Source organism: Rhipicephalus sanguineus, chromosome 8 (assembly GCF_013339695.2).
Source record: "Rhipicephalus sanguineus isolate Rsan-2018 chromosome 8, BIME_Rsan_1.4, whole genome shotgun sequence".
Lineage (NCBI taxonomy): Eukaryota > Metazoa > Arthropoda > Arachnida > Ixodida > Ixodidae > Rhipicephalus > Rhipicephalus sanguineus.
Window position 1 is genome coordinate 122744570 of NC_051183.1, and position 72089 is coordinate 122816658.

Below are 72089 nucleotides of genomic sequence, written 5' to 3' on the forward strand. Positions count from 1 at the left end.
TTATGTTCATTTATACTACCGCGTCCAAGTAAACGCAGAGCCGTATAACGTTAATGCGGCACTGGCTCGTGATACCGCCCCTCTCGTGCCCGTACAAATGTCTCAACTTTCATGCCCGTCCCGCAGAAACAGGCAGTACACCACAGAGAACGCCAACAAAACGCCCACGGCCGCTGCATAAAAGCAAAGGTAGCGGCCGTGCAACGCCGCTCGCGTGCTTGGGCTGGCTCGGGCACGTGACCATGCATGCGCATGACGTGTTCATGCGTATGTGTCAAGTGAAGAGGGCAGGGAAGGGATTTGGCTTGCTAAGGCTACGCGGGGCGAGTGGCAAGGGTTTGAATCTCGCCTCCTCGCATCATTGTTTCGCGCCGCTACAAATTATTGTTTTTCTCAGCTCGTAATGAACTGTTTTGAAAAATTCTTGCGGCATGCTGATCTTCATTCGACACACAACAACTTCTAGCGTCTAACTAAAATTTGCTATGTGGCCTGGTGAGGGGCCCTTTAAGGCGGCACCCGTGCGTCCCTCGTAGTCGTCGTGGTCGTAGTAGTGAGTAACAAGTCTTACGCTTTGACCTCCAAGGTGGTGCCGGTGGGAGATTTCTCCTGTGCGTTGTTGAACAATAAAAAATTCGCAGCGTGCGCGTTAACTAAAAGCCGAATTCTTCTGTCTCTCATTCCCCATTAGCAGCCATTGGCATGTTCCAGTAGGAAACGTTAGTAGAAGTAGAAGTGTAAGTGTTAGCTAAAAGCCGACTTCTTCTGTCTCTCATTGCCATTAGCAGCCATTGTTTACCTCCAAGGTAGTGCCTGGTGAGATTTCTCCTGTGCGTGATTAAACAATAAAAATTTTGTTCAAAACGCCGTTCATTGATGAAATAAACCAACGAAAGACGCCAGATGTTTTGTAAAAGCAGAACGAAAGAACGCCAGATGTTTTTCTTAAAGTGTAGTAGTAGTAGTTGCATGTAGCCACCTCGCCCGATCGTCAACGGGCGAGGTGGACCGGCAACGGCGCGAGGACCCTGCCGTACGAGAGTTAAATCACACTAAAAGACATACTTTTCGGGCGATACACTCTAGTGAGCTTTCAACTTTTCGTCTTAATGTACATGATAAAGAAATTATTTCTACGAAAAACGCAACGCCCACCTTGAGCAATATGTTTGGTTTTGGGACGCTAAATGGAACCATGAGGCGATGCGAAGCCGGAGCACTTGCACGATCGCGTTCCGTTGGCTTTCGTTGGGCATGCTACCGACCTCGCGTCGTGGAACGCGCGTCCTGTCTTCCCTCTAGCCTTGCCTTTGATTCGCACAGGGCGAGCGGGGAATGCGCTCGCACTTGGCGCTCTTTCGCTCGGGAGCGGACTTCTTCCTTGCATTTCACCGATCACAAGTGATAATGAAGGGACCACGTAAACCAACAGTACAATAAAAGTTTGATGTTTAATATATACACGATGTTTCACACTCTTTATATCATGTACTGGGCGCATTTCACGGAAGAGTTTCACGGTTTACAGATGATTCCCTCCGTAGCTTCGCCCCACTCATCATCATTCACCCCGTGGATACTGTGATTTTTTCTTTCTTTTTTCTTTTTTTTTTGAGCCAAGTGTTACGACATGGATTAACGTTTTGAGCACATTAGGATGTTGGAGGCATATCGAGGTCTTTCCTAGTACACCGACTTCATTCGCCATTAAAGGGTAGATTATTGTTCGACGTAACGTCGGCCCTCACTTTAAAGCAAATGCGTCAGTTTTATAGAAATGAAGAGCACCCTTGGGTGCGATGATCTCCACATCAGCAGTCGCTGTCGTTTGCATATTGTTACGGGGTCACCCAACACGTGACTATAAATTTCTAAGTCACAGGAGTATACATGTAATGTTTATTACATAACATGTAATAAATCATTCATGTTGAATCATTACATGTCATAAAATCCGACAGCCAACAGTGGAATTACATTTCACGTTGATCCAGCAAGTGTTTTTCTGAAGCAACTTCAAGCACTGGCGTAGCTCTGTGGTAAGGAAATTTTTTTTTGCGAGACGGAAAATCACATTATTCTCGTCTTAACTTGTGAATCGCGTTGTTCGAGCACTCATGTCCTTCTCGGTCAATTTTGGTAGGTACCAAACTAGATAGATAGATAGATAGATAGATAGATAGATAGATAGATAGATAGATAGATAGATAGATAGATAGATAGATAGATAGATAGATAGATAGATAGATAGATAGATAGATAGATAGATAGATAGATAGATAGATAGATAGATAGATAGATCATTATTGAATCTGAGTTAGATTGGTGGGTTTCATTCATAATTAGCAACGTGATTTGCGAAGTGCTACAAGTTTTACCGATGTGACCGCGATTACCGGTCTGCTGGTGGTGTTCTGCTGGCGATTGCCGATAACCTTGCTTCTTATGTTATTCGTGCTCTATCTTCCATGAGCTGGTGTGCGTGCGCGTGCTCAGTGATTCTCGCGAAATAATATTTTGTGTTTGCTACCGGTCACCATCTGCATCGTCATCCTTCTGTAATGACCTGCACGATGTTATCAGCCAGCTGTCCGTCGATACCCAAAATCACCCTTCTTAATCCTTGGCGACTTCAACATTCCTGCTATCATGTGAGAAAGAGACTCGGTTACTTTAAAGCATAGCTCAGCTGAAAGCAAGGAAATTTTTTTCTTTTCGTCACGACTACAACTGGACCCAGCTCCAGCTCGTTGACTTTGCCCATCGCATTACTCCCACATCCGCTAACATATTACACCTAATACTTAACACTACACCTGGCCTAGCTTCTCCTTAAACTCATCTACCGGCTATTCGCGACCACTCTATAATCCACTTCACTTCAAAAGCAGGGGTCAACGTCAAGAAAAAAATCAGTTATCCAAGACTATAGCAAGGCGGGCTTTGATGGATCAACAGAGAATAACAATGTTTTGTTGACTTGTTTTTTGGTGGTTTTCAGCAGCAATATGTTGGGCAGAACTGGTTCCAATATAAGAACAAATTTCTACACCTTATTGATCGCTTTGTGCCTAAAAGAAAAGTTCCATGTAATCGTTGAAATGTACATGCGCAGAGCGAAATGCGCAAACGAGCAATGGAAGAAGAGGACAGGAGTAGTGGTGATGTCCTCTTGTTCAGTTACTCGTTTGTGCATTTCGCTCAGCGCATCTCAATTACAGCGTAGTACCAACTAGGCCAATGGAACTTTGTTATTTCTAAATGGTATTCTATCGAATCCTCGTTATCGATGATTTAACAACACGTTAAAACACAGGCGAAATAAAAAGAAGCGGCTAATCTTACTCACGAAATTATCAGCCAGAAGTGGCCATTGGTCATCCTATCATGTATTGAATCGAGAATTCTGTATTGCGCTTTCAAAAGCCAAAAAAAAATAATTCTTTGTTAAAACACTTCCTTTGCTGCTCGGTCTTAACCCACGTAAGTTTTGGAGCATCATAAGCGGATCTAAAACGCGACATATTCAATTAATCCAGTCTAAAGTCACAGTTCCTCTTAGTGAGTGCTGCGATATTCTGAATGATGCATTTGTGGCACACTTTCATAAGAGCACCCCCACAATATTCCCGCATTTACCAGGAACCAATTTCTTCACTATGGATCCCATCATCATTGACGCAGTTGGTGCTGAAAGACTGATTGTCAACATGAAAATGTCTTCATCAGCCCGTCCGGATTGCATTTCGTCAAAAAATCTGAAGTGTACACAAGTCTATTCTGCTTCAATATAGTCAAAACCTTTTGAACAGGCGTTACCACTGCTATCTGACTGGAAGGCTGGGAAGGGGGTTGCTGCGCATAAATTCGGTGATGTACATTAGTATTTGTCAGCATGGATTCCGTAAAGCATTTTCGTGCGGAACGCAGTTGCTGTGTTTTACTAACGACTTATTTATTACCGCAGATCTTAAATTTGTTACTGAGTGCATATACTTAGATTTCGCTAATGCGTCTGGCTCCGTCTGACATGAACTACTTGTTTTGAAATTTAATCAGCTCAATATTGACCCGAACGTACTTGCATGGATTAAAGAATTTCTCTGTAACCGTAGCCAGTATGTGACAGCCAACAATGTTTGTTCACCTATTTCCGCTGTAACGTCTGGTGTACCACAAGGGTCCGTTTTAGGCCCACTGCTTTTCTTAATTTATATTAATGATCCTCCTTCTTGGGTCTCTTCCTCAAAAGTCCGACTATTTGCAGATGACTGCGTACGTTACCAGAAGATTGCGATCTAGATGGAATATTGCAATGGCGGAAGAATGGCTCATGACAGTTAATATAACTAAATCTAAGAGCACGCGAGTTTCACGCCAAACTACTACCCACTCTTCGCGTATATACTGCCTCAATAACATTCCAACACCATCTGTTGAAAGTTAAAAATATTTTGGTGTGCAGATATCTTCCAATCTTTCATGGAATATGCACGTAGAATATTTGAGTAACAATGCTAACCGCATGCTTGATTATCTACGTCGAAAATTTTGCTCTGCCCCATGCGACTTTCCAACGAGTCATGGATACAGTATTAGCTGGCTTGAAGTGGCTAACTTGCCTTGTTTACTTGGACGACGTCGTTGTGTTTTCCTCAAACTTCGACGAACATCTCCAGCGCCTTCAATCCGCACTTCAAGCAATCAAGAACTCCGGGCCCACCCTGAAGCCAGAAAAGTGCCGCTTCGCGTACCAGGAGCTCTTGTTTTTGCGTCACGTGATCAGCAAGACTGGAGTGCGACCAGACCCGCAGAAAACAATTGCTATCGCCGCTTTCCTGCCACCCACCGACAAGAAGGCCGTGCGCCGATTTCTCGGCTTGTGCGCCTATTACAGACGCTTTGTCAAAGACTTTTCACGGATCGCCGAGCCACTAACGCAGCTCACGAAGACCGACGTCGAAATCAGGTGGCAAATAGCGCAAGTCGAAGCATTTCATGAACTGAAGGAACGCCTGCAGACGCCTCCGATATTTGCGCATTTCGACGAATACGCCGATACGGAGATTCACACCGATACAAGCTGCGTAGGACTCGGCGCCGTCCTTGTTCAGCGGATGGACGAATTGAAAAGGGTTATCAGTTATGTTACCCGGTGGCTGTCTAAGGCAGACGCCAACTATTCCACAACAGAAAAGGAGTGCCTCGCCATCATCTGGGCTACGTCAAAGTTCCGCCCCTACCTCTACGGCAGGCCATTCAATGTTGTGAGCGACCATCACGCCTTGTGTTGGCTACCTAACTTGAAGGACCCTTCAGGTCGCCTCGCACGGTGGAGCCTAAGACTTCAAGAATTCGACATTACAGCCGTGCACAAGTCCGGACAGAAACACTCCGACGCCGACTGCTTGTCTCGTGCCCCCGTCGACCCACCAGCGCCCGACGACCAGGATGATAACAAATTTTTTGGAGTCATAAGTGCCGACGACTTCGCCGAACGACCGCGAGCCGACCCAGAACTGAAGGTTCTAGTGGAATACCTAAAGGGCAGGACCATCGTTGTCCCAGAAGTATTCAGACGAGGACTGGCATCATTTTCATTAAAAAACAACGTCCTCATAAAGAACTTCTCTCCGGCCCGAGGCAGCTACCTTATCGTTGTACCTTCTGGACTGCGACCAGAAATTCTGCATGCCCTGCACGACGACCCGACGGCTGAACACCTCGGTCTTTCCCGCAGGCTCGCACGAGTACAGGAAAAGTACTAGTGGCCGCGCCTTGCCGCCGACGTCACTCGCTACGTAAGGACGGGCCGAGACTGTCAGCGAAGGAAGACACCGCCCACAAGACCAGCAGGCTTCCTTCAGCCGATCAAGCCTCCTCGGCGACCATTTTAGAAGATCCGGATGGACCTCCTGGGGCCGTTCCCAACGTCGACTTGCGGATATAAATGGATCGTCGTGGCTACCGACTACCTTACCCGCTACGCCGAAACAAAAGCCCTGCCCAAAGGCAGTGCCGCTGAGGTAGCCAAGTTCTTCGTTGAGAGCATCGTCCTACGACACGGCACCCCAGAGGTTCTCATCACCGACAGAGGTACGGCGTTTACGGCTGACCTAACTCAGGCGATCTTGGAATACAGCCACACAGGCCACCGCCAGACCACCGTGTACCACCCACAGACCGACGGCCTCACCGAGCGTCTAAATAAGACCATCGCCGACATACTGGGCATGTACATCGACGTCGAACAAAAGACGTGGGACGCCATCCTTCCGTACGTGCCCTTCGCGTACAACACGGCCGTACAAGAAACGACGCAGATGACGCCGTACAAGTTGGTCGACGGACGGGGAGCCCGGCAACGACGCTCGACGCTATGTTACCAAACGGCACCGACGAGGAAAACATTGACGTGACGGCCTACCTACAGCGCACCGAAGAAGCACAACAGCTCGCCCGCCTACGGATCAAGAACCAGCAGACGACTGACAGCCGCCGCTACAACCTTACGACGCCATATTGAATACCAACCCGGTGACCATGTATGGGTATGGACACCAATACGCCGACGGGGACTTAGCGAGAAGTTTCTTCAACGATACTTCGGACCATACAGGGTTCTTCGACGACTCGGCGCACTCGACTACGAGGTTGTCCCTGACGGCATTACGAAATCTCTGTAGCGCCGTGCGCGACCTGAAGTCGTCCATGTCGTGCGCCTCAAGCCATATTACGCGCGTTAGTGAATCTGAGGATTGTGCTTTTGCTTTAATATTGTACTTTCTTGCTTGTGCTTATTGTTTATTGTACTATCTTGTTTGTGCTTATTGCTTACTGTACTTTCTTGCTTTATTGTTGTTATTTATTGTTGCATGCATTGGCCACCCTCCTGCCCCCTCTTTGTTCTGTTTTAAGCATCGGGACGATGCTTCTTCAGAGGGAGGCATTGCCACGTGCGTTTCTCATTATCACTTTTGCTGTATTCGGTTTTCGCTTACAAAGACTGTCACCAACGCTCAGCGCAAAGCGCGCCTCATTGTTCGAGAAGCTCCGCGATTATTGTAGATCGTTTTGTTAAGATTGCGCTCAAGACGTGAACACTCGAGCTTATTCTAGAAATTGCGCGACAACCAGCGATAACGCTGGAATATTCGACGGCACATGTATAAATGCCGAAGCGCTTCACAGCTTGGCAGTTTTATCGGCGGGCGACGCCCTGTTCGCTGCTATCAGTGTACAGCATGTATTGCTGTAGCTTGACTTTTCATTTCCCGGCCACAAGTTCGTCCAAATAAAGAGTTTCATCTTGAACACGACGACTCCTGTCTTCGTCGACGTCATGACCTCGTGACCATATATGCCTCACAAAGGCGACGGGAGGATCTCGACGCCGTAGCTCAATGGTAGAGCATCGGACGCGTTATTCGAAGGTCGCAGGTTCGCTTCCTGCCGGCGGCAAGTGATCTTCTCGTGCACTTTACGTTCTTCACATTTACATCATAATTACGACAAATAACATCCCCTATATTTTCCTTGGCTTTCTTGTCTGCTAGTTATAAATAATGTTTTGTCTAGGAAGGGAAGACGAACCCTTAAAATTCCTCTTGTTTTGTTCAAGTTTCTACACGGGCGCTTTCTTTCATCTGCACATTCAACTGATGTGTTAGAACAATTTCGCGAGTGAATATTCATCTCTGTGTTCATTTAGCTTTAATGCTGCAAGGATTGGCTAACCCGCAATAATGGATGTGAGTCGCTAGCTTGAAGGAGAAGAACACGAGTCACCGGTGTGAACAGAAACTAAGCATATAAACTAAAACTTAGCAAAAGCATCCATTGGACAAGCTGTACAAGCAATATCGCTCATCCTGTTTCAAATAGCAGTTTTTCTCTCTTTAAACTTTAAGATGGATCTTTAAGCGTATACGGAATCAACCACACAATTTTTTTTGGAAAAAAAGAAACAATGCTAGGCAGCAATTTTTAGTAATAGCACGGAGATGCTACCCTGCATAAGAATGCAAGCTTTAGCAAGTTCGTGTGCGTTCATCTTGGCTGATACAGCGCACATGAAAGAACGACGAAGTATAAGAAGCGCCTGTCCTGTCTTTTCTTATACTTCGTGGTCGTTTCGTGTGCACTGTATCGACCAAGATGATGGTAGCCTGGTTTATAAAGTCTGGCTTGCTACTCCAAAAGTCGGTTGATGAGTGTGCTATACCCAATGACCGCATATACACGCAAATAGAGCGTACAGTCACAAAGATGTATAGAAAGAGAGTAATTCGTGTTTCGTTCAGGTGTCTAGTCCTTAAAAACACCAACAGCGCTTTCGCGTTCCGTACCGCACAGGCGCTGCTTGGCCACAGGACGAGGTGGTGCGGCAGCTACAAGGACAAGCCGCGTTGAAAATGTAGTACTCTCTTGGGAAGCTGTCGCAGAGACTAATACCGAAAACAATCACACAAAACTTGTTTTAAGACTTCCCGAGTATTAGGTGTTGCGCACATTAAAGAATCGCGCTATAATCTCGTAGTTGAAGTAGCTTGCAGTTCAACTTCGAGTCTGATCCGATTGGTGAGAAAAATTGCGCGTTGAGTGTTCATATAATTACTATTACAAAATTCGTGAGTCCGCAACATTCATGCGGGGATGGATTACCAGGGAATCTTTATTCGCGTTTCCGCTTTAGATGCCTGTTCGCTCGTTTGTCCGGCATCAGCGCCTGCAGACGGTGGCGGAGGTCATTCCGGTGGTGGTGGGGGTGTGCGGTGTGACCACCCTCACTGCGACCCTCTCCATATACCTTCTTTCCACTGCCCTTCTCCTCTCCCCCTGCCCCGCTCTCCACTCCTCCTCCCCCTCTCACCTTCTCCGCTCCCCCTCTGAAACGCGGGCTCGACATGCCAAAACGCTGCTTCGGATCGCCTCATGGTCCCCTTTAGCGGGAGATGGTGCATTTTTTTTCTCACCGTGAGGGCGCTGTGCCACCTAGATGTCTCGCCTTCCCCAGTTTCTCGCAGTTAGGATCACTATATAGCAGGGGTCTCAAGCTCACCTCAGCTAGCGGACCGCCGTCACGAAATTTAGATGGAAGGGACAGTGAAAAAGGTAGAAGCGGGGCGGGGGAAGGGCGTAGACTGAACAAAATGTCTGCCACTGTTGCCATTTGAAAGAAAACCTTTCCCATATATGATATACGGGCCATTTTTCAAGGAGATTTGGTGCCAGGATTCCAACAGCATCTCGACACCGATCTCCAGGAGGACTAAAATCTGGACGCCGATTCTGAAGTACTAATGTGTAGAATTTTTGTCCCGCGGTTACGCTTCAACACATGGCGACCGCAATGGGTGCATTACGAAAACAATAAAATGCTTGAGACTAGTCGCACCATGTAGCTTACCAGAACAAAGCGTTATTAAGCACAATATACCAGAAAATAATGAGAGTAGCATAGAGAAATGCAACAAAATTTAAGCCGCAAAATTATAAAAAGAATATGGGGCGAGACAGCGATGTCGGAGAGGGCCGCTAGCGAAAGCTCAGCGGGCCGCGTGTTCGAGACTCCTGCTCTATAGCCACCTTATCGCAGTGATCTTCGTCACACTGCAGCAGCGACACCACACAACCCCGAGGCAATCGCCGCCGCGTGAGCGTTCGCCACCAGCTGCGCCGGCTTTTCGCGCCCGTTTGTGAACAAGAAAATGGGGACGTTTCCTTTGTCCACATACGGACGTCCGCAGCCCAGAGTACCCCACCTTGGAAAAGCGAAGGCTAGACCACGGCCGGTCTGGAGGCGCGCGCTCGCTCCTTCCTTTACGGCCTGCGCACGGGGGGCTGTTGCTACCTATGGCCGCAATTTCGTGGGGGCGCTCCGAGCCAACTGCTGCCTAACTCACTCCCGGCCGTTGCGGAGGCTAGCGCACGCAGGGAGTGCTCGGCTTCCGACTTACCGTGGCGCTTTCTGAAGTTACTCTATATGATATTCATGGTACCAATGCGATAGAAACATGGTAGCAAGTATATATGATGACTCTGGTAAATTCCGCTTTAGAGAAGTGGTGGCGCAGGCCGCCCATAAGCCCGCTTCTGTTGCTCGGCAAAGCATCGACGCGGTTATAACACAGCCTTGTTTTTTTTAGGTTTCTGTAACTTCGAGAATAAGTAAGAGGATGAACATTGCATTTAGTTGAGGAAACGGTTTAATCATGGTTTAGGAAATGCGCTGTGTCCTTGTCCTCTTGCTCGTCTGTTGCCTGTTTTTTGCGCTGAACTACGTTATGGCTGACTCGTTCCAACTCGCCCAACAAGCAACGTTGCTAAACCACCTACATACACCAAGCCTGAATAGGCAACAGAGTTCGGTGGTTTGCCAGGAGGTTCTCGCAGAGCTTCAAGTTCCTCAATAACATCTTCCGGAATAGACACCGCCGTTTCTTCAATGTTTTCGTCGCGAATGCCCATGTCTTTTTAAGGTAGCGCCTTTTCCTTCACAATGTGGGTCAAAGCAGCTGTGACGGCTCTTGCGTCTAGCGCGTCATTGCCCCCGCACATTGCCCGTCAATTTTCCAAACAATGCCTCTATAGGATCACTGTTAAATTTCTTCGTGAGCACATAGTTTACTCCTTTTCTCAGAAAAAATCGGACTGTCTCCACTGTGGACTTTGTGGTGAAAAGCAGGGCAGTGTACGTCTCGTCTGTAAAGTTTCCAACGCCAGCGGCGACAGAACAATCCTGGATGCGCTTAATGTAGCCTGAAAATTCATTTTCCAGCCACAGCAATCTAAGCACACGGGTCTCAGGCATTTTCGCCTCCCTCGAATATAAGGTGGTCGGGTCTTAAAAAATATTGTTGTTGCTAGTAGCGCTGCGTGTGCGTCTTCTATTGCCGAGTGCCAAGAAAGGCAGACTGTCCCCACACGCACCCTTCACCGCTTACTACAACCGAAAGAAGTAATTAGCACGAGAAATTGGCCGGGCACAGCTGGTTTACAACACGAAGCGCATGCAGGGAAACGCGCTTTGGGCGGTTGGCTCGCGACGCCCTCACGCAGAGCGCGCCGTCGTGACTGTATAGAAAAAGTTCCATTGTACTCCCGGCGGCTGCTCAGGCCGTAAGGGAAGGAGCGAGCGCGCGCCTCTAGACCGGCCGTGGCTAGACCTACACAGCTTCGCTGCAAAGACATTCACTGGCGAATGCTGCTTTGGGTCTTTCGCTCTTCATACCCTAGCCATCGCTCTCCTCAATGGAGCACAAAAGTGCACGCAAATTGCCCCCGCGATGTGTCCGATTTGAAGAAGTCCGGAGTTTGAGTCGTGCTTCCAAAACCCCAATGAATAACGAGCAGGATTTCGGAAACATTGCGTGTGCCATGCTGCTGCTGCGCGAGCTGAGCAAAGACACTTTGAAATAGTATCGCGATACAATACAAGATCCTCAGGCCACACAGAAAGAAGTACTTGAGGAGGAGAAGACTGATTGGTCACCGCAGCGCGCGAGGGTGGCGCAAGAGTGTCACGGAGGAAATGGGGTTTTCGCCGCAGCACGACAAATGACAATTCTGGCGTATTGCCGTCGTTTACATGCTCATATATGGACGCGACGTATAAAAATTACACCATCCCCCGCTAAAGGGGAACATGAGGCGACTGCGAAGCCGGAGCACTTGCACGATCGCGTTTCGTTGGCGTTCGTTGGGCATGCTACCAACCTCGCGTCGTGAAACGCGAACAGGAACGCTACGCGCGTCGTGTCTTCCCTCTAACATGGCCGTTAATTCTTACCGGGTGAGCGGGGAACGCGGTCGACAGGTGCGCGAGAGGGGGGCAGCGTAGGAGAGGAGAGAGAGGGGGAGGGTATGCGCATGCGCTCGCGCTCATCGCGGCGTTGCGCAGGAGAGAATTTCGGCATGTCGAGCCCGCATTTCATAGGAGTCAACCGAAGCAAGCGCTACACTGAACGCGCGCAGCGCTCTACCCGCTTAGGGGAAGGGAGTAGCGCATGCGCCGCGAGAGCAGAAGCGAAAACGCAGGAGAAGCGCAAGCAAGTGGTAGGAGAGAAGTGGAGAGAGCAACGCGCAGCTGTTGGAGAGAGAGAAGGAGGGCAGTTGCGCATGCGTAGTGCGAGTGCGGACGTCGACGACGCCGCGGGACATGCCGCCGCTATAAGATGCTTCGCATCTAAAACCGTGATACCGCCTCGTACATCGTAAAATTTCTCAGATTCCTGTCTGTGACATCAATTGATAGATGGGACAGATATTTTAGCTGCAGTTACTAATAGATACTGCCCGAATTAGAAGCCGTGCAGCGCTTGAAACTAGCTGCTATTTGTGGCCTCCTAAGCAGACGGCGTCTGCCACATGCATGGGCCCCTCGCTCCTCCCTCGCATGTTTTGCGCACACTTGAGACGCTTTGGGAGGGAAAGATCCCAATTTGCGCGGGCAAGCTGCGGCCTATTCCTTCGTCATTTGCAGGTTTTTTGTGCCTTTAGCGCACTACGTGGCTTCCGCGTTGACCCGGCGGCGCTGAATTCTCGATATTTGCGCGGGCTTTTCCCGCTGCAACGAAGGCACGTAGAAATAAGTATTGCTTCGTGAACAAAGCAGAGCCCTTTGTAGATTTCCTCCAGTACTCCTTTAGGATGGGGCGGCAATGTGTCGTGCCGAACTGCAACAGTGGGTACGCAATCTTCAATGAGCTATGCCTCACCGCACATAATGCCCGGGTGGCCTGCGCCCTGGCCGGCAACCTTGCAGATGTTTTTTTTTTCTTAATAAAGTTTTTTCCGTCCGTCCGTGACCCGGTGAGGTTGGAAGCGTGGGCTCGTGCCATACCAAGGAAAGATCGAGAGCTCACGCCTCGTGACTACGTTTGCAAGAAGCATCTCTAGGACACTAAGTCCCATCATTCGTTCAAGAAACTGAAAGGGTCCCTTATGCATTAGACTAAGACGACTCGAAGGCGAAAGCAATCTCCTTTTTCTTCAGTCGATGTGTATATCCTTCTACACCCCGGTGCCAATGCTTTCTGCGCGTCACCTGGTCTTGCACTGCCTCCGCGATCGCACCACCGATCACGGAGGCAATGCAAAGCGACAATGTCATGCGATCACGTCACTTCATGTGATGTCATCATGGCGTCGTTTTACGACCTGTGACGTCATGACAACGTCATGTGGTGACTTAACCATGGTATGGCATTTTTGCATCGCTCATGTTGAAGCCGTCGACGCCGAAGGTCTTTTTTTTTGCGTTTGATGAGGCATCTAAAGATTTCACCTTAAAAATTATACCTAATCTATTAAGTTCACGTTACCAAAAAATTTTGATTTCACGTTCTACAAGATATATCAGTCAGGTAATTATCGTGTACGTGAAAGCATTTTTCCCGTTAATTTACCGAAAAATATGGACAGGGCGAGAACGCGCAAAAAACACCCATTTGGGCATAAGGCGCGAAAGGCGAAGCGGCGCGGAATGGCCCTGAGCCGCCGAGCTTCGTTGGAGGGCGCGAAGCGCGCGTTTTGTAGCGTTAGCTACACTTGCCTAGCCGGAGCCGATTTCGCGTGGATGGTCATGAGCCGTGCTGCGCATGAGCGAGGATCAGTGATGTCACACAGCTGGGTCACCGGAGCTGGCATCTCACCCGCTCTCCGACACCGCCGCGCGCGGTTCGCCGCTGCTGGTCTGCGCGTTCGGGAGGAGTAGCGTCGTAGGCGCGGCAGACACGCTCGCGCCGGCGCGCGCGCAGACTCCGCCACCGCCACGCGCGGCTCGCCGCTGCTGATCTGCGCCGCATTCGAGAGGAGTGACGTCGTAGCCATAGACACAGTGGCGCCGGCGCGCGCGCAGCTATTCGCCTTCGCTGTGCAGTCGCCGTCTGACACTGCGCTGGGGCCGCCTGATAGCGCCTCTGACTGGCGTTTGCAGGTGGGTAACGCCATGGTGAAGGAGCGCGCGAATGCTGCTCGACGGCGCAGAAGAGCCGAGAAGCTTATCTCATCGGATCCCGAAGTAGTTGCCTGGCAATTAGCGGTTCAGCGTACTAAGAATGAACAGAAGAAGGCTAATAATCCTAGACAATCTTTGAAGCTAAGAATAATCAGCTGAACCTTTGCTAACGCTACCTATATCCTGGCATAGCCGAGCTAAGCCACTGCAAATTTTTTTCCCTCTCCGCTAGTGTACTCTGACCTCAGAGGGCGCGTCAGTTTTGTGCCCGACTCCGTGACTTTATTAGGACGCCCGAGAGAGCGCACTTTTGCCTCCTCAAGAATTCTTGCTCCGTGGCTAAGGCAAGAAGTACTTGAGATACGGTTACAAGATACTAGCGCAATTACAGTGTCCCATACGATACTTTCAAGTTGTATCTTAAGATATTACAAAACATTCGCAAATTTGTTATTATATATCTATACCGGGTGATCAAAATAATCTCTATTTTTCTTATTACATTAGGCACTGGGGTGTACGAGGGCGATGGAAAGAAACGCGCACAGCACTGTTCGGATTCGTTTTGACCGCGCTCTTAGCTTGGTGGTAATACGAGGACGCTAGTCTCGTCCACGAATGCATCATAGACGACCCGATTCTATTCTTTTTACCAGCCAGGCTACAACCAGTTCAAAACAGAACAGCGCAGCGGCTATCGATTCCGCACTGTTCCCGTTTCTTTCCATCGAGATAGTGAAGGCAACCTGTGCAAATAAGTTCTGTGGTCAGGCGGACAAAAAGTGAGATGTCAATTATCGCTGTAAGCTTCCCAGTTAAGTAAGATACAATAATAAGCTTTTTATTGATTGCACTAAGCGGGCCTCTTTGTATAGAAAAGTTAGGAGGAGTCGCTCTTCTACTCAGTTCAACTAAAAAATTCTTGTAGCATGTCGCGCACAGAGCTCCAAAGTTTACTTGCGGTTCGAATGATTACGCATTCAAGCCAGTGAGCGTCGGCGCAAAGTTTCTGCCTGGTGTGACGCGCAGTCATTCCTTGATATCGCCAGCCAGTAGTAAAAGCAGTGAAAGGGTAACCATTATCATATTTGCCTAAACACTGCACGCAACTGCTGCGGCACATCAAGGTGGCGGCATGAGCCAGTCTTCACTGTGTTGACCGTGTAATCATGCAAATGGCAATTAAAATTTGCAGCCGCATATCTAGGAGCAAGGACACGCTAGAAAAAAAATACGGCAGATCCCACGTACTGTGGGAATCGATGTAATGAGAAGCACGCGGCAAAGAGCTGCTACATCACTGTTTGTCTTTGAGGAAAGTGAACTCATTAATGCCATGCCACCTAGTTCAATATATATCGCATATTTTCCATACATGCATGCATGTACAAGCCGGTATATACCATGCTAATGGGAGGTGCATTCTGGAATATACAATGCATTACCAGTACTTTACGGTCCTCACGCACTAGTGTCATTGCATACCAATTTTGGTATATATCCAGTTAGCAAAACGGCTGGAAGCGTGCCATAACAATGTCATTCAAATCATATCATACATGACATGCATGTCATGATTCGCATGTTAAGACCTGTCATTTATGTTCATCATGCAGTCCCGTCGAGGAATACGAATCTTGGTGTATATCGAGCTAGCCAAACGACCACTTCTGCACCATTAGCGTGGAATGGAAATCATGTATGCACATGACATGCGTGTCATGGTTTTCATGTTACCACCTGTCATTTATGTTCAATACCAATTTCGGTATACATCAAGCAGGCGAAATGCCACGAGTGCACTATGAGCGTGGCATGTAAATCATGCCATACAAGACATGCAACTCATGGTTTTCATGTTGCCACCTCTCGTTTACGTTCGTCATAAAGTCGCGTTGCGCAAGACCAATTTTGTTCTATATCGAGTAAGCGACACGGCAGTGATCGGACAATGAGCGTGGCATGTAAATAATAGGCACTTTTAGCTTGTAACGTATACTTCTTTACGTTACCGTTACCGGATTACGTTTGCCGTTTTACCGGAACTCGAGTTTTAGTAAAGTTTTTTAGCTGCCCAAACGTAAACTTTTACGTACGTACGTAAACCTTTACGTTTGCGCAAAGCACTAAATGATGATGATAACAGCATTTAAACTACACATAATATTGATACCCACGCAAAAATTTTCTCCATGTGGAACCACTTGAAGTGGATTATTGAACCTGGATTTGAAGTGGTTCCACTTCAAATCCAGGTTCAATAATCCACTTCAAGTGGTTCCACTTGGCAAATGGTTCCACTTCAGAAGTAGGACCACCTGTCTAACATATCCACTTGCCAAGTGGTCACAGGAACCACTTGAGCACTTCAGTGAAAACTGGAAACAGGAATTTGTTTTAATAATTTATTAATTTACAAGAGGGGTATTTTTCAAGCATATAGTTTTCTTTCTTCTTGTTCCGCCTGATGTCCTGTATTTTCTGTGACAGAATTGTGGACAAATTGTCCACTGTTTGTTTCACAGGAACACCCTTGCATGAGCCCCAATGTGTCACAGTGTCTGCAAAGAAGACAGAAATTAAAACAGCCATGGCAGACACATAATTATCCACAGCACAAATCTACCACAACCTGACCAATAATCAAAGCAACCTTCCCTGGGCTCAGCTGTTTCCGCACTACAGCAGTGGGATTATTATAATCCTTGGGGGCTAGCTTGCCCCCATAGCTTCGTTCAGCCAATCCTTCACGGCCCCATATGGTCTGGGCCATGTCCTTTACCACAAGGGAAGGTTGTTTGTGGCCCAATATTTTCTCGGCTTGATGGCTCCCGATGATTAGACCATCTTTCACATGATACTGCAAGTCAAAGCAAGCTGATTAGAAAAGAAATGAAGAGAACACAGTGGTTCACTTACCTTGCCATCACCAATCTCCGTGAATAGAACGTGGGTGGCCTTTGAGTCAGCTGCCGATGAGAAATAATAAGTAAAGTTGAGAATTATATCAAAATAATAGCATTGACACAATGACATTCAAAGCATTAGAGCTTCTACCTGTGGGCAGTGGCCCTGTAGAAGGCTTGGATTGGCTGTGCAGGCTTCCCGTTTGTATCGTTGTGTCCAGTAAAACAAACATGCTGCACCGGGCGATGGGGGAAAACCGGGCCGGCTTTATTGCACACCAGTACATATATAGGCTTTAGAAGGGGCGTGTGATTACGCCGTTAACAGATGAGCTCTTCGAGTAGAACGTTCAACAGATACGAAACGCTATCGTGGCACGCGTGTAGCGCTCGGCGCCCGAAATACGATACATCTTCCTCTGTTTGAAAACAAAACAAGGAAAGGGAAAATAACATCAATGAAAGTTGCGAGGCACGCTAGTTCAAGGCACTTGCACGAAGTTCTGGTCGTAGGCCAGACGGTGAGGCTCTCGACGTTGTCTGAGCGACCTTCTTGGGACTTGTGTGGACGAGACACTTGTTGAGGCAATGGGCTGTGCGGGCGTAGACGGAGCTATGCATTCTGCACGTCGATGTGCGAGCGCGTTGCTTTGGCTAGACTTTACCTCGAAGTCGTCGTCGTCGTATTCCTGGTTGTTGTGTCGGAAGGGCTCCCGCGTGAGTAGTAGGTGCTGCCGGTTGCGCCTGAGCACCGTGCCGTTTTCTGTGACGACTGTATACGACCTGGGGTGACCAGCAGACTTGAGCACTTTAGCTTTCGTCGCCCATGTTCCTTTCTTTATCCGGACCGTATCTCCCGGGCTCAGGTGCGCCAATGGTCTCCTAGAGTGGTCTGTCTGAGGACGCCGGAGCACCTCGTGCCTGGTGTTGCCTTGAACGTCAGGAATAGTTGTGCGGAGCCGTCGCCCCATCAGCAGCTCAGCGGGCGATGCGCCGCACTCGAGCGGGGTGGTCCTGAAAGCAAGCAGTCCCAACCAGAAATCTTGTTTCGCTTCACTTGTTTTTTTGAGGATGCGCTTAGCTATCTGAACACCCTTTTCCGCCAACCCATTAGAGCGTGGGTATCCTGGACTAGACGTTACATGCTTGAAATCATACAGTTGCGAGAACAACGCAAAGTCATGACATGAAAATTGAGGGCCATTGTCAGAGCAAACTTCCATCGGAATGCCGTGCCTAGCAAAAATGGCGCTTGTTACGTCAATGATTGTTTTGGCCGTCATATCTTTGAGGAGTTCAACTTCGGGGAAGTTTGTCAGGGCGTCGTAAACGCACAGGTACGACCTCCCGCCGTATTCAAAAATGTCAATGCCGACGCGGTACCACGGTTGGTCCGGCACGGGGCGCATCAGTAAAGGCTCTCGAGGCTGGCTATATGCGTACTTTTTGCAGATAGAACATGTCTGGACGAATGATTCTATGTCAGAGTTCATTCCCGGCCAAAAAACTAGTTGTCTTGCCCTGGCTTTGCTCTTGTTGATTCCCAAGTGCCCTTGGTGAATTCTTTCCAGTGTCTCGCCTTTCATGCTAGCCGGAATAACCACTCTGCAGTCTTTGAGCAGGACCCCTTTCACGTTTGATAACTCTCCCTCGAATCGTTTCCACGGCCCCTCCAAGCACTTTCCAGCTTCTAGGTCCCGCAGCACATTCCTTAGTTGTTCATCTCGCGCCGTTTCCATGGCTAGCCGCCTCCATGTGCCCTCACTAACAAGTGAAGAGACTGTACTCACGGCATGTACTTCAACATCGTTGCTGTCGAGGTCGCAGGCCGTTGTCTTCGTTGTGGCACGTGACAACATGTCAGCCAGGAGGAGCTGCTTACCTGGAACAAATTTCAATTGAACGTCATAACGCAGCAATCTCAAAAAGAATCTTTGCAACCTCGGAGGCATGTCACCAATCGCCTTCTGGGAGATTGCGATCAAAGGGCGGTGGTCTGTTTCAGCAACAAACTGGCGACCGTAGACGAAGTGATTAAACCTTTCACAGCCAAACACCACTGCCATAGCCTCTTTTTCTATTTGAGAATAACGCTGTTGTGTTTCGGTAAGCGCTCGTGACGCGTACGATACGGGCTTCCATGTGTCATTGTGACACTGCAACAAAGCGGCACCGATTCCGTCTCGGGATGCATCACACGACACTTTTGTTGCTTTAGCCGGATCGAATACCGCCAACACGGGCTGTGTGCTAAGGAGCACTTGTACATCTTCACTTGCGCCGTTTTGGGGTTCGGGCCTGCGTTACGAACGGCGTCCACTTGCTTTTGACCTTGTTCCCATGTTTCTTGGCGAAGCGCTGATGTTTCGGCTGCCTTGCAGACGTGCTCAGCCTTCTGCAGTGTCAATTCGCAGTCCCTGAGCAGCTTTTCTCTGACCCTGTCGTCGTTGGTTCCGTACACAATCTGGTCTCGGACCATAGAATCTAGAAGCGTGCTGAAATTGCATGCTCGTGCCTGCTTCTTCAGATCCCGCAAAAAGTGTTCGAATGGCTCACCTTGGCTTTGCACTCTCTTCCGAAATACGTAGCGTTGATGTACTTCGTTGGTCTGCAACGTGAAATATTCGTCGAATTTCTTGATGACCGTCGCGTAGTCGGCCTTGTCTTCGCCTTCCGTGAAGTTCAGTGTGTTGAATATCTCGATGGCGTCTTCCCCTGCGACACTGAGAAGGAGCGCTGTCTTCGACGACACTGATCGCTGCTTGTCAGTTGGTTCCGATGCCGCCAGGAAAAGCTCGAATCTCTGCTTAAATGTCTGCCAATTCTTGCTTGCTTCTCCCGTCGTGTTTAACGGACCAGGTAGCCTCAACGAATCCATTGCGTATTCCTCGCAGCGCTGGCCGTCGAAGATCAACCACTTCTGACACCATGTATCGTTGCGTCCAGTAAAACAAACATGCTGCACCGGGCGATGGGGGAAAACCGGGCCGGCTTTATTGCACACCAGTACACGTATAGGCTTTAGAAGGGGCGTGTGATTACGCCGTTAACAGATAAGCTCTTCGAGTAGAACGTTCAACAGATACGAAACGCTATCGTGGCACGCGTGTAGCGCTCGGCGCCCGAAATACGATACACCGTTGATGTGTCTACACATGCTGCCAGCGACGTTGCTGTGGGAGCTGGGTGCAATTGCTCAGCTTCAACTTCTCTGCGCTCAGTCTCCCCAAAATCTGTACACACAGTAGAGAAAAAGTACAAGCAAAACAATTTACTGTGGCTGTTATCAAGATGCAACTCTAATTCTTAATATCTAGTCAAAAGGCTGAAGGTTTAGCTTTTTGACCAGCAAGAAAGTTTCGTAACATTAACGTTCATGCAGGTGAGCAGACTTTACCTGCAGGGGACTGCTGTGCTCTCTTGGGAGGCGGGGCACTTTCGCGTGTCAGTCTTCCTTGAAGCTGCGGGGCACTTTCACTATTCCGTGTCCCTTGAGGCTGCCGGACACACGTCTCTTGTAGCATTTCTAGAACTGAAGAGATAGAAAAAAATTGATAAAGATATGCCAGTAATACTATGAATCAATATAAGAGCACATAAAATAAGGTGTTGCACGATCAGCGTCAAATGAAAAGTGAACAGCGGAAAACATTTGAAATGGTATAGTGCACGCCATTCAGTCATCACCGTCGACAGGTGCGCAGTGCTCCCGTTTGGTAGCACTGTGCATCTCCATGGTGATGACAGGGCAGCACGCACTGTACCATTGCTAATGCTTCGCATGGTTCGCATTTCATTGATGCCGATAGTACATGCCACAACAATCTGAGGAAAGCGTGCATGACCCATTTGACGTAATCGTCTTATCAGATGTACACGGTTGGAAGAAAGCCACCACTTGTCTTAGCTTATATGTCTTTATTTTTACGCTGAATTAATTGTTGGAGTTTAACGTCCCAAAACCACCATATGATTATGAGGGACGCCGTAGTGGAGGGCTCGAAAAATTTAGACCACCTGGAGATCTTTAACGTGCACCTAACTAAGCACACAGGCCTCAAGCATTTTCGCCTCCATTGAAAATGCGGCCACCACGGCTGGGATTCGATTCCGCGACCTGCGGGTCAGCAGCTGAGTGCCTTAGCCACTAGACCAAGTTGGCGGGTTGCATTCTACGCCGAACAAAACCATGACAATGCAGTTTGTCGCGAATGATACCTACACTACTTAAATGCACAATTTCAGACGTGCAAAGAAAAGTGGTACCTATCTTTCAAATCATCAATACATCGCTGCACATGGCAGAATGAATATTATATAACTCGGCCCAAGGTTTGCTGTGCAAGCAAGGGCTCAGTTCCATAGCTAAATTTAAATGGCTATACTCAAAGAGAGTTATATCACTCTGTAGCTTTAACTGCAAACCGTAACAGTTTCTGGGTGCACGGTTTGCAAAAAAGAAATTGAAAGGTTATATATATCAAAGTAAACAGAAGCTAAGAAGACACTTATTTGCTTGACACATTATCCAGTTAACATTGAGTTATCTTCCCCTGACATATATTTATACAGAAACACAGATTCACTTGCAGTTTGACACCAGCTAAACCTGTCAGGTAATGGCCTTCGTGACTTCATATTTCACGATACTCTGTGGAAACTCAGGTAACACAAACCATTGAAACGTTTCAGATTCTACCAAAGCCACCTTTGACAACAAATATATAGCAATCTAACAAACGGCAGTACACTTACTCATTGAAAGTTTGCAGTCCACACTGTCCAATCTTTGACTCATGGCAGCAACATTCTGTCTGTCTCAGTTCATTGCGCTCCCTCAGTACTTTTTCGTAAGGCTCCTGCCAAGTATCTTTCTTGGATTTCTTCTGGTCGGTGATCTCCTACCTTTTTGAAGATGACTGTGCACAAAGAATAGTAAGGAGTTGAAAAGGAATGAATAAAATCGAGAAGTGTACATTTTAATGCTTACTTGAGACCCTCGGGCAGCTTTATTTTTTTCCAGCGCACTTGAGGCATGTTGGCTCAGTATGTTGTCATAAGCAGCACTTTTGGATGCTGCCTGACTCTGTTTAAGCTTTTTGTGTGCCTGCAGAAAAAAATTAAAACAAATGAGCAATGTTCGACTGAAACATGGCAAAAGTTTAGAGCATTTAGTGTAGTACCTCTCTTGCAGTCAGCGTGCTGTTTGTTGCTGGCTGCTGCAAGTCGAGGTCGATGAGTTCTTCTTCATGCTCAATGTCTGAAGCATTTATCACAGGGCGCGGAAGACGCTTGTTGCTTCTTTGCTTATGCAACTCTTCTTCCGAGTCTGTTATGCACAAATATAAAGCCAAAATGCGTCAATATTAGTTTGGAAAAGCTGCAGCTGCTGTTCAACATGTGCACACGCACACACACACATACACCCAAAGAAAGATAAGAGTAAAATGGGCGCCTTTGTGTCCCACAACAATAATCGTCATCTTGTGTTATTTTGCTTGCATTATCGCCGCGCGCCCGGTACTCTATGGTCACGAACGACGCGCGTTATCAGCGTGACGTATAGCGTTCTTGATAGGAAAGTGGGCAGCGCCGCGTTTTCAAGAAAAGCAGCTCAAGCAAGCCAGATGACGATTATTGTTGTGGGTTAAAAAAGACACCCTTTTTACTTTTTTAGAGTGTGTGTTTAACAGTTCTGCTCCACTGAAAAAAGCAACTTTGTTCAGCATAGGTATTAAATTTAACATAAGGGCAACAAGCCAGAGTTATAAGTATTGACATTTCTGCATGGTATATTATGGTTAATACCATATGCGGCCGGCAAAAGCTGTTCAGCAAGCAACATAATTTGTTTTAGCTACGATGACTCCAACATTAATCCCACAAGCATACAAGCATAACAATAACGAATAGCGTTATTTGTAGGTCACACGACTATAAGCGCGTGGGAGCATATGCTCCTTGATCGCTCATGCGATATATCGTACGTGTCAGCAATACTGCCGGCGGGCACGGGTTGCGGCCAGAGACCGATGTGATATGTGTGATGCGTTTGGCATGACGCTACTTACGGTGTCAAATCGCAATAAATTGCTAGCTTCATTTACTTACCTGCCAGCAGCAGAATTCGACAGGTGTAGAATCCTGCAATCTCCGGGTCTTCGTCGATCCAGAGTGTCGTATAAACTTTAGTTTTGTTGAAGTCGTCCTTGTTTGCCGGGTGGAAGTCCTTGATGTTGTGAACCGGCACTACGTACTCTTTCTTGTCGAAGCTGTTCAAAAAGCGGACTAATGCGTACATATTGTTCACACCGTGTTATGGCCGTGCACCACGAGAAAAACGTGCCTGACAAACCACAAAAGTCATTAACATGCTTCCGTAGTTCGACAATGGCTTGGCTAGAAATGACGACAATGGCTTGGCCGCTAGAAAACGTATCCTACGTCAAAGTATAAATTGCCATTATTTTACTAAAATAAACAGAACACATAAAACAATTTTTCGCAAGCATCTAATAATAACTAATTTGGTATTGAAAAAGCCAGTCTCTACTGTCTGTACAGTCAAGCCAAGGTCAAGCCGTGCCAAGCCACGCCATGGACCATGTGAATGTCGGACGTCCCATTTTCACACGTGCGTAGACATCGTAAAAAACGTTTGATTGCCGCGTTGACTGTTTTGTCATTTGTTCTTCATTTGGACGTCTTTGGACCGCTGAAGCGTGTTCATCAACAAGAAGAGGCAAGCTGTGACAGGCGTGATGAACACGAGTAAAAAGAACCGCAAGCGATATTTGGAGCCCGAAGCATGGAATGAGCGTTTGCCGAAATCGACGCAATATGAAGTAAGAAAGAATGCTCCCGCGCGTTCAGCACAGCCTGCTACGGACGTCGGTTCAGAACATGTGGTCACAAGGGCTTCTGAATCCTCCGACGACGATGAAGCTTCCGAGTCAGTCGAGGACATTGGACCAGATGACTACATCGTAGGAGATGAGTCGGCTGGCGACTGCGACACCGACGATGAATTATCAGATCAACTCTCGAATGCGACGGAGCCGTCTGATGGTCTCCCAAACTCCAACTTCTTTCGATTGGAGTTTGCGCGCCCGCTTGGCAACGCAAACACCTTGTCTGTTGGAGATGCCCTTGTGCTTGTAATGGACTTCGCCATTAAGCATGGTCTGTCATGGACTGCTATAGAAGACCTGTTAAAATTATGTAATAATATTTTAGGAACGAATGTGCTGCCAGACAGCAAATACCTGTTCAGAAAGTTCACTGCAACCTCACCAGAAGATATGAAGTTCTACTTTTACTGCCCGCTTTGTAATCGGCTGCTGGCCAAGACGGGTGGTAGCTTAAGTGAACGCAACATTGTGTCTGGTATGTGCTGTGGAAAGGGCTAGACCGGCCGGAAGTTGACAGCAGATGGCTCCTTTTTTGTTGGCTTGCCATTAAAAAAGCAAATTGCATCCGTGCTCGCAGATGATAGTTTGAGAGAAGACCTCTACAAATCTTTAAATGAAAGAAAAGACACAGAAAACGCTAGTGTGTCAGATGTGACGGATGGTGCTTTTTACCTGAACCAGCGAAAGAAGCTTGGCTGCAAGAAAGATGACATCACGTTAACTGTCAGTGCAGATAGAAGCCCTGTGTTTAAATCGACTAACTACTCCATTTGGCCTGTACATCTGACTGTGAATGAGCTGCCACCGCACAGACGGTGGAGCAACATCATTTGTGCGCTCTTGTGGTATGGTACCAAACATTCATACATGACATTGGTCCTCGAGGCATTCAGACAACAAATGGAAGAACTCTCTGCTCAAGGAATCTGCTGGAATGTGAATGGTCGACAAGTGCATTCAAAGGTCTGTTGTGTCACCTTAAAGTATTGAAACTATTCAGTCTTGTTTTACTCAGTTACATTGATGTAATGCTAGGAATGCAAATGACAGCCTTCTCGAACTTTCTAAGTGTACTGCATAACTGCTGTTGCTGATGCACCAGCCCGGGCTTCCATGCAGAACGTCCTACAGTTCAATGGCTACTATGGCAGTTCCTGGTGCCTACATCCTGGAGAATTCATTGAAGGTACAATATTATCACACTTCTTTGCAGGTTATGTGGGTTTATGTGTGTCGCCTGTTATTTGTGTTCTGCCAAAGCTATATAAGTCTCGTCTTAACTTGTGCAGGATGTGTGAAGTACCCTGTGGGTTCAACTTTTGAAGACAGGACTGCAGCTAGCATGTTGGCTGACATGCAAATGGCAGCGAAAAATGAAGCGCTCTATCCAAGGGGTGAAGGGGCCGTCACCTCTCCTCAACGTTCCTAGATTTGACATTGTCTGGAGCTTTCGCCCCGATTACATGCATGCTGTGTTGCTTGGAGTTGTACGCCAAGTCACAGAACTGTGGTTTTCAGACACGGGAAGGGCATGCTATATTGGGTCTCTTCGGACATTAATGGAAGCAGATGAGCATCTCCTAAGCCAGAGACCTCCTATGTGCTTTAATAGAACACCGAGATCTCTTAAGCTTCGAAAGTATTGGAAGGCATCTGAGTGGGAGTCTTGGCTCCTCTTCTACAGCCTCCCATGTCTGAAAGGCATCCTGCCAGCTCAGTTTTTGGAGCACTTTGCTCTGCTGGTGTCTTCAGTGTATACCTTGTTAAAGAGTCATGTGACATCACAGGAAATTGATGACTGTGCATTAGAAATAACAAGGTTTGTTGTCATGGCCGAATGTAATTATGGGAAAGCACAGATGACTTCTAATATGCACACACTGCTGCATTTGCCAAAGGGTGTGCTATTGCATGGACCACTTTGGGCTATCTCATGCTTCGAATTCGAAAGCAATATGGGCAACCTAGTGAGACTCGTGTCATCATCAAATGGTATCCCTTTTCATATCTTGTCGCGAATTCTCCTAATGAGCAATTTTAATCAGCTTCTATCTATGGCGTCGGAAGAAGTTAAGGAACTTTGTTTGCACACACGAAAAAAGGAGCACATGGGAGTAAAACTTCTTGGAAGACCCCAAGTGCCTTCACATGACTTAATGGAATTTGTAAACGGCAACATCCCTGGTGTGGAAAGGATTGAAGAGTATAGCCGCGTCTGTGTGAATGGAAGCATCATGCACAGTGAAAACTACAATCCAGGGTTAAGAAAAAGGGACTCAACCGCAGTGAAATTAGGAGATGACTATGTGAAAATAGAGAACATGTCAATGTTTGTAAGGTCAATGGAAGCTCTGACATTTTCATCGTCTCTCACATCTACCAAGTGAAGAGCTTTGAAGGAGTAAGCCACTTAAAGTAGCACATAAATGTAATTCAAAAGCTATTCATCCAGTTTCAAGGAATCTTCGTCCATGCATCTATCTTGATTTGAATGGGACAAAGTTTTTTGCGGAGTTGTGCAACCGCTACGGATCATTTTAGTCAAACAGTCATGATTCTCATCCTATCTTATGTTCACTCCCAATGATCTAAATTTTATCCCTGTTACTTTCGCTGCTTATTCTGTAGAGTCCACATTTTCTCACTGTTCACTGTTAGCTCACTGTTAGTTCGTCTTTCCTAAACGTCTTTTTCAGCTGTTTTGATGCTGTCAATTTGACAGCTGCCTCTACGTCATTCGAGTTGTAGTTCCTTACACCACTCACTGCCTTTTTATCGATCAACCTTGTTAGCTCAGCCAGTGTTCTTTCAGATATTGAGTCGGTCATCGTGACGTGCTTCTCTTTGTTTATTCAGTCATTTTTTCTTGTTTTAAAGCACTGTATTTTTAACTAAGCATTGTATTTTACCTAATCTCTATTTTTACTCTTACTATATTAATGTTGGCCTGTTTTTCTTGTGATTATTTTTTTTATTTTATTTATTTTATTGAGAATATTTATGGCCACTTGCTTACCTTAAAGTGGTATATTTGCTTAATGTGACAGTCTGAATTTCTGAGAAACCTCATTTTGGCAGTTTTGTCAGAATATGTAGCACAATCTCAGAACACATCCTCTGTTAAATCCACTTTTCTTTCTTCACATTTACATTACAATTACTTCTAATAATATCCCCTATACTTTCCTTGGCATGATTGTCTGTTAGATCTCATTAATATTGTTTGTAACAACGAAAACAAGCCCTTAAATGTACACTTATTTCCTCTATTAAAGGTCACTTATGCGTAGACAAAAGTTCAACTGTTTATTATTTTGCTTGGTTGAGTTTATACGAGGCTTAACGCTTCATAAGTACCATTTTCACATATACTTATGCCATTACATGTGTAAATTGTGTATGTATTTATCTATTTGTGTCTGTTCCTTTTGTACCAAATAAATTTTTTTAAGTACAGCAATGTGTAAACAGTTACTGCGAGTGCATGTGGCATATGTTTGATGTAACAGAACTTGAGCATGTTTAACTTGTTCTGTAAAGCTTGATTACAGAAGCATGACTGAACCAAATACTAAACCGCTTGGCAGCAAGTGGAACCTGTTATGGTCCAAGTGGTACCGTCTTAATATCCACTTGAAAACCAGTGAGACATATCACTTAATAGAAGCTGCTTCATAGCAAGTGAAACTTGAATGCATGAGGGACCACTTTAGTATATTTACACTGTAAGTAGCAAGCAAGCAGGACTACTTGTGAGACAACTTTATGGCAAGGGGAACCTGTTGTGTCCCACTTCAAAGCAAGAGGGGACCACTTGGAGACCACTTGGCAGCAAGTGTACCCTGTTAATAGGTTCCACTTGCTCTGAAGTGGCACCACTCGGCAGCAAGTAAGACCACTTGAAAGACCACTTAGCAGCAAGTGGAACCACTTGAGAGACCACTTGGCAGCAAGTGGTACACTTTAGAGACCACTTGACAGCAAGTGGAACCACTTTAAAGACCACTTGTCAGCAAGTGGAACCACTTTGGAGACCACTTGGCAGCAAGTGGAACCACTTGAAATCCCACTTCAAATTTTCACCTGGGTAGATTGATAATATTGAGTTACGCTGCGGCAAAGTCATTAAAGAGGTTTTTAGCGTGTGCAGTATCCCGGTATAAGCGAAGGGGTGTAGCAATACCAGGTTACCAGGAGATGGTGTCGACATCTTGTGACGCTTCTCGCAACCACAGTCATGGACACGTTTGTTTTCGCTTAGTGTTCTTGAGGGAAAAATGATTAAAAAGGCAACTCATTCGTAATAATGCCGCTGCAAGGCATTTACATTGGGAGTAGAATGCCCGATGTTTCTGCAATAACAATTTTGTGCTCGCCTGGTACACCTTGGCCCCGCTAGATGGCGCCACCTATTCAGCCTGTCGAGTCTTTAGGCCTCTCACGTTTGTGGATACGGTATTCTACGTCGCTCTAGCCTCAGTAATCCGGCTGAAATAAGGTGATCGTAAGTGGCGCTCGCACTTCGGATTATTTTTACTCGGCGGCTGGAGTCTCCGCGAAGCGGATATCGCGAGTAGCCACGAACGAAGGTGGATTTGCGAGATAGGGCCGTAAACGTAAAGCCTATCCGGCGAGTAGTTTACGTTCCGTAAAGGTTCGCGCATGCGCAGATTCCATCCGGTATCCGGTAACACGGTAACGTAAAGAAGTATACGTTAGAAGCTAAAACTCCCTAATGTCGTACATTTACGTTCATCATAGTCTCGTCGCGCAATACTAATTTTCGTGTATATAAGCGAGCGAAATGGCCGTGAGGGCACCATGGGCCTGGCATGTAAATCATCTCGTACATGACTTGGATCTCATGATTTTCACGTTACCACCTCTGATTCACGTTCATCGTACAGTCTCGTCGAACAATACCAATTTTGGCGTATATCAAGCGTGCGACATGGCCGCGAGGGCACCATGAGCGTGGCATGTAAATCATGTCGTACATGACTTGCGTGTCATGATTTTCACGTTACCAACTCTGATTTACATTCATCATACAATCTCGTCACGCAATACCAATACTACCATACTTCAGAATCGGCGTCCAGATTTTAGCCATTCGGGGGATCGGTATGGATATGTTGTTGGAATCCTGGCACCAAATGTCTTTCAGAAACGGCCCCTATCTGAGATATGGGAAAGGTTTTCTTTCAAGTGGCAACGTTTCCCGACCATTTGTACAATACCTTCTTCATTGCCTCGCCCTTGCGGTTCTTACACGTGCGAGCGACTCGACAGATTAGGAGAAAGGGGCGGTGGTTTGGCAATATACCTAAAACAGGGCTACAGCTACGACGTCATAGATGATTACACAGTATCAGACACCAATATAGAATGCCTCACGCTTTTACAAAGCAGTTTCAGCTAACTGCTATCTATAGGCGGCCTGCTGGTTTAAAACGTTATTTTTTCAGCTACATGGAAAACCTTTTAAACTTTTTGACGTCTCAAAGCACTCTTTCTTTATTGTAGGTGACATATTCATTAACACAATTAGCAATGAAACATATTCTGTTGATTTCAAGAATCTAATGCATGCTTATGGCTCACAAAACGTCATCAATGTACTAACACGCATAGGAGCAAACAGTGCAAGCGGCACAGACGTTTGCATTACCAATGTGAAAAGAGAGCAACTCAACTCAGGTGTGATTACCTGCGATATAAGCGATCACCTACCGCAGTATTGTATTATGACTAAAACTTCCACTAAGAAAATTAAAATCACTAAGGTTTACAGGAATATTAATAGTAGATCTATTGATGTCCTTCGTGAAATGATTCAGTCCACACAGTGGTCCAGCATATATCTGCAATGCAATCCAAACACAGCATACGAAATGTTTCTTTCTGAATTCAAACGTCGCTATGACAATTCATTTCCTCTAAAACATTCCAAGGCACGAAAAGGAGCGATAAGAAAGCCATGCATTACTCACATTCTGCATCGCAGAATACGAGAAAAAAATAAGATTTATCATGCCTTTGTTAATAGCAGGACCCCTGAACTTTTCGCAGAGTACAAGAAGGTGCGAAACAAACTTAACTCAGATCTCAGAAAAGCAAAGGATAACTACTACCAAACCATATATTCTCGCATAGCCAAACTAACACGAAATAAGTGTGGCAATCTGTCGATGAAATCGCCGGAAGAACTACAGCTCCTACGGTTCTTGAAGAACTAGTGGTTAATAATTGCGTCATAACAGGCGAAGCTTTAGTCGATACAGTAAATGAATATTTCGCCAATGCGGCAAAGCATGATAGCGGAAATGTAGATAGTGAATTGTCAGTGCAGGCCTTTAATCCCCTATCAAATACTATATTTTTTGAGGCAGTCACCACGCAAGAGACGGAGCTGCTGCTTAGTAAACTGTCAAATGACGTTTCGGCAGGATACGATGAAATAAAAGCGGAACCAGTGAAGCATGTCGCCAGCATCATAGCACCGATTCTTACTTACCTAATAAACTTAATGTTTGAAAAAGGCACATTCCCAGATTGCCTAAAGATAGCAAGGGTAACTCCTATCTACAAGGGAGGAAACAAGAATCAACTTGGCAATTATAGACCTATTTCAGTGTTACCACTGTTCTCAAAAATATTTGAATGGGCCATAAAAGAAAGATTGACGAAATTTTTATATAAATACAACATAATATCCAACTCCCAGTATGGTTTTTTAAAACAAAAGTCCACGGAGCAGGCATTGCTCCATGTAAAGGAGAAAGTTATTCAAGGAATTGAGCAAAAGTATTACACGCTAGGTTTATTTTTAGACTTACGAAAAGCATTTGATGCCGTCAGTCATGAAGTGCTGTTGTTGAAGCTTCAACAATATGGCATAAGGGGCATTCCGCTAGAACTCATTACAAATTATTTACGTCATCGGTATCAATTTACAGCAATGAATAACTTTTGCTCTAGCCGATTGAAAGTCACAACCGGAGTACCACAAGCCTCGATACTCGGGCCAACATTATTCCTGTTTTACATCAATGATATAGCGGATATAGGTGTTAAACAAGACATCGTAATGTATGCAGATGACACCAGCGTATTTTTCATGGCAAAATATACAAACTCACTAGAAGCAATGGCAAACACTTATCTAGAAGAATTAACCATATGGCTATATCAGAATAAGTTACAGTTAAATGCCAATAAAACGCAGTACATATTATTCGCACCGCCAAACAAGCCGGACGCAGGTGATCTAGTAATTAATTATCAATGCACACAAATAACACGAACAAAGGAGCCGAAATGTTTAGGAGTATGGTTCCATGAAAACATGATATGGAATACACACATTCTACATCTGACGGCAGACATAGCCAAAACCATAGGTTGCATTCGTAGAATTCATTCGTTAATACCACTGTGGCTAAAAAGAAGGCTTTATTACTCATTAGTGTATTCAAAACTTACATACTGTATTTTAGTCTGGGGAACAACTACGGACTCCAATTACCATAGGTTATTAGTTTTACACGAAAGGGTACTGCGTCTATTTGAAAGTTATGTAGGAGACATACGCGGCTTACGCACACGAGAATTGTTCTATAAACATAGCATATTGAAACCCAATCAGATCCATTTATTTAAGCTATTACAGCATATACACAAAACAAATGCCTTTAAAGAAAACACTCCTACCGAAAGAGACAGATATAAATTCAGGAAAGTTGAACGTCGACTACCTGAAGTCAGGACAAATTACGGAAAACAGACAATACATTATCAAATCGCGCATTTTCTGAATAAATACCAAGGCATAGTCAGCTGGACTGATTCAGCAAACAAAAACACGAAGCATACATTCAGGACACATCTCTTAACTTCTGAAGTCGGCACTTAACGGTCTCTATACTGTCTCCAAGTTATAAATTCGTAGGTATTACTTCTTGTGTTCCATAACACTTTAAACCTATAATTCTTGTTAGCTCAGTATGTTTCATGAAGTGACCATAAAATGGGCCGCTCTAATAACTTATCCTGCAATGTTGAGTACATCTTATATCTCTTTTGCTAATAAATATGAGCAGCGGCGAAGAAATATGAGCAGAACATAGACAATTGTCTTGAAACAACATTTTTCATGTGACAAAATGTCTCTTTTGTGTGTGCGCAAGTGTTTTTTGTTTCTTCATTTTCTTTTGTTTTTTTCCCACTCTTATCACCACTTTGTCATACTGTGATCAACACTTTGCATCATTGTAATTACTACCGGTGTATCATTTCGTTACTATTTCATTTTGTATACAATTATTTTCTAGAAATGTATAGGTTTACTGTTTTGCTATCTGTGCTGCACCTGTTGCGAACCCCGGGGGGCAGAGGCCATCGTCAGGTGACTAAAGCCTTTAGCCTCTGTCTCCTCAGGAAATACCTGAAATAAAGCTGAACTGAATTGAATTGAAATTCCGTGACTGCGGCCCGCTGGCTGAGGTAAGTTTGAGGCCCCTCGATCATAGTCACCTGAATAAAATCGCGTAACTTTGTGTAGGAACTAGTCACGTGACCAAGAATGACGATACAATCAGGCGGTACCGGGGGCTATACTCGCCGACAACTTTTCTTGGCACTGAAGGGAAAGCTACGGGGGCGGAGGGTCTGCACATGTACTGCTACGCGAAGTAGTCCGGTTTGGCGCGCGCCTCGTAACGCCGTGGAGTGTGATGGCTAGCGTTGCACTTCGAGGCAAACGCTGCTTAGCGTCTAAGGTACGGGCACGGTGTTAGAATAGTTTAGGTGGAGCGACGGTGCGTTGGAATGAGTAGAAATCGGGGACCTCTTTCCCTTTCTTGCCGAAAGGAGGCGCGCGCGGGACGGTGGCCGTAGAATTACTGTATATGCTACCTTTAGGTAGCAGAGTTGCGCATCTGTCTTCCAACACCGCTAGCAACCATGCATTGCAGAGAAGCTGCCGCTTGGGTCAATTTTTTTATTTCTCGACGCCGCCGCTGCAGCGAACTGAATTAACACTAGCCATCGACAGCCAATGTTTATCGCCGGTCTTCGACACGCCAGGCAGGCTAACCGGCGACACGGTAGGCATGTCGCCTGCAAAAACGAAGTGCGACTTCACCGCATAGCTGTGGTTGCTAGCCGGACCTATGCGCTACTCTGCTACCTAAAGGTAGCATATACAGTGACTCTAGGTGGCCGCCTGGATATACCCAGCCCAAACCTGACGCTTCTAACATTCGATGTTTTAGCGATATCGCAAAGCCCTGTGAGGATTGTGTGGTATTGTAATGTCGTACACATAAGTTAAATACACAGACTTAGTAGTGTTCTATGCATGACGGCTCGGCATGCGGCGTGAAACTCATAAACACCTTCGGCCTCGGCAACACCGTGGCCAAGGCGATCATGCCCGTGTTTTGTCTACAAAAGTAAATCTGCAGTTTCGCGACGCATGTTGAACTCAGCCTTCATTTTCTCTCGAAATAATAATTGATGTACTTGTGGTCAGCATCATATAAAGAGCAGGTATCATGCGTAAGGTGTATTTCGCATATGAGATCAAGTGACCGTACCGAATCTTTTACTACGAACCGCTGATTTGCAAATTCCGTAAACATTTGCGAGACGACGAATGCTTTAATGTAATGAAATAGAATTACTCTATTTTGGTCTTTCGGGGCGTGGCGCGCCGCTCTCACGTCGGAAAATACAGGATTGAAAGAGAATGCAATAAAGTGGGCGACAGCTTGTGACCGATGGCTACGAAGCCATTCTTTGATATATTCAAAATAAATAGACTGCACGATATATACATTATGGTGCGCCAAACGTTTTATCACAGTACTGGCATGATCTACGAATTTTACATATTTTTGCCTGAAAAAGCTGCTTTAGCTCAAGTATTGTACGGTGCGGCTAAACGATACGAAAAAATCCAGAATGATACGCCAAAGAATTTTTCAAGAACGTCCTGGTTGAATTGAGCTTTTAGCACATATTTAAAGCCACACTGTTCTAAGAAATACTTTGAAAGCTGAATTGTAGAAAGTATTGTTACTCGCATACCTTCAGCAGCTGAGACGGGAAGTTGTGAGGACTTACTTTACCTAGATTGACATCTTTCTCCCAGTTGTTCAGCCATTGCAATGTTGATTCTAGGATGCTGAAATCTTTGATTCCTTCCATCCTTGGGGTGCTTGCGGTTGACGGCATCGAACAGGTTATTCATCCTTACCGTAAAATCAACTGTCCCTTTTACATTGCATAAGCCAAGCGTTCCCTTCTGGGAGTAAAATTCTAAACAGTTTGACACACTGAGGCTGAACAGCTGCGTTGCAAGCTTCACGCGTATTTTTTTTTTTTTTTTGGTGTTGCTTGGGTTTACATGTGAGAAAGAAAGTTTGGGCTGGCGAACGTATCGCCTGGCGTTTCGACTGGCGAATAACGTATGTGCACGAATAGGGCCTCACCTGGTTTGGCGTGTTAGTGTTAATGGGTCAGACAGTGACGTCACGGAATATGGTGTCACTCTCAATTCCTGTCATTCCCGAAAGAAGAAACTGGAAAGCAAATGGTCAGGACACTGAAAAGGAAACGAGCACGACCATTTCACGTTTGTGCACGCAGAGCAGGGCACAATGTTCTACTTCTGCTACTGCAACAAACAGCATTTCTGTGACGAATAACGAGAGGCCCAATCAGAATGGCACATGGTGAGTTATGATGGCTTGATCGTTAAATGGACATTAACCTTCATTACCACGTGCCAGCCAGCATGTGTAAACGTTGCAAAGGCGGCTGCTTGAATCCATCCGATATGGTGCATGCACAACGACAACGCTTGAGAGGAATTTCTAACCTACCATTGTCAAATGTGTTGGTTTCTTCTGACAACCATCATCTAGTGAAACGTCAACGCCCCCCCTTCCCTCGCCTCCACTTTGTTTGCAGGGAATACATTTTCTTTTGACTAACCCAGTTCGGGTCCGCCACGGTGGATGAGTGGCTAAGGTGCTCGGCTGCTGACCCAGTGATTATTACCCCAGTTCGTCAAGGCAGCCTGAACCAGTTTGCCACGGTGGCCTTATTTGTGCACGAGCTAAAATATTTTTGAAATTTGTGTTCACCTGTAAACTCATTATCGCTGTTCGCAGAAGCGCAGAATATATTTCCTACCTGTTTCCATCTGTTGGCCACCGCCATATATATAGGCGTGCGCAGGGTTCCCCATTAGGGGGGGCAAAGGTTCGTCGCAGCGCCCCCCCACCCTACTAAGTCAATGTACGGGGCAGATTTTGCGCCCCCCTCTTAGGTGATTAGGGGGGGCGGCCGCCCCCCCCCCCTGTGCGCACGCCTATGGCCACCACCACTGAATTTTCTTGATGTTGTGCATTTACTTTCAAATCAGAGTGATATGTGCGGTTGCCCTGATAAAAAACGAATGGCCAGCAGTTGAAGAGTTGTCGCAAATGCAGCTTTGTAAGCGACGCGGCCCCCGTTGAAGCGGCTGACCTGAAGCCTCGATACACCCAGCGCAGCCTGTCGGAAAAAATTCGAAGCGCGTCTGCGTGTTCGGCGGGGAGGCTGCGCGGCGGAGGCGGAGCGTCGGTACACCTATCCTATTCTAACAGCGTGGGTACGGGTAAAAGGCGCGACTTTTTCACGCACGCATAAACGCAAAGTGACAACGTGTAAAATAAAAGAAATGCAGATATCTCGCTTGTGTGCGCTGCGTTCCGTCACAAAAAGCTACATGTAGAAAATGAAGGAGCATTTTATATATCTCACGCAGAAAATACGGACGCAATTGTGGGACTACATTCATTAGCGGTAGGATACGTGCATTGTGGCTCTGTAGCCTTCGCTTCAATGCCAAGAAAAGTTGTCCACGAGTATAGTTCGCGCATCGCCCTGTGTCGTCTTTCGTTTTCTTCGGACCTTGTACTATACAGAGAGCGCATTACAAGATGGAATCACGATGCTATACTTAACATCTAACTATGTGACTTAACTCGCCGAACATCACGTAACAGCTAGTCACGGGACGAAAATGACCTTGCATCCAATCACATGACTGAAATCACGTAACCTCACGTAACAACTAGTCACGTGACTAGAATCCCGTAACATTGCGCAACTACTAGCGCGACTACAATCTGGTAAAGCCACGTAACAGCTACTCACGTGACTAAATATTGCGTAACGTCACGTAACAACTAGTCACGTGACTAAAATAACGTAACAACTACTGACGGGACTAAAATCCCGTAACATAAGCAACAACTAGTTACTTGATATGTTAGAGCCAAAACCACGTAAAAAATTGGGGTACCCTTAAGCTTCGCCTTTAAGAGTTGAACGCGATAGCGGTATCCGGCCCCTAGTGCAAACTTCAACCACTAAGTGCATTCTTATTAATGTGTATTGTTACACACACACGCACACAGACACACACGCGCACGCGCGCGCGAATTGTACAGGTTTTTGATCTAAAGCAAGAGTCGCATGGCCTCCAAGATATACGCCGCGCGCTCGCCATCTCGGAGGCCATGAAGAGTCTCACAATGCCTCACAGATGGCAGCACATTATCTAGACTTTACTGTTTGCTTGATAAACGCCTCTGCAAGCCGGCGTTGGCTTGATATGTTTTCCGCTAGACGGACATAGTTGTCCATTTTTGTTTGAAAGTTCGTGTGTGTTTTTAGCGGCGATGGCTGCATTATCCCGGCCCTTTTCGACGTAGTTTGATGGCCTCCCAAATGCGCCTACAAATCGCCGAATGGGCTCGTTTTCGTCGTGACACCACCTGCCGAACAAAATGCGTTAAGAGACTCCTTCCACTACATGGCATTTATGTAGTGTTTTTTTCCGAAGCAGCTGCAAGTAACATCGTGGCTTTGTGGTAGGACACCTGCTTGCCACGCGAACGGCCCGGGTTCTATCCTCAATGGAACCGAAGATTTCATTCTATATTTTATTTGCTTCTTTATCGATTTTTCGGTCACGGACGATTTTTCGCTCACAACCAACGGTGCCGACGCCGACGGCGGAATTTCTGCGACACGAGCTCTCTAACGCTATCGCGTTAAAACAGGTCACGTGGCTAAAATCACGACATAGCAAATCACAAAAATAGCCAATCCTAGCCATACTTTGTACTGTACTACTAGTAAAAAATTAGCCTCTTTAGCGAAAGCTTGCCATTACTAGGGGGAACTTAAAAGAAGCTAGGTCGTACACTAGCTCCACTGTTGGTTCTAGCCTTGCGCCACTAGTGCCAACTACGCAGATTATTTATCATTTTAAGATTTTCTTTTCACTTTCTTTTTCTCCGCCTCCTCTTCCTGTCTTTCGATCCCCAATCACCTTCCCCACGCAGAATACCAAGTCAGCTATACGCAACGCCAGCTAAATTCTCTGCCTTTCAATAAAGAATTCTCTCTCTCTCTCTCTTTGTGTTCTAGATGATTGCTTAAAGGATACAAAGTACACTTCTTTTATTTTAGGGCGTAATATTATTGCGTAGGTTGCAAGTAAAGCTATTTGGATAGTAAGCGAAACTCTGAAATAAAACTAGATCGATCACGGAGGCTTTTATTGTTCACTCGAGGTAGGTGTGTCCTTGAATCTTTGGCTCCGTCGACACTCCTTGGGCCTTATTCGTGGCCAATACTATCAGTGTTCACTATTCTGTTTTTCCAAAGGCGCCCTATGTGAGCAAGTGTGTGGAAAACACAAGAGAATTATTTGTTAAACCTCCTTGGGAAAATTACGCCGCATCCAACACACTGTGGGAATCAAATTTATGTGAAGCAGTCGGCCAGTAGCAGCCTGTGCCGGATTTCTCGTTTTGCTTCAACGTCGGCACTTAAAGGGCCCCTGACAGCCTATTTCTTGTTTGTGACATTTATGTTGTAATAAGTAGGTCTATGTCTTGTAATCACGGAATGACGCCGTAAATCCTCCAACGTGATGTCTAAATAATCCTAGCAGCGTTAATTATGGTCATTTTTAGTGTAGGTTCAAACGCGCGCCGAAAGAGGATAAGAAACTAGCGCCGCGCCGCGGCGGTCGCGCCTCGGGGCACGTGTGATGACATGCGCTCAGTATTGGGTGACGTCAGCCACGCGCTTTTTGAACTGCCAGTTGGAGAACACACACACGGAGAGCTCACGCTGCCTGCCGACACGTACCGAAGAAGGAGAAGGTGGGAGAGCAAACATGCTTCGCAATATACCACAGTGCATGCACCGCGCATATTTCTGTCTGTGACGTCGACAACACTTGCTTTTCCTCTGCAACGTCACAAGGGGCCTACGTCTACCTCATACTAGTGGTTATGTTGATAGGAGTTCAAAATTCAGATGAGCACTCAGGCTTACTTTAAAACCAAATTAAAATATCTTAAAGGCAACGCTCGTCACTCATAATCGGTCAGAAGTGCCCCCGCATGCAGGACTATCAAACAGCACAAGCATCTCGAGTTTCCAAATTCGGTGTCAGGGGTCCTTTAAAGCGATGTCAGTTTCATCGCAACGAAGTGTACGCTACAGTGCGATGATATGCATTTCACTAGTGGCGTCACTGTGTCATAAAAACTCCGGTAGATCCAACGCTTCGAGGAAATCAATGTGATGCGAGACAATCACCGGGAGCTGCCTTCGCCGCTTTCTTTCTTTTTCCTTTTTTTGAGCCAAGTGTTACGAGGTGGATTAACGTTTTGAGCACATTAAGATGTTGTAGGCATATCGAGGGCTTTCCTAGTACGCCGATTTCATTCGCGATTAAAGGGTAGATTATTGTCCGATGTAACGTCGGCACTCACTTTAAAGGGCCCCTAAACCCCCTCTGACATTTTCCCAAACATTTCAAGTAAACAAGCGCATCGCGTGCAGAATGCCGTTTGCATGTTGTTACGGGGTCACGCAACGTGTGCTTATAAATTTCTGAGTCACAGGAGTATACATGTAATGTTTATTACATAACATGTAATAAATCATCCATGTTGAATCATTACAAGTCATAAATCCGACAGCCAACAGTGAAATTACATTTCAAGTTGATCAAGCAAGTGTTTTTCTGAAGCAACTTCAAGCACTGGCGTAGCTCTGTGGTAAGGTAATTTTTTTGCGAGACGGGAAAATCACATTATTCCCGTCATAACTTGTGAATCGTGTTGTTCGAACACTCATGTCCTTCTCTGTCAATTTTGGTATATACCGAACTAGATAGATAGATAGATAGATAGATAGATAGATAGATAGATAGATAGATAGATAGATAGATAGATAGATAGATAGATAGATAGATAGATAGATAGATAGATAGATAGATAGATAGATAGATAGATAGATAGATAGATAGATAGATAGATAGATAGATAGATATTGAATAAAAGTTTATTATTGAATATGAGTTAGATTGGTGGGTTTCATTGATAATTAGCACCGCGATTTCCGAAGTGCTACAAGTTTTACAGATGTGACCGCGATTACCGGTCTGGTGGTGGTGTTCTCCTCGCGATTGCCGATAACGTTGCTTCTTATGTTATTCGTGTTCTTTTTTCCATGAGCTGGTGTGTGCACGCGCGCTCAGTGATTCTCGCGAAATAATATTTTGTGTTTGCCACCGGTCACCATCTGCATCGTCATCCTTCTGTAATGACCTGCACGATGCTATCTATCAGCTGTCCGTCAGATACCCAAACTCACCCTTCTTCATCCTTGGCGACTTCAACTTTCCTGATATCATGTCAGAAAGAGACTCGGTTACTTTAAAGCATAGCTCAGCTGAAAGCAAGCAACTTTTTTACTTTTTTTCACGACTACAACTAGACCCAGCTTCAGCTCGTTGACTTTACCCGTCGCATTACTCCCACAACCGCTAACATATTAAACCTAATACTTAACACTACACCTGGCCTAGCTTCTCCTTCAACTCATCTACCGGCTATTAGCGACCACTCTATAATCCACTTCCCTTCAAAAGCATGGGTTTCCGTCAAGAAAAAAAAAAGCAAAGTTATCCAAGACCATAGCAAGGCGGGCTTTGATGGATGAACAGAGAATAACCATGATTTGCTGACTTGTTTTTTGCTGGTTTTGAGCAGCAATCAGTAGGGCAGAACTGGTTAGAATATAAGAACAAATTGCTACCCCTAATTGATCGCTTTGTGCTTAAAAGAAAAGTTTCGTGGAATCGTTGAAATGTACATGCACTGAGCGAAATGAGCAAACGAGTAACGGAAGAAGAGGAAAGGAGTAATGGTACTGTCCTCTTGATCAGTTACTCGTTCGTGCATTTCGCTCAGCGCATCTCAATTACGACGTCGTACCAACTAGGCCAATTGGACGTTGTTATTCCTAAATGTTATTTCATCGAATCCTCGTTCTTGATGGTTTAACAACACGTTAAAACGCAGGCGAAATAAAAAGAAGCGGCTATTCTTACGCGCGAAATTATCAACCAGAAGTGGCCATCGGTCATCCTATTATATATCGAACCCGGAATTCTGTATTGCGCTTTCGAAAGCCAAAAAAATAATTCTTTGTTAAAACACTTGCTTCACTGCTCGGTCTTAACCCGCGTAAGTTTTGGAGCATCATAAGCGGAACGCGACATATTCAATTAATCCACTCTAATTCACAGTTGCTCTTGGTGAGTGCTGCGATGTTCTGAATGATGCATTTGCGCCCACTTTCATAAGAGCACCCCCACGATATTCCCGCATTTAGCAGGAACCAATTTCTTGCGAATGGACCCCATCATCATTTACACAGTGTGTGCTGAAAGACTGATTGTCAACTTGAAAGTGTCTTCATCAGCCGGTCCGGATTGTATTTTGTCAAGAAAGCTGAAGTGTACACAAGTCCATTCTGCTTTAATATTGCCAAAACTTTTGAACAGGCATTAACACTGTCATCTGACTGGAAGGCTGGGTAGGTGGCTGCTGTGCATAAATCCGGTGATGTATGTACATTAGTATTTGTCAGCATGGATTCCGTAAAGCAGTTTCGTGCGGAACGCAGTTGCTCTGTATTACTAACGACTTATTTATTACCTCAGATCTTAAATTTGATACTGACTGCATATACTTAGATTTCGCTACAGCATCTTACTCCGTCTGACATGAACTACTTGTTTCGAAATTTAATCAGCTCAATATTGACCCCAACGTACTTGCATGGATTAAAGAATTTCTCTCTAACCGTAGCCAGTATGTGACAGCCAACCATTTTTGTTCACCTAATTCCGCTGTAACGTCTGGTGTACCACAAGGGTCCGTTTTAGGCCCACTGCTTTTCTTAATTTATATTATTGATTCTCCTTCTTGGGTTTCTTCCTCAAAAGTCCGACTCTTCGCAGATGACTGCGTACATTACCAGAACATTGCGATCTAGATGGAATATTCCAATGGTTAAGAATGGCTTATGACAGTTAACATAACTAAATCTAAGAGCATGCGAGTTTCACGCCAAACTACTACGCACTGTTCGCGTACATACTGCCTCAATAACATTCCATCACCATCTGTTGAAAGTTAAATATATTCTGGTGTGCAGATATCTTCCAATCTTTCATGGAATATGCACGTAGAATATTTGAGTAACATTGCTAACCGCATGCTTGGTTACCTACGTCGAAAATTTTGCTCTGCCCCATCGTCAATCAAGCTAACACTCTACAAAACAATGGTAAGGCCAAAATTAGAGTACGCATGCGCCATATAGGATACAACTCATGCCATTCTCATTCAAGCTCTCGAAGCCATTCAGAATCGCGCAGCGCATTTCATCTTATCGAATTGTTCACGTCATTCCAGTGTCACATTCATGAAGAACACTCTAAATTTGCCTCGCCTTTCGTTCCGCCGCACATTGCCTCGCCCTAAGATTTTTCAAAAAATATATCACTATAGGGAACCCAAGCTCAAGTTTGCGGCGCGACGACAGCGCCGCGCCAGCCGCGCTGCGGCTCTGTCGGAAAGCTCTGAACCTTCGGCGCGGCCGAATCAGCCCCTTTCACGGTAGCGGTAGCGCACGTGCGCACGCGTTCTTCTCTCTGTGCGGTTAACTGGGGGGCCGTCAGTTGGGTACGTTGAACCGAGAGGCTTGCTGTGCGAAGCTGCGCATTTCAGCGATGGCAGAAGCGACCCCGCGGAAGCGCAAGCCTGGTCCGAAGTATTGCGGTTTAGCGGCCAGCCACAACAGTGCAGACAACACCAAGGCACGCGATTCAAGTGTTAAACTGTATCGTTTCCCGGGCGTGTCGTGCGAGAAATAAAGGCGGCAAGCGTGGATAGCTGACAGCGCTGTCTCGCCTTCTATTTTGGCTGTCTGAGTTCATCGCTTTCGTTCGTTCCGACTACCCGAATCGGTAAGTAACGCTGCGCATGCACGCAGCGACTACATTAATGATTACTCGCTGTCTTCTCGTATTGTTAAGTCCAGTTACGGTTGTAGGTGAAGCAACTTTGTGTTTTGATTCCCTGTGTTCGTGAGACCTACCAGTCGTTGTTGAACGTTCACATTCGCGTTATACCGTTAGCATTGCGCGGTTGGTTGAATTCAACTGAACTCGGCACATCGTCAGAAGTTCGGCGCCTGCATTTCACGCGTCGGGAAGGCTGCTTTATCACGCCGGAACGGACGTCTGTGCATTTGCAGCAAGCTTGACATCGTTCTGCAGGTTTGCTTTGTTTTTGTCACTTTATTAGGGTGATATATATTTAAGCCGCTAAATATAACTGGCACTTAATACATGCTTTGCAATTGCAACCTTGAAGTAACCACCTTCTGAATTTGTGCGATTTTCTAGCCGCGTTCACGCAGCAGGTTTTATACGCCTGTCAGGTCGATATCATAAAAAGAGACTGCAAGCATGACGCGAGAGCCGAAAAAACGAGGCGAGCAGTTCATCTTGCTTCACAGTGGTTAAAGCTCAGCTAGCTGCCTCGCGTCTTAATCGGCGGGTGATTCTCCAGCGGCACGGAGGACTTGACTCTAACCTTCTCAGGAAGCAGTGCCATGGCCGTATAATCTTTTTTTCGCACGCCGCAAACGTTTGTTCACGAAAGTACACGGCTGCTACTATAAGCATGCCATATCAAAACAACAATCATATGATTCGTAGTCCACGCCACAGAATATCGATAGCGTGTACGGCTTCATTTCGGAGTGCATGTGGACCATTATTCATCTTTAACATGACAGAATGAGACTTACGTCGAGGTATACGTCCTACACGGTGCAATCGCGACTTGGGAAATGCATTTCGCTTTGAGTCGGGCGTCGTTGTCGTCGATCGTCTGCTCTTCACCGTTAACGTGATTGACGAGCCTTTCTCATTTTATCAAGTTCGCTTTTCGGAAGTGCCAGTCAAGCTTGAAAATCATTTTGAAGCCGCACTGCAAGCGGTACATTGTGAGGCGGCGCAAGTGCACCGCGAGAGCTCTGCACGTGCAAAGCGAGCGGCAACGCGGTGGAGACAAGGGAAAAACGCGCGCTGCTAACCACGGCCACCTGGATCGGGGCGCGCGGCGGTGCACCGCCGCGCGCCCCGATCCAGGTGGCCGTGTGCTAACACCCCAGTTTCTCTTTTTCTGCTAGAGATGGCGCTGCCTGTCAAGAGCAGCAGCGCCGCTAAGCGTTGCTTGGGAAGCCTATAAGAGCTATTTGAAGGACGCTCTCTTTCCGCCACTTCGTTTCATATCACCGAGGACCGATCACAGCTATAACGTGGACTTACCATCCTGTCGCACCAAATTGTGCAATGGCTCGTTGGTTCCTAGGACAAGCGCTGCCTGCAACCACCTTCGCGCCTCCATCGCCTGCATAATGGGCGAAAAAGATTTCAAGCTCGGCGTACAAGATGGCCCTGTAACGTTTTTAAACTACACTTGTAATTATTGTTTTGCCCACTCATTTCTGTAGTGCCTTCGGGCCTTCAAAATATGATTAATAAATACTAAATAAATTGTGGCGAAGCAATTGGTACTGCTTAACGGTTGCGCTCTCCAGCGGCTCCTAGTGGGTCGTTTCTCTTCTAAACGCCGCTCGCGCTCGGAGCCCGTGTTTTTGCCTTGACTGTCGCCATAGTGCATTGTCGCCGAGTACCGTCCAATAAACCGCTTAACAATTGGTGGAGAGTGCTGTGCCATCTACCATGCCTCAAGACGCCGCTCAGCAAACGCCGCCTCCCACACCGACCACATGTTCCGGTGTCCGCGCATCCGTGATCCACCCTATCTTCACTGGCGCCGATGGCACCGACGTGGAGGACTGGCTCGCAATTTACGAGCGCGTGAGCGTACCCAACAAGTGGGACGAAGCAGGCAAGTTGAGCAACTTGGTCTTCTACCTCGCGGGAGTAGCAAGCTTGTGGTACAACAACCACGCGTCCGATTTTGCTACTTGGTCGGATTTCAAGACCGCCGTCATCAACGTTTTTGGCCGCCCTGCAGTTCGTAAGCTGCAAGCAGAACAGCGCTTACGCGAAGGAGCTCAGCAGGCTGGTGAATCTTTCACCAGTATATCGAAGACGTCCCTGGACTTGTGTAAGAAAGCCAACGGCACCATGTCCGAGTCTGACAAGATCCGGAACATTATGAAGGGCATTGACGACGATGCCTTCACCATGTTGCTCGCTAAAAACCCTTCCACCGTGGCCGAGGTCATAACACTGTGCCAGAGCTACGAGGAGCTCCGCCGGCAACGTTCGATGACCCGTCGCTCTCATCACGCGACGAAGAGCTTGCTGGCTTGGCGGCCATACCTGACCAGGCCACGCTGCTGGCAGAAATGAAGGCATTCGTGCGCGAGGAAATCGCACGCCAGTTCTCTCTCCTGGCCTTCGCCCACCCGCCGCACGTTCAACAGTCGTCGACGACCTTCTTCCTCCCATCCGCCGAGCGATTGAGCAGGAAATCGCGGAGGTGATGCCTGAGTACCACCAGCAACCTCCGGCTGCTGCGCCACAGAGTTACGCTCAGGTTGTCGCCAGGAGCCCGCAGGGGCGTCTGCGCAAGTAGGCGTTTGGTGTGTAGCGACACCACGGACCCGAGCTAACGGGGGTTTCGACCCCTCCCACGCCTAGCCGTGCGTGGCTTTGCCGTGTCCGGGAAAAGGGGATCCTGGGGGTTGAGCCGACGCCGGGTGATTGGACCTTTAAGGCCCCCGGCAGAGGCAACACACCCCTTTGGCCCCGGCTTCACGTAGACGGCACCCCTGGGCTGACCCACCCAGGGGAAATCGGCAGTCGCCTTTTCCTGTCTCTCTCTCCCCTCACATCTTCGTCTTTCTCACTTTGCATCTTTTCTGTCTTCTCCTCTCTTCCATTTACTTCCGTTTTTTCTTGGCGGCGAGGGTTAACCTTGTGTATGTGCCCTCTCTTGGGCACATTATATTTGGTTATAGTAGCTGTGTACAGCTGGCGTTGGCATGCCTTATATCAATATAAGTGCTGTTGCGTCCCCATGTTGGGCTCCATGGTGGGCGGCTGACATGGCTGCCGAAATTATACACAATCTATGGCCTCATTCTCCTTTCCTCGATTGAATGATCGCCCTGTCTCAAAGAGAGGGCGCACCGAAGACACCTTGAATGCCTTGCTTAAACCAAAAGAAATTTTTCCACGCTTCCACGTCATCCACTGCCAAACACTCGAAAAGAATGCCAGAACAATCTCTCCCTTCGTTGTGTCGAATGCCTTACTGAAACTTTGGGCCATGGTTACCAGGCAACTAGAATGGCTAGCGGAGACCTTCTCCTTGAAGTACAAAGTAAAATACAATATGAAAAACTGTCCAAACTTGTTTCGTTGGGAACCACACCTGTCTCAGTCACCCCGCATCGCTTTCTGAACAGCTCGCGCGGTGTGGTGTCAGACCAAGACTTGATCGACCTGACAGAAAGTGAAACTCCTCGAGGGCTGGAGCGACCAGCATGTGATCAATGTGCAGAGAATTAAAATCAGGCGTGAAGATAAAGAAATCCAGACAAAACACCTCATTCTCACATTTGCCACAAGCACACTGCCAGAACATGTCGAAACAGGATACTTGAAACTAAAGGTCAGACCCTATATCCCAACCCGCGACGCTGCTTCAAGTGCCAGCGTTTCGGTCACGGCTCTCAGAGTTGCCGTGGCCGTCAAACCTGCGCCAAGTGCAGTTCACATGAACACCCTGCTGACAACTGTGTTGAATCTCCACACTGCGCAAACTGCGACGGTGTGCACCCCGCCTACTCTCGTGCATGTCCTTCGTGGAAAAAAGAAAAAGAAGTAATCACACTCAAGGTTACAGAAAACATCTCCTTTAGGGAGGCGCGAAAACGCCTTTCTTTTGCGCAGGGACCTTCATTCGCGGACGTGGCACGCAAGGGGGCAGTGCCACAAAGGTTCGTGGCGGCCACGCGTACCACGCAAAGTGGACGGGCGGGCAGCGCCATCCGCCCCCTCAGCGGAAGCAGCCTCTGCTGCTCCGCAACAAAGGGCATGCAGGCCTCCGGATCTGCGCGCCAGGGCCTTCTGCTCAGGCAGAAAGCCCCAAACTCTGACACCCGTGCGCGTTAGCCGCGAGCGGGCAACCAGCGCCTCTGCCGAGGCGATGGACACAATGGCAAGTCCAACGGCGTCTCAAGCGCCCAAGGAACGGCGCAGCTCGTTGGAGCGGCCAAAAAAGAAAAAGCCCGCATCACAGGGCCTGAAAGGGCTCCGTGACATAAGGCAATAGTTCCAGTACACACAGCACAATTTACACTCAAATGGAATACAAAAATTTTACAGTGGAACGTGAGAGGTCTTCTAAGAAACCTCGACGATATCCAGAGTGCTACATGAACACTCACCAAAAGTGCTGTGTGTACAAGAAACACATTTAAAATCCAAGAACACGAATTTTCTACGCCAATATGTCATATTCCGAAGGACCGGGATGATGCCTGTGGCGTCCATCAGTGGCGTGCTGTTATAGTTAGCCAAGGAATTGCATGTACCCACTTACCACTACAAACGCCCTTGAGGCAGTGGCTGTCCGAAGCCGTTCTCTTCAACAACCTGATCACAATCTGCTCACTTTACGTACCCCCGCACTACCAGCTCCAGAAACATGAATTTGAGTCCTTAATAGATCAACTTCCAGAACCATATCTGGTCCTTGGAGACTTGAATGCACACAACAGTCTGTGGGGAGACTCTCGCTGCGATGCGCGAGGTCGTCTGATCGAACAGTTCCTTTTCTCTTCTGGCGCATGTCTCTTAATAAAAAACAACCAACATACTATAGCCTCGCAAACAGAACATTCTCGTCCATAGATCTCAGCATAGCATCTCCATCACTTCTGCCCCTAGTCAAATGGAAAGTTATCAATAATCCTTACGGAAGTGACCACTTTCCAATACTTCTGAACATACCAATTACAAATGAATGTCCCCCTCAGGTTCCAAATGGCGACTGAGAAAGCAGATTGGGAACAGTTTCGGAAAGTTACACTGTTAAATTGGACGGACATGGCTGCCTTAAGCATAGACGCAGCTGTAGAATACTTTACAGCATTTCTGATTGATGCTGCAACCAAATGTATTCCACAAACAAGTGGTCACTCTGGAAAACGACGAGTTCCATGGTGGAACAAAGAGTGCGGAAATGCGCGCAAGAAGCAAAACAAAGCATGGAAGTTGCTTCGCGACTATCCGACAGCTGAGAATCTTACAAATTTTAAGAACATAAAGTCAGAAGGTAGGAGAACGCGCCGACAGGCAAGAAGGGAAAGTTGGCAGAAGTTTTTATCGGGCATTAATTCATATACGCAGGAAGCTAAAGTCTGGAGCATGGTTAGTAGGGTAGCAGGGCGGCAGGCATATTCCTCCCTCTTGTAAACACAGAAGTGACAGCTGGAGGACCAGGCCAACTCCCTCGGCGCACACTTCGAACAGGTGTCGAGCTCGTCGCACTATACCGAAGCTTTCCAACGATACAAAACACGAATCGAAAAACAGAGACTAGAGCGAAAATCCACAAAACACGAAGCATACAATGAACCTTTCTGTATAGCTGAGCTACAAGCATCGCTTAATTGCTGCAATAATTCCGCCCCAGGATCCGACCGCGTCGTATATGAAATGTTAAAACACCTGCCATCTGAAACCGAAAAAGCCCTCCTTTCGCTGTATAATGCCGTTTGGTTTCCGGCGAGATCCCCTCGGCCTGGAAAGAAGCCATTATCATTCCCATTTTAAAGCAGGGCAAGGACCCATCCTCAGTTTCCAATTACAGGCCGATAGCCCTAACAAGCTGTCTATGCAAGGTTTTCGAAAGATATAAACAGGCGACTCCTACACTTCCTTGAAATAAACTGTCTACTTGACCCATACCAATGCGGGTTTGCGAGAAGGTAGATCAACAACGGACCACCTGCTACGTATCGAGGCACAAATCCGTGACGCTTTCGTCCATAAACAATTCTTTCTGTCTGTGTTCCTCGATATGCAGAAGGCCTATGATACCACATGGCGCTTTGGCATACTTCGAGACATCTCACATTTAGGTGTACGGGGTAGGATGTTCACCATAATCGATAGTTACATGTCAAATCGAACATTCCGTGTCGCGTGGGCACTGTTTTGTCTCGAATATTTGTCCAAGAAACAGGAGTTCCGCAGGGTGGTGTATTGAGTTGTACACTTTTTATTATCAAAATGAATTCCTTGCACCAGTCCATCCCACGTAACATGTTTTATTGCACATATGTCGATGACGTACAAATTGGCTTTACATCTTGCAATCTCGCAATATGCGAGCGGCAGGTTCAACTTGGTTTGAACAAGGTAACTAAATGGGCAGACGAGAACGGGTTCCGCCTTAACCCGCAAAAAAGCACTTGCGTATTATTCTCAAGAAGAGAGGCCTCCATCCCGATCCGGACATTCACCTCCACGGCCAGCGAATACCTGTGAAAACGGAGCAGAAATTCCTAGGTGTAATTCTAGACACGAAACTAACGTTCATATCACACATAAAGTATATAAAAAACAAGTGCATAAAAACACTGAATGTTCTGAAAGTGTTGTCACGCACTACTTGGGGTAGTGACACAAAGTGTCTGATGAATTATACAGAAGCCTCATACGCACGCGCCTAGATTACGGGGCGATAACCTATCAGTCTGCGACACCAAGCGCCTTGAAGATGCTTGACCCTGTCCATCATCTAGGCATTCGACTTTCTACAGGTGCTTTTCGTACTAGCCCCGTGGAAAGCCTTTATGTCGAATCGAACGAGTGGTCGTTACACCTCCAGAGATCCTACCTCTCTTTTGTATATTTCCTCAAGGTGAACGCTAATGGAGAACACCCCTTACACTCTACTATCAATGATCTGTCCAGTTCAATCCTGTTTGAAAACCGTCCTGCCATGAGAAAGCCCTACGCACTTCGTGTGAGGGGCCTAGCTGAAGAAATGGATGTGCCACTTCTTGAACACCGTCTGCTGGCTCCCGCCGCATATCCCCCGCCGTGGCAGTGGAAACTCATAGATTGCGATGTATCCTTCGTAGAAGTTACTAAGCACGCGCCTGCTGCACATATCCGTACACACTTCCTCGAACTCCAGACACAAATACACTTTTCCGGAATTCTTACCGATGCTCTAAGTCTCACACTTTTGTGTCCTACGCCGCGGTCGGTCCATCCTTTACGGATGCCGGCGCTCTGCATCCTAACACAAGCGTTTTCACAGCAGAGGCATATGCAATATTGGTGGCCGTTAAACACATTAAACAATTAAAAATAGACAATGCAGTTATATATACAGATTCCCTAAGTGTTGTAAAAGCTTTAAAAAGTTTGAAAAAACATAGAAATCCTGTCCTTATTTCTCTTTACTCACTCATATGCACTATATGCACGTTCGGACAGCATGTTGTTGTAGCTGGGTGCCAGGGCATCGCGAGATCGAAGGGAACGTGTTGGCGGACCGGCTCGCGGCATCTGTTCACGGAAACGCTGCCGATACCCCCATGACTGTCCCTGCACTGGACCTGAAGCCCTTCCTAAAACTAAAGCTTAGGGCTCATTGGCAGCACTTATGGAATAAGGAAAAGCAAAATAAATTACATCTTATAAAACCGTACCTTGGTAATTGGCCGCCGATATCCAAGACACGGCGTACACAAGTAACACTCTGCAGACTCCGAATAGGACACACACATAGTACACATACATACCTTTTGTCCGGAGGCGACCCACCGTTGTGTGACCACTGTGGTGACCCGCTCACTGTACTCCACATCCTACTGCAATGCAGGGAACTAGACGCTCTCAGGAAAAAGCATTTCTCATCAATATACCTTCAGTTCCCACTCCATCCCGATATGTTCATTGGCAAAGAACCTCTCTTTAAGTATCAGTCCCTCTGTGAATATCTAAAGGATGTAAATTTCAATGTTATTTTTCCAGGCGCTCCGTAGCGCGGTCTCATCATTGAGGCTGCTGCTGTGGTAATTCTTCAAAGGAAGCACCTGCCTCCCGGCCTTTGGGCTCAAAGGCCTTGAGAGGCATTCGTGCGTGTTTCCCGCCTCTCACTTGTAAATACCATACTCACTCGTCATTCATCCCACGCCCATAGATCACATCACTTGTCACTGCCATAATGTTATACCCTATACACTCCTTTTACGCTCCTTTATAGCGCGTGATTTTAGGCCTCTGTACAGCCATAATACACCCTGTCATCGAAATCATTGGTCATTGCCAACACCACACAGAAGACATGGCGCTCTTTGGCCACCTATGGCCCTTGCGCCACAAAACCCCACTAACAACAAGGTTGTCGCCAGGACGCACCAGGCAATCCCTGCGGCTGCACCGTTGAGTTACGCCGAAGCCGCCGCTAGACCCTCCGTCCTTCGAAGCGGGCGTGCCGGCTACGTATGCTGCCGTCATCCCTAGGCCCCGACTGCAACCCACCTTGCAGTCATTTCAGCAGCCGCCCCGTCAATCGCATCCTGCGACGTGGGCGGGACCTGCCCCGCCGAACCGATGGCGCACACCCGACAATCGGCCCATCTGCTTTGCCTGCGGTTACGCCGGTCACGTGGCCCGTTACTGCCATCGCGCGCAGCCGCCTCGAGCCGCGTCAACCACCACAGCCAGTCCAGCCGTGCATTCTACGACCCGCCTATGTCGCCGACGTCACGCCCAGCTCCCTCCACTCGCCGCTCTCCGTCCCCACGCCGTCGCTCACTGTACCAATGCGGCCCACGTTCTGTCGCACGAGAGCAGGAAAAACTAGTCGTCGCAGTCCACGAGGCAAGAGCTGCGACGCTATCGAACTGTAAAAGCCCTCAGCGAAGTCCATCGAATGTCATAGACGTGTTTGTGGACGGTGTTCGCGCATCTGCCCTTGTCGACACTGGAGCCGCCGTATCCGTTAGGACGCAAAACTTAGCCGCTTACTTCGAAAAGTGCCGACGCCACTTTCTGGGATGTCCCTCCGTACGCCAGCTCCCAGAGTATTAGGCTACAGCAGTATGCACTTCTCGCGTCGGTCATTCAGGACGTTCTGTACGACGTCGAGTTAATCATAATTGCTGCATGCTCCCACGACGTCATCCTGGGATGGGATTTTCTCTCCCGCCACGACGCCATAATTCACTGCGCACCAGCCGCCCTCGAACTCTCACCGTTCTCGCATTTGACGCCGGCAGACAGTCCATCGGCATTCACCAAGACCTCGTCAAAGACGATACCAAAGTTCCTCCAACTCGTCGACGGCTGTGCAGTTTACTGCGCCGGTCTCTGCGACACAATTGCGCTCCTTTCGCCATCTGACCGCGTTTGCACTAGGAAAGGGTTGCTGGTACCTTCGCGACCGTTGCAAGTCACTGCAGGGTAGCAGCTCGGCTCGCTGCAGCGAAGCTGCCATGTCAAGGCTGATTTGTGGCATATGGTTTTGTTTGCGCCGTAAATTTTTATTAGTGTCTCTAATATATGCAGGGCGTAAGTGCCTCATAAAGAAATGAAATGTGCGGCAGATATTATCAAACATTATCACCGTATGGTATGACCGTACGCACAGTATCATAAGTGAAGCTTTACATCGTTCGCAAACATCGCTGCCAGCTAAGCTTGCCACTGCTTGCGACGTTCCTTGATGCTGAGAAATGTAACTGATTAACATTTTGGGGGGATTGCCATTTCACAAGGTTATAAGCAACCTCAAGAAGCACGAAAAAAAAATGCTACTATGACATTGATATCAATTTTCTTCATGTTGTTATACAGTATCTAACATTTTGCATGAGATAGTTTTCAAGAACTTAAGTATTCTTGCGTATTCACAGTGGAAATATTTTTCAGTTAACAACTGCACAGAAAATCGGAGAACATTTTACTCTTCTTAAACATTTTATTTAAAGTTGGGGGAATCAAAGTAGGGAAGAAAGCTAGCACATTACAGGTGATGCACATAACATCGCCCTTCGAAACTTGAAGTGCTTTGATCTTTCTCTTGCAGAACTTCTTTGTTTGTTTAGAGATTTCGTGAAGAAGTGAAGCCATGTGAGAACAAAAAACTTGATTATGTTGCTCGTCAGATCTTGCTTGTGTGCGTCGCACACTATACGGATGGTACGGTCTGAAGAAGTTCAACTATAGTGTCCCTTTCAGGGGCGTAGCCAAGGGGGGGGGGGTTCAAACCTCCCCCCCCCCCCCGAAATTTTTCAGTTTTGCTTGCGTATATAGGCACGCACACATAGAAACGCACGCACGAACATACATAAAGTATGTTGAACCCCCCTCCCCCCCCCCCCCCCCGAAAAAATTTCTGGCTACGCCCCTGGTCCCTTTAGAGCTTATTATAACTGAACCCGATGTGAATGTGTCCTCCAGTGCCTCCACAAATGAAAATAGTTCAGGTGACATACAAAAGCCCTCCAACATCAGAACTGTGAATGACGCAAGCTTATCTGCGTTCTCGCACCTGCTCAAAACGCCTGGCATTTCGTTGCCATAAGTTTCCTCCTGCCACAGCCGGCCAAATAGTACACCAGTCTCCGTCACTGACTTGCACAGGATACACATGGTCAGAAAGGAGAGAGGATGCCAGTAGTACACTTGAATCTTCGTCCAGGTTTCTGCAGTGTCCAGTAAATTGTCAACATGGATGGCCACTTCATCAGTTCCAACTAATGACATAAGTGTGTCACCTGCACAGTTGCCCGTGTCTGGTGCTTTTACCAAATTGCAAAAGCTAAGGGAATTCACGGCAGTAAGGCACTGGGTCGATGTGAGATGATCATTGCACCCGGATAACTGACGAATCATCCCGAATAGCTTTTCAATTGGATCTCGGGATTGGAACGGCAGCATTCTTTTCCAAAGGCTCGTCTGCTCTTGATATATTACGCTGCCACTGCTGGAACAAATGGTCGTCTTCGGGACTCCAAACAATGAAAGCTTCTGCTTGCACGATTTGTACCCAGTTGAGCATCTGGGCACAAAACAGTGGCTCTGACGTCTGCTCATGGCACACACTCCGCAAAAGACATAACGTAAACACGACAACGCTTTCCGACCAGCAAATGTAGCACGAAAGAACAGCGTAAACAGGCAAAGAATCACGTCTAACCGGCGAGTTCCAGCATTGAACAACGTCCGCAGCCTGAGAGCCTGACGTGTATACGACAGCGCGCGCCACCTAGCGAAACATCGCAAGGCGGCGTCACTACCTCCCATTGCAGCCGCTTGGCGGTGATCACACTTCTAGTATTCTAGCCACTGTAGTAGCACCGCTATTTTTGTTACCAACCCATCCCCGCACATTGTTACGTTGGTGCGAGGGGAATGTCTCGGCAGAGTGGAGCCCCTCGAAGACGCACAAGTTCTGGACGCACCCGATGACTCGCACTGCACCTGTCCCCGTACCATCAGTGCCGTTTCCACGTCTGATTCGTCACCCGCGGATGTATTTGGTTCCTCCATTGCTGACAACCTTACGTCGGTCCAGCGTTCCCAGCTTCTGTGCCTGTTGGAAGAATTTCGTTCTTCTTTCGATGTCGGGCAAACTTCTCTCGGCCGCACGTCCGCTGTTACGCATCGCATCGACACTGGCGCCCAACCACCACTGCGGCAACGTCCATATCGCGTGTCTCCCACAGAACGTCGGGTAATTAATGAGCAAGTGGACGATATGCTTCGACGCGACGTTATTCGACCCTCGGACAGCCCGTGGGCGTCTCCTGTTGTTCTCGTTGCCAAGAAGGACGGTTCTGTGCGCTTCTGTGTGGACTACCGAAGGCTCAACAAGATCACTCGAAAGGATGTTTATCCACTGCCGCGAATCGACGACGCGATTGACAGTCTCCAAGGAGCAGAATACTTTTCATCTCTCGATTTGCGCTCGGGGTACTGGCAAGTACCCATGGCTGATGACGCTCGACCGAAGACAGCCTTTGTCACGCCCGACGGCTTGTACGAGTTCAACGTCATGCCGTTTGGTCTGTGCAATGCGCCCGCGACCTTCGAGCGCATGATGGACACCGTTCTGCGCAACTTGAAATGGCACACGTGCTTGTGTTACCTGGACGACGTCGTCGTTTTCGCTCCGGACTTCTCGACGCATCTTCAACGTCTGCGGCATGTTTTGACGCGTTTGACCAACGCCGGCCTCCAACTGAACCTGAATAAGTGCCGATTTGCAGCACGGCAGCTCACAATCCTAGGCTACGTCGTGTCCAAGGACGGAATCCTTCCCGATCCGGCCAAGCTTCGTGCCGTGGCCGAATTTCCCAAACCTACGTCCGTCAAAGAACTGCGCAGTTTCGTAGGACTGTGCTCCTATTTTCGACGTTTCATGCGCAACTTTGCCGCCATTATATCGCCGCTGACGAAGCTCCTTGGAAGTAACGGGCCCCTACATTCGTGGTCGTCCGAATGCGACGACGCGTTCGCAAAGCTCCGTCGTTTGTTGACCTCTCCTCCCATACTACGCCACTACGACCCTACGGCCCCAACGGAGGTACACACGGACGCCAGCGGTGTAGGCCTCGGTGCTGTTCTTGCGCAACGCAAACCAGGGTTCCCCGAATATGTCGTCGCCTACGCAAGTCGTACGCTTACTAGAGCCGAGACCAATTACACTGTCACGGAAAAAGAGTGCCTGGCGATCATCTGGGCCATTACAAAATTCCGACCTTATTTGTATGGTCGCCCATTTGATGTCGTCACCGATCACCACGCACTATGCTGGCTGTCGTCATTGAAGGATCCCTCGGGCCGTCTCGCCCGTTGGGCACTTCGCCTGCAAGACTACGACATCCGCGTGCTGTACCGCAACGGACGTCAGCATGCTGACGCCGACGCCCTCTCGCGCTCCCCCTTGCCTGACGACAATGCCTCCTGCTCAGTGTCTCACACTGTTGTTTCTTCTATCGATGTTCACACCATCGCTACCGAGCAGCGCAAGGATAAATGGATCGCTTCGCTAATAGACTTGCTCACTGATCCGTCGACAACACCTACCACTCGCGCGTTGCGTCGTCAAGCCCACCATTTCGCCATTCGTGACGACTGACTGCACCGATGCAATTACAGCGCCGACGGCCGCCAGTGGCTACTTGTGATACCCCGAAGTCTGCGTGCTGAAATATGCGAGTCCTTCCACTCTGATCCGCAATGCGCGCACTCTGGGGTATCCAAAACTTACCACCGCATTCGACAACGATACTTCTGGCGAGGGATGTACCGCTACGTGCAGAAGTTCGTCCGCTCCTGCCTCGATTGCCAACGCCGAAAACCTCAACGCACGTGTCACCAGTCGGTCTACAACCATTACCTTGCCCTAACCGTCCGTTTGGGCGCGTGGGCATCGATTTGTATGGACCACTTCCTCTGACGTTGGCTGGTAACCGTTGGGCCATCGTCGCCGTTGACCATCTAACGCGATACGCCGAAACCACTGCCCTCCCAGCGGCTACAGCGCGTGATGTTGCCTCCTTCCTACTACACCGATTCATGCTGCGTCACGGTCCACCCCAGGAGCTTCTCAGCGATCGAGGCCGTGTCTTCTTGTCGGAAGTCGTCGAAGCCATTCTCAAAGAGTGCCATGCTGTTCATCGCAAAACTACTGCTTACCACCCGCAGACGAATGGCCTAACCGAACGCTTCAACCGCACGCTCGGCGACATGCTCTCAATGTACGTCGCCGCCGATCACACAAATTGGGATTCCATTCTGCCCTTCGTCACCTACGCCTATAATACCGCCCCTCAGAGCACTACTGGTTTTTCACCCTTCTTCCTATTGTACGGAAGGCACCCGTTGCACACCATTGACACTGTGCCTCCGCGAGCGAAGACAATGAAAGGTCGGTGGTGCCTGTCGTGGCATTGATGGTAATACGACTGAGAGCGTCCGCTGCACTGTTAAAGCTGCCTTTTACATAACGTATGTCTGTGGTGAATTCGGCAATGAAAGCAAGGTGCCGAAGTTCTCTAGGAGTGTGCGTGGCACTGCAGGAACGTAAAGCCGAGACAAGTGGCTTGTGGTCAGTAAGAATGGCAAATTGTCGCCCTTCAAGGAAGTACCTGAAATGCTTCACCGCAAGGTAGGCCGCGAGGAGCTCCCGTCCGAAAGTACTGTATCGGCGCTCAGTGTCGCGTAACTTGCGGGAGAAGAAGGAAATTGGAGCCCATGCACCATTGATCCATTGATGAAGAGCGGCTCCAACTGCTTCTGAAGAAGCGTCCACCATGAGGCTAGTGGGAGCAGTTGGTGAAGGGTGATGGAGGAGGGTGGCCTGGGCGAGTTTGGTCTTAACGGCGGCAAAAGATTGATCCGCGACCGTGTCCCAGGGAAGTGCGGCTGACTCGGCTTGCGAAGTCGAGAGTAGTGCTTCCAGAGGCTGCAGCAGTGTAGAGCATGTAGGGATGAAGCGGCGATAAAAATTGACGAGTCCGAGAAAACGTCGCAGACTACGTATGGACGTGGGAGGCGGGTACTCGAGGATAGCTTGAACCTTGTCAGGTAGAGGAGTGATGCCATCTTTAGTGATCTGATGTCCGAGGAATGCTATCTCCGAGACTCCAAACTGACACTTTTCTACATTGATGACAAGGTCGTAATCACGCAGTCGAGTGAAAAGCTCACGTAGATGTGCCTTGTGCGTTTCAGCGTCCTTGCTGGCAACGAGAAGATCGTCGATATAGGCGAAACAAAACGGCAAGCCTCTTGTGACTTCGTCTATAAAACGCTGAAATGTCTGAGCTGCGTTTCTCAAACCGAAGGGCATTCGTAAATACTCATAGAGTCCAAATGGGGTAATTATTGCAGTTTTGGGAATGTCAGAAGGCTCAACGGGGATCTGGTGATAAGCTTTCACGAGATCAATCTTCGAGTATACTGTTGTGCCGGTTAAAAAGGCAGTACAGTCCTGAATATTGGGTAACGGGTATCGATCTGGAACGGTGACTGCATTGAGAGCCCGATAATCACCACAGGGCCGCCAGTCATTGTTCTTCTTGGGAACCATGTGTAGCGCCGACGACCACGAGCTTGATGACGGACGAATGATCTGCAGCTGTAACATATGCTCAAACTCGTTGCGAGCAATGCGAAGTTTATCAGGGCCAAGTCGGCGAGGGCGGCAGTGAACCGGTGATTATCGGGCTCTCAATGCAGTCACCGTTCCAGATCGATACCCGGACTACGAACGCGACCTTCCATGGAGCAGCGTGAGCATCTCGACGGCCTCAGCCCTGGTACCGCTGCTACTGCACCTGGCCATGTACCCTCTTCGGGTGTTGTTGGAGGTACTACTACCATAACGCTACCACAGCTGTGGCTTGCCGATCCCTCCTTATGGTTCATTCAAGTCGAGAACAAGTTCCGCATTCATCGCATCACGTCCGGGTCACCAATAAATATAGCACTCTGAAACGCGGTTCCGAAAACACAGCGCGGTTTATTAATGTATCTCCGCCATTGTTTCAACTACTTCTTCTTCCTCCTCAGCAGACTACCCACTACTAGTTTATGTCCCAACTGCGTCGTGCCAGAAGAAGAAGAAAAGTATGCCACAACACGATACTACCCTACAAGTCGGACCCATCTGATTGTGCGCCTATTTCTGACACAGCCAGGCTTGCTGAAGAGTGTCGCGAGCTTGCAAAGGCCTTTACAACGCACGAACAAGAGCGTCAGAAGAGCCTTCGCGGTGGCACCACCACTTCTGAGTCCACGTTCCTCCCCGGAGCGCTCGTATGGCTCTCGGTCCCTACCACTGCAGCCGGCCTCTCTTCAAAACTACTGCCGAAATACGAAGGCCCCTACAGGGTCGTCGAGCGCACATCCCCGGTCAACTACCTAATCGAACCCATCGAACCAGCTTCGGACATGCGCCGTCGAGGGCGCGACATAGTCAACGTGGAGCGCCTCAAGGCCTACTATGACCCACTCATAGTAACGAGCTGTTAGGTCGCCGGACGGCTCCCTTTTCGTACCCGGGGTAATTGTGGCGAAGCAATTGGTACTGCTTAACGGTTGCGCTCTCCAGCGGCTCCTAGTGGGTCGTTCTCTTCTAAACGCCGCTCGCGCTCGGAGCCCGTGTTTTTGCCTTGACTGTCGCCATAGTGCATTGTCGCCGAGTGCCGTCCAATAAACCGCTTAACAAAATAAATAATTTTGCCACCCTGGATGCATTTCTTATTTAAAAAGGCGCTCTTCACGTACCTATCGGCACTGAATTTCAAGAAAACCATAAAGCCTAATTTTGATCACCCCGTATATGATACCATTAAACGGCTACGCACTATATATTTGCTTCAAAATTTCTTAACTGCGACCAACTTTGTTTCCTTTGAATGACATGTCTTCCAGTATCTCAAAAGCTTCATGTTTCTCGCTCAAAGTATATGTCGTTGCGAAACAACTTATTGGGGTTGCTTTGGTGCTTGACATGACAGCCTTTTATACACTTGGTTGTCAATGGCTTGTAGCCTTCGTAATTTGTGGTAGTCGCTGCTCTACTTGCCGGCTAGCTAGCAGGTTGCTACCTCATTACAAGCACATCAATAGGAATCCTCCACACCATCTGCCGCTAACCACCACTGCCCTGTGTGCGTTTGCCATGCAAGCCGCATCCGTGTAATGGACCCTATCCTCCTGAACCTCGCTCAGAGTGCGGTTTAGGTATCTCACCCGTGCCCGCCGACGACCGGTGTTGCGCTCAGGGTACATGTTGCGTGGTAGGGGATCTCCTCACCATGTTCAGCCACCAACTCGGGCGAGATTCTGGCGGTTACTCTGACCATCCAACACACCTTGAGCCTCCCCGCGGAAACGTACTACATAATCACCGATTCGCAAGCGGCATGTCGGGCTTTACTAACAGGTCGCGGCATTCCCAAAACCTCATATTCTATTCTTTTACGTACATCCAAAGTTGCATCAGACATCAGCCACACAATACACCTGCTCTGGACTCCTGGTCATGCCTCACTGTGGGGTAATGAACGCGCTCATGCGGCCGCTCGAGAACTCACCCTCCGAGTAGCCCCGCGCAGTGAGGCGGCCAACACTTAGCTAGGTTCCCCACTTCTCACTTATCACGAGGTCACACAGCATTACATAAGCCAACGACAGCGATACCTACCCCCACCAGCGCCCTTCACACGAGAGGAGGCTGTCGCACTTCGCCGACTGCAGACTCGAACGTTTCCAAATCTGCACTTCCTGCACAAATTATATCCAACGCGCTATACCAACGCCTGTCCAGGATGTGGCGCCATCCCCACAACATTTCACGTCACCGTAGAGTGCACCGCTGCCTACTTCCCTCCCCTCCCACCAATCCTTCGGTCCACCCGTACCCCAGAGCAGTGGGAAGGCATCCTTCGCGATGGCGCCCCCGAGGTCTGTCTGGCGCTCGTCCAGCGGGCCCGGGTTATCGCAGATGTTGCCATAGGAGTCCCGGAATAGGGACCCTCCCCGTTTTCTTTGAACTTTAATAAAGGAATGTTTTCATCATCCACACCATGGCGCTAAGACCGGTGTGGAGTTCTGTCTTGTACGTAAACGTTTCACCGTATCCGCAATACCGGATCACCGGACAGGTGTACAGCAGAAACAACGCTGGCAGCGAATTGTTTGTGGCGCATTGTGCAAGCGTAGAAGACGGACATAAAACTGCGACGATTTTTCATATTATAATTGTTTCTTGGTGTAAAGCACTCGTTAACGACATCCTAACGTGCAATCTATAAACATTTTTTTCTTCTACATGAGAAAACGTGCAGCCCAGAAACACATCGGACGTATTGTATACTTGCACAAAGCGTCGCAGGACACCGCCGCTATTAACACTGCTGCCACCTAGAGCACCAAATACGTCGTGATCTATCTGGCCAGCTACGTCTGGAAGCTCTCATTTTTTTTTCGTTAACTTGGTATATACCAAAATTGAGAGGGAAGGATATGAGTGTACGAAGAACGCGATTCATAAGTTATATGACATGAATAACGTGACTTCCCCGTCTCGCAAAAAAAATTGCCCTACCAAAGAGCAACAAAAGTGCTTCAAATTGCTTCAGAAAAACACATGCCGGATGAGCGCTAATCTTGGTTCCAGTGTTGGCTATCAGATTCAGCATGAATGATTTATCACATGTAATGTAATAAACAATACATGTATACTATCATGAATCAGAAATCTATAGTAACGCGTTGCGCGACCCCGTAACACTATGCCAACGACCGCTACTGCTGAGGTGCAGATCATCACACCGTAGCGTTCTGCTCATTTCTATAAAACTAACGCGTTTACTGTAATGTGAGTGCCGACGTTACGTCGGACAGTAAGCCACCCTTAAGGCGCAATATTAGTCGACGTACTAGGAAAGTCCTGGATATGCCTACAACTTCTTCATGTGGACAAAGACGTTGATCCACGTCGTAACGGTTGGCTCCAAACAAAAAGAAAAAGCAAAAAAGCGTCGAAGGCAGCTAGTCGGCGACTGTTTCGCTTCACATGGATTTCCACGAAGTGTGGGATCTGCCGGAATTTTCATGATATAACACGCCACATGTGACATTCATATCATCGCAACGTAGCGTACGCTTCGTTGCGATAAAAATGACATCGCTTTATTAACGTGAGTGCCGACTTTGTGTCGGACCACTTCCTTCCCTTTTCACACCAGAGTACAAGGCCACACCTATCTTAAGTGAACCTTAAAAGGCTCCATGATCGAGCTGGTTTTATTTGAGTTTCGCTCACTATCCAAATAGCTTTACTTGTAACCTACGCAATAAAAATAACCCCCCAAAAATAAAACAAGTGTACTTTGTATCCTTTAAGCAATTGCCTAGAAGACAAATTGAGAGAGAGAGAGAGAACTCTTTATTGACTTGCAACTCCGCGTGGGGAAGTGTATAGGGGATGGAAAGACAGGTAGTGGAGGCGGAGAAAAAGAAAGTAAAAAGAGAATCTTAAAATAGGATAACTAAATAAACAATGTGCGCAGCTTGCATTAGTGGCGCCAGGCTGAACCAACAGCGGAGCTAGTGTTCGACTTCGCTTCTTCTACGTTCTTGCTGGTAATGGCAAGCTTTCGCTAAAGAGGCTAAGTTTTTACTAGTAGTACTAAGTATGGCTAGGCTTTGCTATTTGTGTGATTTGCTATGTCCTGATTTCAGTCACGTGACCGCTTGTTTCGTGGTTCTTGGCGCATGTCACGTAACTAGTACATGCGTATGTTACGAGATTTTAGTCATTGTTATGAGTAAATGGGCACGAGGCACGTGCCGAGCATCGGAAAGCGGCGATGGTGTGCGAGGCATGGAAAATCCCCCGATGGTGGGCACTCCTCCCACGTCCGCGCACGCTATTGGCCGGGGAAGGGCTCGTGACAGGCGAGCCGAGCCGTGGTGCGGAACCCCAAGAGAAAGAACGGGGATTGTTCGGTGGAGCGCCGTACGAGAAAGGTGGAAGAAGCCAGCGTCTCACGGGTGAAGAGAGCGGCGGGTGCCGGCTGCGGAGGTGCAGCACGATGTGCCTATGTCGACCTCGGCGATGACAGAGATAGGCTGCCACATACTTGCCGCATCCTCGTCACAGCTGATTCCAGAGCGCCTTCAACGCTGCACCTACGTTGGTTGAACGGCTCGGACCCACAGGACAGTCTACGGGGTACTTGCACCGTCATCCCTTAAGCCGCAGACTCATGAGGAAGGATCCGTTGATGGGCGAGTTGGTACATGTCTTGAAATATACTGAGTATGTGCAGAGCAATGGTACGAAGACAAGAGAAGACACACAAACGACATAGACTGGCGCTGACTTCCAACTGATTTATTGAGATGCAGGTTTTGTATGGTCACCCATGATGCGTTTGAGTTGTTGCTAACATGTGCGCATGCATAAAAGCGGGCTTCGAGCTTTTCAATAAATCAGTTGGAAGTCAGCGCCAGTCTATGTCGTTTGTATGTCTTCTCTTGTCTTCGTACCATTGCGCTGCACATACTCAGTATATTTCAAGTCACGAGGAAGGAGGGACCGAGGAGGCAGCTAGGCCTAACCCATCCGTCTCCACTGATGGCCACTATGACGACCGGCAAACAGGCAAGTGGTTCGCCGAGTCGCTGCTGAGCAACTGCGGCCGGAGGACCTCATCAGGAGGATCCACGGCGAGTGCAACGCAACATGGACGACGAGGGATCGACATTGAGGCCGCGCCGACCGTCGTACAAGTAAGGACGCTTCTGTATGGACGCGACCGAGAGGTCGGTGTGGCCAGACTGTTACTGAGGCTAGAGATTGTACTTCGCTAAAGCATTCTTGTGATGAACTTTAATTATATGTATTTTTGAGTGTGTGCATTTTGTGCCAGGCTTCGCCGTGTTCTTTAAGGCAAAGGCTGTTTGCCGTGGCACCACGGTCTAACGTCTTGCTCTCTCTCTCAATCTCATCCACATTGCAAGCGCTCCCGAGATACGCGACATAATAAGTGCTGAGCCTCAGCCAGGATTTTTCTGTCTTTTGGCCCAGTCACGTATCGTCGGGGGTTGCAAATATGGATTGGGAGAAGTTGGCGGCCGTGGCAAAATACTAGGGCATGAACAAGGAGGAGACGATCGAGTTATTTAAGACTGCTCAACAAGAACAAGAGAAAGTGCATGAACATACGCGCGAGCAGCAGGATCTAGAAAACGAAATTCTCGAGTTAAAGTTACGTTTAGCGCAAGCTAATATGGTGACGCGGAAAGACGCGAGTGACGTTGGCGCCACAACTACGGCGTAACCCGGCTCACCTTCTTCCAGACCCAAGCTTGTCTGCCCTCGGAAACTGATGGCGCCCTTTCATGAACAAAGGAACGACCTCTCGATGCATATTTGCATCGTTTTGAGAGAACCGCCGAAGCATAAGGCTGGGAGAAAAGTGAGTGGGCAAACGCCTTGAGTATGTGTCTTGTCGGGGAGTCCATGAGTGTGTTTGGTCGCATGCCGGCTCAAGAGTCACTAGACTATGAGATGGTAAAAAAGACTTTGTTGGAAAGGTTCCGGCTAACATCCGACGGTTTTCGCGGAAAGTTCCGAACGTGTGCGCCCGGGGATTACAAAACTGGCAAGCAATTTGTGTGCCGTCGTGGCAACTATTTTGATCGCTGGATAGAGCTGTATGAATGAATGAATGAATGAATGAATGTTCTTTATTGCACACATATCTTTTACAAAACAAGCACAAACTGTATGGTCCCACAGCCGAAGGCTAGTGCGGGTCCCATTGAAGTATACATAACTGAAACTGTAATACTTATAAATAAAATAAATAGAAGTAAACAACTCAAATGTGATATTTTCATACAAGAAGTAATGTTTTTCTGCTAACAATAGTCGCTTGAATTCGATTGAAGAAAGAGGAAAGAGAAGTACATAACTTGTAATAAGCACAAAAACGTGGTTATTAGCGGCGTACAGAACTGTAGAATGAATCTTGTAGATGCAAGTATCAAATATAGCTTAATTAGGGGAACAAGGGTGTTGCGACATCTTTCAATAAAAGCACAAAACACATAAAGGGCAATATATATACATGATGAAAAATTACAGCCCAAAGTATATCAGTCACTCAGGCAGAGAAAAACACTTCAATGTAGTATTTCTTCAGGGATCTGGAAAAGTTCTGGGTATTCTTTATATAATGCGGTATGCCATTCCAAATTTTCACTCCGGTATATTGTAGTAGACGTTTGCTATATGCGTTTTTGTGGGAGGTATATTAAAGTTGTTTTAAACTTTCGTTCCTAGTTAGGCGTCGGGGGATACACAGTAATGAAATAGGGAATGGTTCATTATTTCTAACTACACTGCTAATACATGTAGCTAATCTTAGTTCGCGCACATAATCAAGCGGCAAGATCTTAAACCTAGAAAACAGTGGTTTGCTATTTTCGTAGTAATGTACGAAAGTTATCGTGCGTATAGCCCGTTTTTGCAGCCGTCGTACAGGCTCAAGATAAGAGTCATACGTCGAACCCCAGGACTCTACGCAGTACAGAAGGTGGCAGAAAAGACATAAGATGGAGTCGGCGGCAGGATAGTTGCCAAGCAATTCCTCAACCCGTCCAGCAAAGAATTCGCAGTATTTTTAACACAAAAGTATTTGGCGGTGTCCACCAAAATTTTCACAACGTATTTCCGTCACGGAAATACGTAAGCAACTTGAACGCCATGAATTGGCAAAGGAAAAAATCCATAAGAAAAAGTTCCGTTGACAGGAATCGAACCCATCACTGCTCGGTCCGCGACGATAGCTGGCGGGCGTATAGCCCACTGGGCTACCGCCAAACACACAACTGAGGTTTCAGGAACGCGCCTTTTATCTTTCGCACTTTCCTCTCACAGTGCTCTTGCATGGATCGATGGATGGATGCTATGAGCGTCCCCTTTGTAACGGGGTGGCGACATTCGTATCACCAGACTCGAAAAACAAAACAAAAAAACGAGCCGTTGTGCGACCGTTCCATTCGGCGCGTTTCCAATAGAAGTGTCATTACGTTTAACACACCGCGAGGTGGTGACTTCAGTCCAAGCCTCGCTCATAGCATCCATCCATATCCTAAAACATGGCTGATCCCTCTGTCATGGGAATCGGTATAACACGAATGCAAAACGTGTCTTCACAGATGTAGCTGAGCGTTTGTTGTGCATTGTTTCGCCTCGAGGGCGTAGGAATGAATGCTATAGCAACAAGTTGTAATGTCCCGCGAAGAACGGCAAGCAGCTCGAAACTTGCAACGCGCTGCTCAAGCAGAAATGACGCACGGAACGAACATACACAGGATGAGCGCGAACTAACAACTGTCACAGCTCGACAGTTAAAGCGCGCTGGTGAAATACAAAGGAGGACGCACGAAACGAACGCACAAGTATACACAGGATGAGCGCGAACTGTCACAGCTGTAACTCATTTGTTTGTGAGCAGCGTGCTCCTTTCGCAAAAGCGGCCGCTGCAGTGAGAGAAGTGACCTGCGTGCTCTCTGTAACTTCAACGCAAACTTGCGGTGAGCGCGCAAGACGTACAAGATAAGCGCGGGCGCACGAGCGACCACGCCCTGTAGAGCCGCACGCTCATCTCAACGCGCGAGGCACGGAGGCGCGCACATGAAGGCTCCCTACGCCTTTCGAGCCATTCGCGCCATCTCGCTAGTGATAACGAAAACAGGCTGATGTACCCCGATATCTGAGTACCACCACTGGCAAATGGTGTATGTAAATAGCACGCCGTTAGTATGACGAAGAGCGTGCCGTCTGTGGCGGAGTCGTTTCGCGCAGCGCGCTGGGGATCGAGACGTCGTAAGTTCGACTCCCGGTGACGGAACTTTTTCTTCAAGTAATTTCTTTGCCATATGTTAGTCTTTATATTTTACAACGGCATATCCGTGACGGAAATGCGTCAGTGAGCCGTGGTGGACCCCGGCATAAAACACTTTCGTGTTAAAATAGCTCTCCGACGCTCGCCTGGCTGTCGCACCGCGTTCCCCGCTCGCCCTGTGAGAATTAACTGCCAGTCTAGAGAGAAGACACAACGCGCGTAGCGTTTCTCTTCGCGTTTCACGACGCTTTGGTGGAGTGCATATCGAGTATCAGTGTTTATTATGTGCTTGTTGATGCCATATTTGCGCGGGATTCACCATATGTGGTGTCCACGTATATGTTAAGAACTTCAGCTACCGCAAGGGTTAAATCATGATCATGGGCGTTAATCGTCGGTATGGAGATGTGCCACTAGGCGTCACCGTGAGGGCGTCCACATCAGGCGGTGCTACATCTGCCAAACAACAATATACATTATACAAGCTCTGATACACTAATGCACTAAAGCAATCAACTACTCCTGTGACGACACGTTTCACTTTCGTGTTATACCGATTCCTATGACAGAGGGATCAACCACCTTTTAAAAGAGAGGAAGGTACGCACGGTAGAGGAGATGGCAAAGCAGGCGGACCAGTTCGTGGAGGCTCAGGGACTTAAGAATTTAGAAAAAGGAGATAGCGACAACTCTACGGAGGAGAGTTGAAAAGTGAGGCCCCAATTAGTAAACTAAGGGCATAGCAGCGGTGTTTCTTATGCAACAGACTGGGGCATATAGCTATGAACTGCCGCACAAGCACTAGTCGACAAGAATACACAGTTACCTGCCAATTGTGCCAGAAAAGGGGGCACAAGGCTAACGAGTGCAGGAGTGGGCCTGTAGAAAATACCGCGTGTGCAGTGAGATCAGAAGAGCAAAAAACTTGGCCGCGTATCTGCGTGCTTCGCTGCAAATGTCGTCGAAAAACGATAGAGGAGCGCTGCGTTAGAGTTACTGTATATGCCGCTTTTGGGTAAAGCAAATGCAGTAACTCTTCGCTGCGTGAGATATGGGCGTCATCTGGCAATGCGTCGGGAAACGAGCTTGTGCAGAGGGCACGGAGGAGGAAAGTTCTTTCTTTCCTCCGTGGCAGAGAGCTTTCGTCGGCGCGTCGCATTTTCAGCGCAGCCGCATTTTCAGCACAGCTTAAGAAACTAGGGTCTTTAGATTTACATATCTATGTATTTTCTATTAAAGGAACACACCACCTAATACTTACCTAGTGATGTTGCGCCTCAGATATGCGTAATATTTACTTTTTGATCGACAACGTTCACAAGCATCAACAGCCGTACCAGTTCAAGATGGGTGGGCGGTAAGCAAGTGAATCAACTTTGGCCGAGTGGCTGAATCGGGTGACAGACAGACAAACGGAAAGACAGGCAGACAGACAGATCAAAATTTCTGCGTTTAAGTTCCCCAAGAAAGACTATCGTCTTTAAAGGGCCCCTCACCAGGCCACATAGCAAATTTTAGTTGGACGCTGGAAGTTGTTGTGTGCCGAATGAAGAGCAGTATGCCGCAAGAATTTTTCAAATCGGTTCTTTACGAGCTGAGAAAAACAATAATTTGTAGCGGCGCGAAACCATGATGCGAGGAGGCGAGTTTCAAACCCTTGACACTCGCCCCGTGTAGCCTTAGCAAGCCGAATCCCTTCCCTGCCCTCTTCACTTGACACATACGCATGGACACGTCATGCGCATGCATGGTCACGTGCGCATGACGTGCCCGAGCCAGCCCGAGCACGCGAGCGGCGTTGCACGGCCGCTACCTTTTTTTTTTAAATGCGAAGCATTTCTTAGCGAACCTCAGGCACTTTGAGCGTTTCTATCTACGTATCTATCTATCTATCTATCTAGCCGCCTAAGTCTAGGTGCTCTCCTGGTCGTCTCCATAACTTCTAATATACCAAAAGTGGCATAGCAGGGGATCAGTGTATGGTGAACCCGATTCACTGGTCATGACATGAATAACGCAAAATACCTGTCGCGTACGTCATGAAACTCTCTCTCTCAGTCACGTGTGGCACATACTCGCATACCAGGGTTAACTATATGCGGGTATGTGCCACAGGTGTTACAGTCTCAACCAACACAGTAAACGCGAACACGCATTGACACGCAAGGAAAGTGGTAATAATAATAATTGTTGGGGCTATAATTTTGATCATTTGGTATTCTTTAACATGCACCGAGATCGCACAGTACACGGGCATCTTGCATTTTACATCCATCGAAATGCGACCTCCGCGGCCGGGATAGAACCCACGACCTTCGGGTCAGCAGCCGAGCACCGTGACCACTACATCACCGTGGCGGATACAAGGAAAGTGAGGTAGTTGATGACAGAACACCCCTGGAAGACGCTCAACTACCATGCACTCGTTCACGTGGTCCGCAACGTGGACCACGTCGATCACGCAAAAACCGGGGTCAATGCTTCCTACGAGAAATCTGCCGAAAGAACTAGGCCTCTCATAATTACCGGTTACTTCAACATTGATTTATCAAGACCCAACAACACCTGGTCTTTATACTGCGTGAAAGACGGCTTGAATGTGCACAGGGAATCAAAAGACCTCTCTGCCACGTGCAGGACAGGAGGCGTCATAGACCATTTCATCGTAAGAGGCATCCAAGATTTGCACCAGCTGTGCTATACCTCGCACTTCACTGCACTTAGACCCCCCGTAGCCGCGATCACGAACGGATCCGATTAACGAGTCCGGTCCAGCTGCTGGTGCTCACTGATCACGGTGATGATGACCTTGTTCAAGAACTGTCAGGAACCCCTTCTACACATAACGGACAAGTATAAGCATAACAACTGTAATAACTGCAACTGTGACTGTACGTGCAGTGCGTCTGCCTGTGCCCCTCGGCTGTGTGTATATCCAGGGTAACCTTGCTGAATGAAGCTTAGTTGCGAGAAACGCCTGTCCTGTGCATTTGTGCTTGTTCTTTGTGCTGTTCGGATGCGCGCTGTCCAGTATTGAAAATATGAGCACTACAGATCAGCTTACCGTGTCTGGTGATGGTAACGCCCATGTTGCTGTTGGCATCGTTACACAACTGTAAACAACTGGTTATATAAGACATATGCGACTCTTCAGCATATGAGTGTGTTTATACCACTTCCACATTTCTCTAGCGTCATTCGTAACGTTTCACTCAACATGAAAAATTATGGCACAGTCACCATCCCGCACATGCTTCGCATAACATCGATTCCCACGGTACGTGAGATCTGCCGAATTTTTTTTTTATACAGCGGCCGTGGGCGCTTTGTCGGCGTTCTCTGTGGTGTACTGCCTGTTTCTGCGGGACGGGCATGAAAGTTGAGACATTTGTACGGGCACGAGAGTGGCGGTATCATGAGCCAGTTCCGCATTAACGTTTACTTGGACGCGGTAGAATAAATGAGCATAATGAGTGCTCGAACGCGCCAGAACATTACTTTCGTTTAAAGGCTGGCGTCTGCTCGATGCGCTAACTGCGGGGACACGAACGCATGGGAAAGGGAGGCACATTAGCCCCGCATCTCGCTGAAATTCACGAAAAAGAAATGAAAAAGACGCACACATTCCCTTTGTGTGTCTCATTATTTTTCTCAAGTTTTATTATTCTATTCAAGCAACAAATCACACAAACTTCACATGTCGTGTCAAATAATTATCGCAGTGTCACGTGCTACTGTTGGCGACGTCAGAGCACAGTCGTCTACGTAGAGGAGCGACGTCACAGCACTACCATCTACGTAGGGCCATTTTCTCATGTACGTCATTCCCTCATTCTCTAAAGCGCGCGCCCGCGAGAGGAAGGGCAAGCGGCGTTCTCCTTGAAATTTGACCCATTTCCGCGGCGCGTAGCGTTGCAAATTTTGGCAGATGTGATCGTGAACGCCCAGTGTACGCATTTCGCTCGTTAGCTCAAAATTGTCAAACCTGGTGAGGGGCCCTTTAATAGACATCGTTAGCACAGTGAGGGACATGTCGGCAGGTTTATTTTGGATCGGAAGGTAAACGGCCAATGGGTAACTGGGTTGAGGGAATCTGGAGCAGATAGTGTATTAGTGAGGATAAGTTAGGTCAAAGAGAGCGATTTCACGGGGAGAATCGGTACTGTAATGTATGTAGATGATTCCAAGATAAGATTACCAGAGGCCAAGATACGGCAGCATACTCCCCATTTTGTGGGAGATATAATGCTAAGACTAAGGATAATCCCACATACGGTGTGATTTTAGGAAATAGGCCAGGTGTACGAAGGGTGGATGACCCAGTGCAGCGTAATATTTATGATAAGCGCAGAAATCAGGTAAAGGGAAGCCACAATAACACAGAGGCTATGTAGAGAAGTGAAAGTAGTGAGAGACAATGCAAGAGTAGATTGCGAATTTTCGAGCATATAGGTGTAACCTCAGAGGAGCTTTCTAAAGGGCAAAGAAGTGACAGAACCCTGAGGTACGCGGTAAACAGGATCGGCCGTAATTCGATAACAGATGGCACCACAGACGTAATATCCTATGAATCTAGAAAGGATCTGGTATTCCGCAACTACTGGAAGGGAGGAGAAATAGTCACATAACTAATGATGCCACATCATGCCAGTAGCTCAGAGAAAAATCATTTTAGAGCACTGTTATGCCAAACGGTTTACGAATAAGAAGAACCGAATGAGAGAAGTTACTAGAGAGGCCTTTTGGAAAACCTTATATAAAGACAGAAAGCACTTCGTACAAAGGTGCGTCACCAATATATGCGCTGATGAAGTGATGAATCATGACATTGTGAAGTAGTATTGTAGAGTTTGGAGACTAGAATAGGCCGAACAATGAACTATGCGAAAAGTGAGTGTGAATTTCTGATGTGCTTGTGTAGTGAATTGGGTGACACGGTGGTGCGGTGCAGTGATAAGTGAATATCGTGAAAATGTGTGGTGATGGAAAGTGATGTCAGCCTATGTACCACGGATTACAAACTACAAGTCATGAGAAGTAGAACAGAAGGCCACAACCATAAAGAGGAAGAAACAAGCACTAAAGAAAAAGCTCTTAGAAAGGGGGCCATTGTCAAGAGTAAAGGGGCACGAGGCACGTGACGAACTTCGGAAAGTGGCGATGGTGTACGAAGCATGGAAAATCCCCCGATGGTCGGCACTCCCGCCACGTCCGCGCACGTGATTGGCCGGGGAAGGGCTCGTGGCACGCCAGCCGAGCCGTGGTGCGGAACCCCAAGAGAAGAAACGGGGATTGTTCGGTGGAGCGCCGTACGAGGATGGCGGAAGACGTCAGCGTCGCACTCGTGGCAAGAGCAGCAGGCGCCCGGAGCTGGAGAGGACCGGGAAGCAGCCGTTGACCTTGGTAGACACCGAGCGAGGCTCCCCGGACCTGCAGCACCTCACCGCAACAGTTCCGGTACTCCGGCAGCACTTTTCCTTCTTTGCCGGACGGCGGCAACCCACACGAAAGTCGCCGAAGCGCCACGTCATCAGTTTGGCTCGGTGGCACTTAGAAGCGGAGGCCGAAGACTAGGCCTAACCGAGACTAGGCCTAACCTGCCAAGCGCGATGCCGACTATGTTTTGGGCGACGGAGTGAAGCGGCTCGTCAGGCGGACACCAATCGACGGTGACTGCAGAGACTAACCGAGAACGTCGACGGCGAGCGCGACGCAACACGGAAGATGAAGGACCGACTTCGACGCCGCTCCGACCGTACCAGTAAGGAGGCTCGACTCTGGATGCTACCGAGAGGCCAGTGTCAGCCAGTGTGTACGGACGCTACCGAGAGGCCAGTGTGTACAAATTGTCAGCAAACGTTTCCATTTGAAAGAGAGCCTTTCCCATATCTCATATACGGGGCACTTTAAAGAAGATTTGGTGCCAGGATTCCAACAATATGTCGATACCGATCTCCATAATCACTAAAATCTGGACACCGATTCTGAAGTACTGAAGTATACAATTTTTGTACCGCGGTTATGTTTCAACACATGGTGACCGCAACGGGTGCATCACGAAAAAAAAAATGCTTGAGACCACACTGTAAACCACATTACACCCGTATGGGTGTAACTTGGTGTCTATAACTCACACCCCTACACCCCCAAAAATAGGTGTACCAAGCAGGATTACACCTATACAATGGGTGTAATTTCAAACTTTCACCCAATGGGTGTAGTTGGGTGTAAAAGCATATTACACCCAAATGAAAAAAAGGCTGTGGGGTGTAAAAGCACATTACACCCAAACGAGAAAAACTGTGTTAGGGTGTTTATGCACAATTACACCCAAACACCCAGGCAAAAATTTCCATAATTTGAGTGGTTCCCCCCTCCCAGTTGGCTCCCATTGAAACGCTTGAAAGCTTACCCTTT

General features: G+C 47.6%; 3 protein-coding genes and 1 long non-coding RNA gene across 5 annotated transcripts; 1 reads left to right on the forward strand and 3 right to left on the reverse strand.

Annotated features, from left to right (window-relative positions):
• Window positions 1–16351: 16351 nt before the first annotated feature.
• On the reverse strand, window positions 16352–17063 carry LOC119402967 (uncharacterized). The gene is made up of 2 exons (XR_007417224.1): window positions 16598–17063; window positions 16352–16521 (listed from the first exon to the last, which is right to left on the reverse strand). It is a non-coding gene; the product is annotated as an uncharacterized LOC119402967 (long non-coding RNA).
• A 285-nt stretch (window positions 17064–17348) lies between these two features.
• LOC125759493 (uncharacterized) lies at window positions 17349–18955 on the reverse strand. The gene is made up of 2 exons (XM_049418344.1): window positions 18657–18955; window positions 17349–17880 (listed from the first exon to the last, which is right to left on the reverse strand). Exons 1-2 carry the CDS (start codon window positions 18671–18673, stop codon window positions 17349–17351), a joined length of 549 nt encoding a protein of 182 aa, XP_049274301.1. The 5' UTR covers window positions 18674–18955.
• Window positions 18956–20887: 1932 nt separating this feature from the next.
• LOC119402345 (uncharacterized) lies at window positions 20888–23210 on the reverse strand. Of its 2 annotated transcripts, XM_049418612.1 has the most exons (3): window positions 22978–23210; window positions 22050–22195; window positions 20888–21973 (listed from the first exon to the last, which is right to left on the reverse strand). In XM_049418612.1, exons 1-3 carry the CDS (start codon window positions 23165–23167, stop codon window positions 21704–21706), a joined length of 606 nt encoding a protein of 201 aa, XP_049274569.1. In that variant the 5' UTR covers window positions 23168–23210; the 3' UTR covers window positions 20888–21703. The 2 variants fall into 2 exon arrangements, with proteins under 2 accessions (XP_049274569.1, XP_049274570.1); XM_049418613.1 differs by lacking the exon at window positions 20888–21973 and having other exon boundaries at window positions 21983–22195.
• A 1972-nt stretch (window positions 23211–25182) lies between these two features.
• LOC119402346 (uncharacterized) lies at window positions 25183–26330 on the forward strand. Its single transcript, XM_037669490.2, has one exon. The coding sequence runs from the start codon at window positions 25241–25243 to the stop codon at window positions 26162–26164; it is 924 nt and encodes a 307-aa protein (XP_037525418.2). The 5' UTR covers window positions 25183–25240; the 3' UTR covers window positions 26165–26330.
• The last annotated feature ends 45759 nt before the right edge of the window (window positions 26331–72089 follow it).

Coding starts and splice junctions, on each gene's coding strand:
- LOC119402345 (XM_049418612.1), bottom strand. CDS start 23,167: ATGTACGCATTAGTCCGCTTTTTGAACAGCTTCGACAAGAAAGAGTAC. Junction 22,196..22,977: donor TCGAATTCTGCTGCTGGCAG/GTAAGTAAATGA, acceptor TGTGCATAACAG/ACTCGGAAGAAGAGTTGCAT. Junction 21,974..22,049: donor GCACGCTGACTGCAAGAGAG/GTACTACACTAA, acceptor TTTTTTCTGCAG/GCACACAAAAAGCTTAAACA.
- LOC119402346 (XM_037669490.2), top strand. CDS start 25,241: ATGCATGCTGTGTTGCTTGGAGTTGTACGCCAAGTCACAGAACTGTGG.